General features: G+C 46.9%; 1 protein-coding gene across 1 annotated transcript; it reads left to right on the top strand.

Moving 5' to 3' along the window:
* The first annotated feature begins 29350 nt into the window (after positions 1-29350).
* LOC144148095 (glucose dehydrogenase [FAD, quinone]-like) lies at positions 29351-69240 on the top strand. The gene is made up of 11 exons (XM_077679683.1): positions 29351-29650; positions 34932-35134; positions 36758-36950; positions 38548-38679; positions 47602-47723; positions 50819-50989; positions 51618-51768; positions 52576-52739; positions 55382-55559; positions 63516-63738; positions 68929-69240. Exons 1-11 carry the CDS (start codon positions 29521-29523, stop codon positions 69113-69115), a joined length of 1854 nt encoding a protein of 617 aa, XP_077535809.1. The 5' UTR covers positions 29351-29520; the 3' UTR covers positions 69116-69240.
* The last annotated feature ends 2849 nt before the right edge of the window (positions 69241-72089 follow it).

The following is a 72089-nucleotide window of genomic DNA, read 5'->3' as shown; positions in this document are numbered from 1 at the left end:
TCACGAGTGAGTACGCCGACCTATGGTTCCAATATACTACTGTACTTGTGTTGTTAACTCGTCCCGCGCCTGTGCAGGCGTGCATTTAGTCCAGCTCCCTCTTGGAGAAAACCTTGCGACAACATTTGGAGGGAAACGCAGATCTCTCTCTCTCTCTCTCTCTCTCTCTCTCTCGCACTGTATTACTGCTTTCTCATGACACTTGGTGTTGTTTTTTCTCCTTTCGAAATTGCGGAAGCGCCAGCTACTGCTTTGAGCGACAGGCTCTGTCGTGAACGACCACACGCGAAGCGTGGGATCCCGTGACCACTCAAGCGTTGTTCACGTGTTTGAGCAACCCACTTTCTAGAAGGTTGCTCTCCCGAAGCGCGACTGGTATTTATACGCGCATGGGAGCACTTTCTGCTCACCCGCAAGCAGACGTTATGCGTGAAAGTTATACGTACTTGGTTGCTTTTAGCTCATTCCACGCCGGGGGCAACGGAAAACGGTTAGCCACCATTTTGCAAGCAAAAGTGTTACCATGCACTGCTGTCAAATGCATATATAGCGTCAAAAACGTTGGTTCGTATCCTCATGCTCTACTGTTCAGGCAAAAAATACGAGATCTGAAGTACATACAAAAGTTTATGAGCACCATCGTAAGTTCAACAGCAGCACTAAACAAACTACAGGGAATGAAACCTTATTTTGTATTAAATGGAGGAAAGATAAAGGCTTGACACTTTGGTTAATCGAAGTAGGTTTACGTCAGATAAACGCCGTCTTCACTGCTTACTCACTCGTGCCAGCTCTGCCGACCCACTCCTACTACATCCATGAATGTTGCTTCACAAAATGGTCAATATGTTGTGTCGAACAATACGTATTGAAAACTCAATTAAAAAAATTAACCAAGCCCTTCCTTCTGAAACAGGGGTACACGCGTAGCTTGACCGTTTCGTTAATGTTGATGGGAACGCGGACGACCTGACCTTTGGTTACGAATTTCCTACGACCATGCGTCAGTCGACGGATGTACATAAACAACAGTAGAGGCGCAACCAACCTCTCCTCGATCGCGTTCAGTTTGGGCAAGTCCCGAGTCAACGGAGGGCGTACGTATACGCATGGGTATGGCCATTCACTGTAGTGTAGAGCAGCGCCGATGCAGGCACGAGGGAGTGCTTTCCGATGCCGCTCCTGAAACAAAGTTTTTCTGTCTCTCAGTAGTATTCCTGCAACAACGTGAAGGCTTTACTTCGATGCTGCTCCGACCATATGGCCGAAACAACACCTAATTGTCGAACCATAGCCAATTGCCGACTCCGCACGAGGCTTCAAAGTGGCAGTTCAGGAACTGGCGCTGGAAACGAGAGAGACAGGGAGAGAGGCAACTTTATTACGCAATAATGTTAGGGTGGTTCCTCAGTTCAAGAGTCCATGTGCTATACATGCGGCCGTAGCCCTGTTCAAAAGCAGGAGCTGGTCTTCAGGTCGACTGCTGGGCAGCAGTGGGTCCCACTGCAAAGGGGAAGGGTACGGGTTCAGGAGCGGATGGTGGGAGTCATTTTGCAGTCGAATAATATGTGTGTCAGAGTTCCTGGTTCCTGGCAGAATTTACACTTATTGGAGTACTTTGAAGGAAAGAGTAAACGCATACGGACGAGGACGTGAAAAGTGCTTCCTTGAATTTCTCTGAGTGTGATTTCTTGGGTTTTGATGTGATTTCTTGGCTCTGAATCTGTGAGGACTGGGGAAGGCCTGTCCCGTGGTTCGGTAGTATTTGGTGATTTCCCAGTAAGTGAGAAGAGGTACGGAAACAGCCCCGGTTTGAGCGGGTTGATGAGAGAGGTCTCGAGCCTGTCGGTGTGCATTGGCTGGAAACGACTAGCCGCACAAGGGTGGTAGTGCCCAAAAAATAGGACATACAGACTTAAGGGGATTGGCAAAGAATTTGTTTTATTCATGTGGAAACCGGTTCTTCTTCACCTTCTCGCGTCGACGAACCTATAATCTCCACCAGGGGCACAGCCCACAGTTTACCCCTGGCCAATCACCCGCCACCAGTGGATACGTGCTTCAAGGGCATCATTATCATCATCATTAGAGCAAGTAGGCCTAGTTGGGTTTGCTGCAAGGCGTTTCGGCGTACACACCCACCGACGGAGAAAATCCGCTAATTCAAGTTTCGCTTGAAAAAAAAGTAACAGCCATCGCACCCAACCTTGCGTCTTCCGGTCATGACTACCTGACAGTAATCGCAGACTCGCAGGAAGCCTGTCGACATCTGAAACAAGGTCTACTTCGTGCTGCGTTACGAAAAACCGAACACCCGAATAACCTCCCCGCAATCTTCACATTCTATCCACACCAGGCGACCATTCTCGTCCAACCTTGCACGCCCATTTCCTACTCACCTACATTTATTATCTCCCACATTACAAGCGCTCTCGCCGCACCTTCCCTCCGCCCCTCTCCGCTCTAACAAAAGGCTGAGAAAATCACTCTCCGTCAACTTCAAACCCGTACCTTCCATCAGAATACTCTTCGTCACTTGATCTTCCCTACTTTTCACTCACCATAATGCATGTCTTGCCCTACAAGAGGTGCTCTTTACCACATCTTATGGGAATGCTCCCACATACGTGACCTCCATCCCAATGTCCACCCTTCCCGCTCACAGTGTACGGACCAGCTGTCTTGCTCTGAACGCGGCTCCCAGCTTAACCTGGTGGTATGGGCCGGGACGGCCAGCCAGAGCCAGGGGCTCATGGACTAAGGACTCCATCCACCGGTCTGCCTCCATACACGCAGTCACATTTGGCTTAAATAAAAACTTATTCAAGTCAAATCAGCCCCAACCTAAATTTGAATAGCGAGATACCACGTGTTAACTGCTTTATACCACCAGACTACATACACAAACTGTATTACGAGGAAAATGGGAGATACATACAGCTGAAGGCCATCCTTTATCATGTAGTGTTTTTTATAGGATTGCAGAATTCCAAGGTTCTCAGCTGAGTATTTCTTAGGTAACGCTTGCGAAGTAAGCTGTACGTCAGGCTGCACGAGCAGTTTATCAATTGGTTTCCTTACAGCAGGAAAAACACGTTCGAATGTGCGTGCTCGTGTTGCAGACTGGCCTGTTAGTCCACCGTGCGCAAAAAAGTGCTTCTAAAGGCTGCGGTCCATTTTAATTCCTCATTATTTTTGTAATTCTTACGCTGCCCCTGATTGACATTACGCTTTCTAAAGCGTATCAGTCGCTCACGCGTATGCGGCTTACAACTCCAGCAAAGCGAAAGTTAGCGAAGCGTTCTAACCCCAATATATGAGTAGCATATGCGCTTCTGCAAGAATTTTGACTTCGTTGACTTGACTAAGCTTAATACGCTCTACAAACTAAATTGATCGAGCCATATTCATCGGGGCAGAAACGTTCTCCGGCCTTAGTTATCACTTTGATGTCATGATCTGATGACCCGTGGACTGTTCAGCGAGGGGCGTAGTCTGGAATCGTGTGCGTCATAGAAAACGTCATGAAAAATCGGCAAAAGTGATGCAGAAAGGAGAAGAGCACTTTCGTATGCAACCTGCCCCTGCTGCCCTGCTTCCACTGAGGAAGCGACATTGGACCACCTGGGGAGATATCCAGGTCTCCAACCGTGCCCACACGCAGCACATGGTAGCCCCTGGACATCGCCCAGGTCGTCTGCCGGTGGAAGCATGGTCCTCTTTACAACCAGCTCTTGAACTTTCTTGCTGAGGCTGACCTCTACAGCCTTCTGTTGGGCCTGAAGCCGCTTGGCTCCGGTCACTTTCCCTTTTTTTATCTTTCCATTCCTTTGATGCCCTGTTGTAAAAAAAGCGCAATAAAAAAACTTTCGAACTGATTTTTCTACAAAGTAAATTCGCGGAAATGCACTCACAGCGGTCAAAACATAGCCAGAGGCTCCAGATATTAAACTGCCCAGGCAATATTACAAATCTGTTCACTATCCTTTTAAAATAGCTCAGGATGCATTTCAGGTATGGCGCGCTGGTTTCGCTGGTGTGGCAGGCTGGACAACTTCGCAACTCATACAAACGGATAATAAAATAGGAAACTATTAATAACTTAGCAGCTGCTCAGAGTACGTCCCACGCTGCACAGGGCAACGCATAGAGACAACTCCAAACCACCACCTATGCGAACCCGGTGGCCTCTGCTCACCTCCATCCAGAAAAATTCTCATTTAGATTCAAACATTGCGGCCATTGCACAGACCACACGCACATAATGTGCAAATGCCAAAAAAAAAGCCACAGAACAAAGTCCCTCTATCATCCATAGACGTCAAACACAAAGAGCATTGAGAGAATCTGCTGCGCAGCTCCCATCCCCTACTGCAGCTTCGTCTTGCCCAAATGCCCGAAGAAACCCGCCAGGAACCGAAATCGTGCGTCCTCACTTGCGGAAAGAATCGCGCGCAATTGCGCCGCTTAAAAACGCGTGGCGCGTTTCGATGGATGCGGGGAGCGCCGGGCAGCGGAGAGTTCTCGCCTTGTCTCGATATGTCTCGGGAGCACGCGAGAATACCCCGCGTTTCTGCTGCGCCTCTAGCCGTCCGCTAGAAACACGTTTGCCTCGTACTCAACGGAACGTTACATGCTTGATCCCTCGTCCCATAAAATGACAGAATATGAGGATTTGCTTATCACATCGGCGACGAGAGTGGCCGTTCTCCCTGCTGTGAAGACGTTGCCGCGCGCAAAAAGACAAGGAAACGGTGTGCGCAGGCCCGCCAAATGCTCGCGCTAGCAAACACTTCACGGGCAAAGAGGGCGCTTCGCTGCCTCGCCGGTGGAATATCCCTGCAGTTCCTTTTGTAGTGCAGGTCTCTAGATCCGTAGTGGGACTTAATATAGGGAAGGAAACACTCGTACAGTATCGACAGACTATTTCGTTGTATCAACGAGGCTCGTGTTCGCAGTGCGCGACATGCCGCCCTGAAAACTCGGCTAGTTCGGCTTCAATGGCTTGCCGCTCGGGAGGTCGGGCGGGGAGCAGGCGAGAGCACCGACGTCGGCGCCAAAGTGACCCGCGGCGCCTTTGCCTGATTGGCTCGCTTGAGTTCGTGGAAAGCAGCGCGCGCGACGCGCCGACTTCGGGACTCATACTCTTGCCAAACGTGCCTATTTAAGTGCACTTACGCCGAGTGCACTCGGGCTTCCCGAGTTACATTTAGGCTGTGCGCTGGTCAACGACGAAATGAAAGACCCTTGGTCGTGATGTCAGTGACGATCGCCGGGGTAAATATTACGCAAGATTACTTGAAATTCCCCCTCTTTATAACATGAGAAATAATGTAATCATTTTATTGTGCTTGCATTGTTCAAAATCGCAATCGGCGCCTCGCACAAGTCCACAAAAAACGAAGTCGGGGCGCCGACTGAACACCGTCACCGGCGCAGATGTCGTCACTGTTATTCACTGTGCAGCGAACAACAGCAGCATTATCTTTGGGGGAAATTATCTGAAAGCGTGAAATATAACAGAGAAGGTTGAAGCGGGAACACAATCACAGGGCCACAAGGAACCACCTACGAGAATGCCGCAGAGAATGGCTGCCATGGAGCAAAACCCCACCAGGCGGAGCTGGCACGTCGTCAAGAGAGAGGTTATTTTCTTTTTTTTCGTCACTGCTTCTCTTTTTGTAAAATAAATGAGCATTATACCTACAATTAACTTTTAAAGTTACTCATTATCATCTAAACGCTCGCGGTGTTAGGTTATTTTTCACGTCACGTCGCTCATGAGATTACTCACTTGGCGAGCTGGCCCCGGTAAAGTGTGTTTGGGGAACACACTCAGCTTAAAGCGCGTTCCTTGTAAAATGTCATTCGTGTTTGCCATTCAGCTGCTCCCGAATGACATTTTAGCCGAGTGCACTCTGTGGAAGTGCACTTTAATAGGCACGTTTGACAGGGGTATCATTCTTGAACTGGTGCCGCGAAAGAGCATTTTTCGGCATGCGTGTTTGAGCTCGTGGCGTTGCGTGAGCGTAATTATGTGAGTGAGGACTTGGCCTATGTCCACACTACCGACGAAAAAGTCATATCGTAATCTATGGACGTAAAAAAACGGTGTGTCACGCGCTTCGGTTGGCTGAGACGTGGAATGACGTCATTATTTAAAGTTATTACGACAGTTACGGCAACACTCTGGACCCTGCCTTACCTTAACGCGGCACAGAGAGCCCAAAGCTCTTCAATAGTGAATGAATAAAGTTCTCTCTCTCTCTCTATCGATGGCCTTTACCGCGTGCTGGCAGGGATCACAGTAGGACGCTTGGATGGCCAGGAAATAGCGATGGGACCCGCGCGCTGCGCACCACGCGCCGTTCTCTAAGTTCATGCATACACGAATTCTGTACAACTGCCGCTTTTGGATAATTCGCCTCGCTGAAATAACGCTTGCAATCTCAAAAAACGCAAGGGCATTTTCCTACTCCAACCAGGGAAAAATCATGCCAACATCGGCCTTACTCAAGGGCTATGTCACGACGCCTAGGGCGTGCGCCACCCCTCCTCCAAAGTCTGCCACTGCCCCAAGAGACATTTTTCCGCCTACGAATCTCAGAATCTGTCACATCCCAAAGGTGTCTTCTTGCTGAGGGTAGGGTGAAAATGCATCTTTTCTTTTGCTTCTTTCTTTGGTGCTCATCGTCCCTCCTTCTTTGTCAATTCCCCTCCACCCGTTTCGAACCGCTGCGCATGCCTGAAACGAACGCCTTGCCACCACGTCCCATTCTGCCGCCGCAAAGCTTTCAATTTCTCCGCACCCGAGCAGCCAGTCAGAAACGGCTAACATTTCAGTTACGCAGCTCTTCCCCGCTACCGTTAAACGCAACCGGCGGTCCCGAGCAGGCTGCGACGTCATCGTGACGTCAGAGGCCCCCCTCTGCGTTCCGCTACAGCTGACAAGACGGGTGCAGGTCAACGCGATGTGATATACAAAGTTGCCAGACGATGTACAAGCGGCGGATGAATGCGGGGTAAGACAACGCGAAGACAGCACTTTGGCGGTCACTACTGTTGTTTGGCGGCGGCGACGGCGACAGCGTTGTGACCGAGCGAACGAAGAGAGAATCAAAGCAGCGGAGGAAGGTGTGGCAAAAGGGTGAGGAGGAGGGAAGTGTGCTGGACTTGCAAGATACGCTCGCGGGATGATCTGGCGAAAGTGTGAGGTGGGGGTGGCGCGTGCCGTCTCTCTCACTGCCTTGCTTACCTCACACTATGGCGTCGTCTCTCTCACTGCCTTCCCCTCACCCTTATCCCATGCGGTGCCACCGAGGAAGGCCCTCCCTGTCACACTTTCACCAGACGCTTCTTTCGGCTCGTGTGTCGTGCGAAGCACGTGACATTTGCGCGGGAGGTGAAAACACGATTTACACACAACATGGTCGGCAGTGGCGACGCGCTGCGAAATAGCGGGAGAGTAGCGCGCGCCGCCGTGCGTTCGCTGATCACGCGATGAATTCCTGAGAGGCAGCAAATATGCGCCGAGACCGAGATTGATTGATTGAAAATATCTTTATTCAAAAAAGCAAAAAAGTTGGAGGAGAGAAGGTGGCTATCCTAGTTCCAGGATTTCACTGGCCTCCAACGCCGATATGGCTCTCTCTACCAGCCATCGCTGGCAGGCAGTGTCATCGCTGCGCAGGGTGGCTTCCCACTGCTCCCATGACGAGTTTGTGAGTGGTTGCATAGTGACCGACAAGACTGCAGTTCGCGCTGCACACAAATTTCTCATTAGAGTGATAGTAATTTTCACTGCTTTTTTTTCTCTTCTTCTTTGTATTTGTGTCGACAGCGCATCATCCTTTTTTGAAGCGTGGTGGTGGTGTCTTCTCAGGATGGCATTTCTCGCGGAGTGACAGGAGCAGGGCTACTTGGCAGCACCGTGGCCCTGCGAGTCTGTTTTGTGCCGTGATTGCCGTGAGACAAATGTGTCTTGCACGGAGAAAGATGCGACGGAAACTTCATCGTTAGAAGGTTGAGTGAAGGGGTAATTTTGCATGTCTTTTTTTAAATGTTAGCGTTCGTCCCGTGTATTTCTATCCTGCGTCGCATGACGAATTCCTGCCTCTACTTGAGGGATTAAAGTATCCATTTATGCGTTTTGGTACATGATTCAAAAATAGCAGCACCAAGAAACATACACACGGACGGAGACAATACGACAAGGACTTCGCTGACCCAGTACCGCCAAAAACAGAAAATAACCATCAGCACATATATACTGTACTGTATAAATGTGCGTCAGGAAAGGTCTCCTGGATATGCCGATTGTTAGTGTTGCCGAATATGTACCCATAGTCAGACTCAACAGACCAACTTATCCACCGCCGGACAAAAGCTCCTCTAAAGGAGAAGAATACACTCTCATGAGCCCACGGGCAGACAGGCTACCCAGGCTGGCTAAACTACACTCCTGGTAACATAGTCCCCTTTTTGCCCACTCTGCCGGGAGAGCCAGGGCTGGCTTTCACGACACAGTATGGGCATGCCAGTACACATCAAGTATACACCGACTCACAAACACGTCAAGGGAGCAGTGGGAGGCCATCCGGCGCAGCGATGATCCTGCCCGCCAGCGATGGCTGGTAGACAGAGCCACGGTGGTGTTGGAGGCCAGTGTGGAATTACAATAGCCACCTACTTGCCACCCTCCTTTTTTGTTTAAATAAAGATATTTTCCATCAATCAATCAAGGAAGGTCACAAAAAATGTGAACGATCAGGCATCTGTACGTGTTAACGGGGTCAATCGGAGAACCATTCAAACAACAAAAAGACAAGTTTGAGTTAGTCGTGAATCGTTTTATTCGCAGCTTTACAGTTACCGAAATTTATTTTCACAGGTCATGTTTCTCACCAGGCACGTACGTTGCAGATATCATTAAGAAGGATAAGAATGTCTGATGTGTTTACACATCTCAGGGAAGACTCTGATGGGAGAAACATCAGTATTAAAGAGATCGTAAATGTGAATTAAATAATGATCAAAACACCCTTTTTTTATGAGAAATGTGGCTAAATGTCGATCGACCCATGCAATATGAGTCAAAGCCGAAGTCCAAAATCCAAACTGCTTCGATCGTGTCCGAATGGCGCAATTGAACAGACGTCAGATTCATAACGCGAGACCCAAGTTCCATTTGGGCCAGCGAAGTGTTTTTTTTAATGAAGGGGGGGGGGGGAGGTGAAGCGGGTAAGGGAGGCACGCATGATGTGCCTTTGTGGAAACCCATTGCACAAGTTGGGTTTCTAAGAGCGCGTATTGGGCGTAACGATTTGAATTGTGGACTTTGACTTTGGACTTTCTAGACATTGGCATTCGGCCAGTGGCAAAGCGTCGCGTTTGAACCATCTTTCACTTCAGCCACGACCACCATCACCATCGCCAAAGAAAGTTGAATTTCCTGCAGTGCGCTTTCGAACAACGTCCCCATGAGTGAGGCATAGACAGCTTCGCTTTAGAGAGAACAGTTTCGGGAACACCTGATGTTACAGGGCTAATATTAGAGTAAATGAACACTCACGTACTGAGTATATTCGCCAAAGGGCTCAATCTATTTCGCAACATTTGAGTGAATATCTAGTTTATAGAGTTTTAAAACAATTGCGGGTCCCATTCTCAAACGCTCTAGCGAGGTAAATAAAGATGTGGTCAATAAGGAACAAATTATCTGACTCTGAACGCATCGTTAATAAAAGCTAGCTATTCGGTTTCTTAGGGCTAATTTTTTCCCCAAAACAGTACTGATCAGCGGACAAAAATGAACTAGTCTCAAAGTACTCGACAAGGTGTGAATAAAATACGTGTTCCAGTAGTTCGCTAGATATACAGGTTAAAGAAATAGACAGCAATAGTTGAACGGGCAGTGAACATCAGCAGTTTTGTGTGCCGGAATAACGTTGTCAAACTGGCACTCATTGGCTAGTGTGGCGCTCTAATGGCTGCGCAGTTTGTAGTTGATTCCATCAATTCCCGATAAAAATGAAATCTTCGGTTCCGATATAATATACCTGTGGTTCGAAATAAGAAATTCCTGACAGTAACCATTGGCGTAGAAGAGCAAAACTATTTTATGTTTTGTTCCCGCATTTGTAAGCCTTCAACGGACGCTTTCAAGCTCCAAAGATGGCTGATAACACGGACAGAACTATAATACCGGCGATGTGAATTCTAGGAACATGGCTGATCTGGAGCACCCAAGGTTCCTTGGAACATTTGTTGGAAGAAATGTCAAGAAAAGCTACCGTGGAGAGATACAGGTCAAAAGGGCGCTCAAGTTGAAATCAGAAGAGGTGAGCCACTAAATCAAAGGCGGATTATAAGATGGGTTTGGGACGTCTTTCACATTCCGGTTTCTCTCATGCCCACTCCCTGTATTGGCAGTGGAGGGCTCAAAAGCTGGTCCGAAGTGCGGAATGATTCATTCAAGGCGTACGTCTTTTTTTTTCAGTCGACAACGCTTATATCATTGCGACGTGAGTTTGGCTCCTATCGCCTTTTTGTATGACCTAGCTGTGACGTAACCGCCGGGGGAAAACGGCGTTACCGTTCTGCCTGGTCACTCGCTCCAAATACGCGAAAAAACTGAAAAAGGACTGTGTTTGAGACAAAAGAGAAAAGATCAAGTTAAAAAAAAAAAACATGTTACGCAACCGAAGAAAGTTTAGCGTCTAGCGGAGCAGTGGAAACACCAAGCTGTCCCGGTGTTTTTCATTTTTGCCTCGTTTTGCCTCAGTAACCCCTAGGCCCATTTGCTTCGAACACTGACATCGCCACAACATTGCTATATTTGGCAAACTATCACTAACTTTGGGTTATTTCTGAAAAAACCTGATTGTAGTGCCCTACATACGAAAGTAAACCGCGGCTGCCCGTTATTTTTTTGTGCACAATACCCCCGTTGCCCGTTTTTTTTTTTTTCGACTTTTATTACCCGGTGACGAGGCGATCGAGTTCGCTTGGAGACCCCTTTCCAAACTTTCCAAACCTTGGGATACTACGGTGAACCACGCCTCCTGCTTTGTTTGCTGATATGTTTCGTGCGCGTACCCGCCGCGGTGGCTCAATGGCTAAGGTGTTGCGCTGCTGAGCACGAGGTCGCGGCTTCGGTTCCCGGCCGCGGCGGCCGCTTTTGTGATGGAGGCGAAAGCCAAAGCGCCCGTCTGAACGAGATTTCGGCGCACGCTAAAGATTCCCAGGTGGTTAAATTAATCCGGAGCCCGCCACTATGGCGCGCCTCACCGCCTGCGTTGCGTCGGCGCGTTAAACCGTACAATAAATGAACGAATGTTTCGTGCGCGTGTTTGCGTCCCTTTGTTTGGTATGCCGCAAAGCTATCTTTTTTAGAGGGAGAACGTCTCACCCTGTCGTCACTACACTGTAGAATGACTGACACCCTTAGGGGTGTATACCACTGTCTGTAACTAACACCAGATTCCTTCAACGCATTGAAGGAGTCTGCTAACACCCTTACACGCTAGCGTAACAATCAAACGAAAACACCCTATAGGTTGTTTTGTCGTTTATACCACCCTTACGCCATAGCAAAAACACGAACGCGCCATTTTAAAGTGCGTTTTTTTTACTGGCTAGCGTTAACCCTCTTTCACAGGTGTTTCTTTTTGTTTTTTGATGGGGTGTAGTGGTGTTAGTTACAGACAAAAACGTTTGGCCGCGTATCTGCTCCTTTCGTTGCAAAGACGACCTTTTGTCGTCGTTTGCCAATTAAATGCCTCCCTTCTCTTTCCCGTTCACCTCTCATGCTGTTTCTCTCCCGTCACGCTCCTCCCAAGATAAACACGCTAGAGGTTTGCTCAAGAAACTTTAAATTTACCGCGTTCCACTGCTCCAGGCCGGGTACCTCGATGCCAGCGCTACGTCGGAGACGAGCGTGAATCAAGGTGCCCTACTTCAACGCTTTTGGAATTACGTTGCCCAGCTCCACGTGCGTTCCAAGCGAAATGTGGAACCTATCTAGTGGAACCTTTCGTTGCTGTGGCCATTTGATTTCTTAAAATGCCACCAGTGGCGCGGGAGACAGCAGGCGACACTGTGTGATTTTTTTTTCTGCAGTGGATGTAGAATTTGCTCTTGGAAAAATCAAGCCTCGATGAAAGGAACACTGGAAATATCACTTATGTATGGTTTTTGCCTAATATTTGCGTAATGTATTGTTCTCGTTTAATAATGTTGGCAAGTATGAAAATTGACACCGGACTTAGACGTTTAGATTTGCCTGTGGGTATATAAAGTTATTCTGAAGTTTCCGGTTGACTTTGTCCGGCTGGCTGAATCGAGTCACAGACAGACAGACAGACAGACAGACAGACAGACAGACAGACAGACAGACAGACAGACCAAAATTTCGGTGTTTATGTAGCCTAAGAAAGACTATCGTCCTTAAAAGGGTTTAAATCATTTTAGAGTATAATGATTTAGAGCATGGTTTCTCAAAGTGGGTTCCGCGGAACCTAGGGGTTCCGCAGGCCCCTCCTCGGGGTTCCGCGAGCCACTGATAAATTTCCCCTCGTTCCGCATTAGCCAAGAAACTTAGATTACGAACCCGAGGTGCGATCAATCTAAGGAACCTCCATTACTCTTGCCCGAGTGTCAGTCAGCACATCTCAGTGCATAACACAACGGCACAAGCTGCGCAATACATCCCACCAGCAGCCAGACTCCGAAAACGGGCGGCGTGGTTAAACTATTGCTCTTGAATCTCGGCCTTGTATTACCGCCATGCGCATTTCTCCTGTTTGGAGATAGGTGCCGCTAGCGTACGCATTCGCGTAAAGTCGACATTCAGTTGCATTATATTCAATAGCAAGCAAGCTTGCTTCCTTTTGAATTTATTTTACGTGAATGTACCGTGAACGGAATGAAAAATGGCGGGAAAAGGGGGGGGGGGGGCGGGTTCCTTGGCACTTAACGGAACTTAGCAGGGTTCCCTGGGACCAAAATGCCTGAGAACCCCTGATTTAGAGTATAATGATCTTTGATCGAGAGTGTTCTCAATCGAATTTTATGTGCACGGAAAGAGTAGCGCGGAAAGATAAATTCTGGCAGAGCAAACGCCGCGGCATTCCATTCGCCGCCAATAGCCTGTACACTTCACGTTGATGAATACTTCGACGCTTGTGTTATCTTTAAGTCTCTTGCAGAGCACAAATTTCAAGTACAAGGACTGCTCGCAGAAGACAAGACAACGACAAAAGCATAGAGTTTCTTAGTAAGTATACTATAAAAGAAACTGCGGCTAGGAATCGATGTCGTCATGGGAGAATATTGCAAGACTTCAGGTTCTGGCTTGGGCTTGGCATGACATGCATTTGGATTCTGAAGCGTTCTTTTTTTTTTTTTTTGGAGAAAAAAGTGTGTGTGTGTGTGTGGGTGGGGGGGGGGGGGGGTTCGCTTTTTTCACTATGCATTGAAATGCCAAGGCAACCCTTCCGACAGACTACCATTAAACAGAATACGCTTCACTTCCTTTTTTCTGCGCTTTAAAACAGCGTGTTTTATTTTCTACACATATAACAGCGCACCCTCTTTGGCGTTTTCGTGGCACTGCGTATGAATTCACTGCCACTAAAACGGTTAAATTCAAGCCAACGACGAAAGTGAGGTGAGCGTACGGTATAATGTGGCCCATGACGACATAGACGGCCTTGATGTGAGCCGCATAGACGCTAGCGCCAGCTTCCTCTCTAGTGTATATTGTAATAAACTCTATGAACAAAAGAGACAGGACAAGCGCAGACCAACAACTAACATTATGGGGAAAACGAACGTGTATATATACTATTTCCAAGAACCCGGAAAACTGTATTAGCAAGCATACGCTTACTTTGTGCGGGAATGAGTTTAAATTTCTAAACAGAATGATGCATTGAAAATAAAGAAAAAGAAACTGGCTATTTTGTTCATGTTTTCGAAATAGTTAAAATTCATGTCGATTTTCAAATAAATTTATTTGAGAGTCGGCACCCGTCCCGTGTTTTTTGCCCTAGTCCTGTCTTTTTCGGGCGGTTTTTCTACTTATAAGCACCAACTAGCCCAACAATAAGCTGTACTGTGCGGAGCACCAATTCACTCGATAAAGCTTCATTACCTAAAAAAAATTTATCGTCATGGCTTTGTGACAGTATTATCTGTCTCTCTGATCTACGCAAGTTCAAGGTATCTTCAAAGTATTTTCGTTTTCGTTCCCTCTTTAGCAGTTTCTGTGGACGTCACAAACGTAAGTTAAATTACTTCCACACCAAAATTGAATGAAAAAAAATCAGTCAGGTTTGTTCAGAATCGGTCGCTCTGCCATGATATGGTAAGCATATATTTCACCGCGTTTCATAGCTGCACTTCGCATCGTAATAAGAAACGTAAGGATATAACAACAAAAATACGCAAGCAATTCCTGAACTAGGAAGAAGTAAAGCTTTGAAGTTTTGGTGGAACTGGTTTTTTAAACGCGACCATTTTTTTCCTGTCTCGCCTTCAGGACCACTTTCTCCGGGGCTATTCTTTTCGGAAGCCTTTTTTTTTCTTCACCTGACCGTTCTGCTTGTTCTCAAGTCTACGTAATATAGAAGAAGAATAGAAGAATAATGTTTATTGTGCGTTCATAAACTGTGTACATAAGTGAATATACAGAAGGAGGTCCCATAGCACTAGGCCGTAAGGGGACCTCCTGTGAGTAAGTACATACAGAAAATGCAAAAAGATCAAAGCAGCTACTTTGACAACAATAAAATACAAGTAGAGCAGTACACAAAGCAACAACAAGGGGAATTACCGAATGAAAAGAGTCGTCAAAAGTGTTTATACAATGCTAAATGTCATGAAGAGAAGAAGAAAGTGCAGTTTTGAAGGAATTTATAAATGGTCGTGTTTTGATTTCACTAGGAAGACTATTCCAGATTGAAATTGCAGCAAAATAAGCAGTGTGTTTGCCATAGTTAGTGTTCACTTTTGGCAGTAAACAGATATTTTTTGAGGCGAACCGGGTACAGTTGTTATTCATTAGTTTTTTGGGGTTGGAATATGATCGAAGGTATCAGTTTATTAACTGATTGGTACATAAGGATACTAAGACTGTATTTGAAAAGATTGCCTATTGTTAGTAATCTATTATCCTTGAGTAGCTGAGCGCCGCTGCTGTTATACGGACTATATGTAATTATTCGTATCGCTTGATTTTGAATGTGCTGATTTTGAATGTACTCAGTTGAATGTACTCAGACTGTACGCTTGATTTTGAATGTACTCAGTTGTTCAAAGAAACCAGTTTTCTGTGAATGTACTCAGTTGTTCAAAGAAACCAGTTTTCTGTCAGCTGTTGTAGAAGAAAATTTCAATAAGGTGTGTAACGTTTCAAGGACAAATTCACTCGTGCAAGATTTTTTTTTCACTTTTCGTCGCTTGCGAACACATTTTTTAAGTGTCTTCTCACGGCGCCTGCAGTTGTCTTTTCTCCTTTTCAAACCACAGAAGCAACAGCTACTGCACTGAGTGACTCGCTTCACTGTGAAAGGCAGCCATTCGCGAAGCGTGGGACCATGGGACCACTCGAGCGTGGTTGACGTGTGTCAACAACCCGAGTTGTAAGAGGGCGCTGGTGCCGAAAGAACGGCTGGTATTTATACCTTCGTGAGAGCACCTTCGCTCCGTCTTCAAATACAAGACACGTTATATTTGAAGGGTATGAAGTTTTTTGTTTTCAATTTATGTTATGATGAGGGGAAACGTACGACTCTCCCGGCTGCGGCGGCCGCTTTTCTGATGGAGGCGAAAAGCAAAAACGCCCGTGTGTTCGAGATTTCGGCGCACGTTAAAGATCCCCAGGTGGTCAAAATTAATCCGGAGCCCTCCACTACGGCGCGCCTCATCGCCTGCGTTGCGTCGGCGCGTTAAACTCTACAATCAATCAATCAAACGTACGACTCTGCTAAAGTATCCGACCTACACCGAACTATGTAATCGTCAGCACTCCCTCAGAAGAACGAGCTCAACGCTACGCCGACATCAAAGCCATTCAGGTAGGCGGCAACACCTTCATGATTGTTGCGCATGTGGCGGCTCCTTCGAACACCACGGCAGGGATAATTTTCAATATCCCCGAAACGGATACCCATGAAGAAATCCAAAGCAGCATTTTCAACTACAACCCAGAACTCCCCATTTTGGCCGTGAAGAGACTCGGAACATCGAATATGGCACAAATCCTATTTAATGGAAACCGAGTCCCTTATTGGGTGCGGTACAGATCGACGACCTACCGCTGTAAGCCATATCGACGTAAAACTGAAGCATGCCTCGCCTGCTGGCAAGTCGGTCACAGACAGGATGTTTGTCCTAACCAGAAACCCTCAAGCCGCTGCAGTATCTGCGGAACACCAAATCCCACCGAAGACCACACGTGCACACCAAACTGCATTGTGTGCGAAGGAAACCACCCGACAGGGACGATGGACTGCCCGCAACGTTTTCAACCACGCCGACGCATAACATATGCTCAAGTGCTCAAGGACTCGCCCTCAAACCCCTCATCGAACAGTGTCAGCCAACCCTCCAATGACAGCGGGACCAAAAAGACAATGAATAACCAAGCAAGCAGCACCCAACGAACAGCAAGCAGACCTAACGGCGAACCGAAGGTGAGCCACACAGTTGCTTCTTTCCACTGCTCAGCCCTCAAAGTTACATCCCCACCACCCTCGCAACCCCCACCACCACCACCAGCCGCGATACCCCCTGAGTTCCTCCAAGAACTTAAGGCCATGCGCCAGGAAATACAGGCACTCCGTGCAGAAAATCAAGCCCTAAGAAATGAAATAACAACTCTTAAAGCTACAAACGATCAACCAGACGCACAAATGGACACAGATCTCCCTCCCGCGCAAAAACGCAAAGCGGCGGATCCACTCCCTAACGAACCCGAACCGTCACTTGACCATCGAATTACCGTTGTTGAGAAGAGCTTAAGCAACCTCCGCAAAACACTGCACGAGCAGAAGGTAGAATTTAAATCAACCTGCAGCAACTTTAGTGCCAGCCTTGACGCACTCCGAAACGAACTACACGAAGGCATTAAACGAGTACTCGAAACCGTCCAACCAGTAACGGGCCAAGATCACATGTCATTCCCTGCTCTTAATGGCCAACCCTAAAAAGAGTATAACGCTATGGCAATGGAATTGCCGAGGATACTCTAAAAAAAAGCAGAGCCTACAGTTACTCATCCAAGCTCAGCAATCTCCTCCCCAAATTATAACGCTACAGGAAACAGGCAAGACGGTCTCGCTCCCTGGATACAGAGCATTTCAAAACAGGAACAGTCCACTCACAGCAATACTGGTACACCGCAACATCCCAGCAGTAAGGGAACAGTTTGAAAACACCGACGTCAAACACGACTTTGTTACAATTCATCCCACCCAAAAACAAGAAGACACGCTCCACATACTCAACGTATACAGCCCCCCAAAAGCGCACCGCCAAAATTTTAAGAACCTCTTCACACTAGCTAAAAATGCAGCGGGGTCACAACCTCTAATTATAACAGGCGACTACAATGCACCACATCGAGCCTGGGGTTACCCCACAGACACAGCAAAAGGGAGAAACCTATGGGAACAGATACAACAACTACATTTTACACTTGAAAATGACCCCCAGACACCCACCAGAATAGGAAACAGCGCACAGAGAGACACTACACCCGATCTCACCTTAACCCATCGCATAAAACAAGCAACGTGGCATGTTACAGAACACACACTAAATAGTGACCACTACATAATACAAATAACAATACCCATAGGTAATAAGCTAAGACAACTACGCAAATCACAAAACATAATAGACTGGCCAAAATTCAGACTTCATAGACAAAACCAACAGGAATCACAAGAAACGACATCTCTAGAGAGATGGACACAGCAATTACTAGAGGATGTCAAGCTACATACGAAAACGCCAGATGAAACTCCCCCGGATGAAATAATGGATCCCCATCTCCTACACCTTAGAGAAGCATATCACAGCATCCAAAAAAGATGGCGGAAAAATAAACTCAACCATCGCCTACGCAGGAAACTAGCAAAGCTGGGCGAAGCAATAGAAAAGTACACAGCTCAACTAGCACAAACCCAATGGGATGACATATGCAACCAAATGCAAGGAAACCTGGGCATGAAAAGAACATGGCAGTTATTGAAACACCTCATTGACCCCAACAACACTAAATCAGAAACAACAAACCGAATAACACACCTAGTACAAAGCCATAAAGGAGGACAGGAAGATCTCATCAGCCAAATCAAAGATACATACTTCCCAGAAACATCCCCGGACCCAATCCACCCTTACCGAGGAGAAGTGAACCACGAACTAGACAAAGAAATAACTGAATCGGAACTAAGAGGAGCCTTGCACAAACTACGCACACAGTCCGCACCAGGACCAGACAAAATCACTAATAAAATCCTCAGAAACCTAGACGACACTTCAATAACAACCCTCACAGCCCTTTTTAACGCATATTGGACCACAGAAACACTACCCCAAGAATGGAAACATGCAAAGGTCACGTTTATACCAAAACCGGGAAAATCCCTCAAAATCGAGAATCTAAGACCAATATCTCTAACGTCATGCCTGGGCAAGCTATTAGAGCACATAATACATGCGAGATTGACACAGCACTTAAGCCGACTCCAAATCATACCACCGACCATGATAGGTTTTCAAGCGGGACTCTCCACACAAGATATACTACTGCAACTTAAACAAGAAATAATCACCCCAGCAAATCACTTTGACACAGCAGCAATCCTAGCCCTAGACCTCCACAAAGCGTTCGACAACGTTAAACACTCAGCTATTCTAAACAACTTACAAGCAACAAACCCCGGACAAAGAACTTACAGATACATCCAAAATTTCCTCTCAAATAGAACAGCAACAATATCAGTAGGAGATGTGCAGTCAGACACCATAACACTACCAGCTAAGGGTACCCCACAAGGGGCTGTGCTGTCACCTCTCCTCTTTAACTTAGCAATACTAAACATCCCAAAAGAATTAAACAAAATACCCACATTGAAATACACTTTATACGCGGATGATATTACATTGTGGATACATGGAGGCAGCGACGCTCACATAGAACACACCCTTCAAAAAGGAGTAGAGGCAGTCTCAAAAGCTGCAAACGAAGCAGGATTAACCTGCTCACCTTACAAGTCAGAATTACTCTTGCTCCCGCCCAAAAGAAAGAAAGAGAAAACACCTCCACAGATTTCACTCCACATTCAACAACATCAGATACCCATAGTTAAAACAATCTGAATACTAGGATTGCACATACAAGCGAATCGCTCAAACACAATCCACATCAAGAATCTCTCAACCCACGTAAACCAAACCATATGCCTCATGAAAAGAATCACCAATCGAAGAGCAGGACTTAGGGAGCGAGACCGTATTCGCCTGATTCAAGCATTTGTAATCAGCCGAATTACCTACTCCATCCCCTACCTCCATCTAAGCGCCCAAGAAATGAAAGCAATAAATACACTAATTAGAAAAGCATACAAAGCAGCATTACGAATACCTTTAAGTACATCTAACGCTAGACTCGATGAGCTAGGCATATACAACAATTGCGAGGAATTAATAGAAGCGCATTTAACTAATCAATCAGTCCGTCTGACCAAAACTACCACAGGTCGACATATACTAAAACAGCTCAGAATCAACCCCCCGGCAATAATAGCTGAGAAAGAGCCCATCCCATTAGAAATAAGAAACAACCTAATCATAAAACCACTGCCGAAACATATGCACCCAACACATCACCAATACAGACGAGAACTTAGGGCCCAATACCTACAAAAAAGATACCCTCCAGGTCAAAACACCCTCTTTGTGGATGCCGCCGAATACCAACATAAAACAGCATTCGCCATTGTCGTAACGAAAGGCACAGACGAACCACCAGTGCATGCAATAGCCATCCGCACGAAAAACCCAGCAGAGGCGGAAGAGGCAGCAATAGCCGTAGCATTGACGCAACGCCCCACGCCCCCCACAGTTATCTCAGATTCCAAAACCGCTATTCAAAATTTCGCCCAGGGCAACATTTCATCCCTGGCGCTCAAAATTCTTCAGAAGAATCCCCCCCTCACCCCAGTAGACATACTCTGGACACCGGCCCACGCGGGACAGGAAGGGAACGAAACCGCACACTCTCAGGCTCGAGATCTTACCTTCCGAGCTGGAGTGGCGCCCGACCCATCCCACGGGGCAAGGTCATCCAGAGACAGTCTCCTTAACTATACCGATATTACGGAACATTACCGCCTCTGCCGCCGAAAGCTAGCCCCCCCGCACCCGGAACTCACAACAGCCCAAGAGCAAGACTGGAGGCTCATACAAACAAACACATACCCACACCCAACCCGCCTGCACCTAATCCACCCAACACAAGTCCCATCCCCGAACTGCACCCTCTGCACAGCCCCAGCCACCCTACCCCACATTCTGTGGGCCTGCCCCCAAAACCCCTATCCCCGAATCACCACAGCTGAGCAGTGTAGAGAAGCACTGGCATCCCACGACAGGGAGGTACAGACCTCCCTGATCGCAAGGGCCGCCTCGGTCGTCGTTGGGCTGATAACGACCACCAACTTCTCACGCTAAAGACAAGCTCAGTTTAATAAAGTTTTGTCTCTCTCTCTCTCTCTCCACCGCTATTCTGCGAAAAAAACATCCTGTCATGCCCCTTTATTAAAGATTTCATTTTGCGTAAAGAATCTTTGCACCGCTCCTCACGCCCTGCTCTCCTGCTCTCCAGCACCGCCCTGCCCCCACCCCCAATAAAAAGAAAGGGACATCTGCAGTCACACATACAAAAGAGTGACTAGCAGCATATTGACTTCAAAAGGCGCACGAAACAAACTGTAAGAAATGGGAACTTTGTTTATGAAATGAAGGTGTAATCAAGGTTTGACCAATTCGGATAAATTTGCCTTCGAAAAACGCTCTTTTGACTACTAAATTCACGTGCAATGGCGACGAGGGGCAGTAGCCAATTTTTGTGGCTTTGTATATGCCCGGGTGCACGCACGCACTCACACGCGTACGCACACGCACGCGTGCGCGTACAAACGCATACACAACGCTGCACGGTTAGCCGCACTTCTGCCAGAAAACTTTCTGCCATGCATTTTTTCGAACTTTTATTATGGCGTAAATATTTTGGCGAAAAAAAGGGGAGAGGAGGAGTGGAAGTTGCGATTGGAAATGCGTTGCCTATAAATAATGCATTGTGAAGGTTTTGTCAGAGCATCAGCCTTTTAGGTCCACTGCAGCGTAAACCGTCCAACATTAACCTCCAACCGCACCTCTCCTGTGCTTCTCGTGTTGACTTTGCGTAGGAATTTTCTTATTCAAGCGAAGCTTTCTATGCTTGACTGATGGCGCATGTCGCGTCGAAAACGCACTGCAGAAAAGCCAAATTTGACGACGTTGATGGTAGTGGGTGAACTGAAAAGAAAAAGCGCTTCTCGTCGTCGGAATCGAACCTCGGTTCTTTGCGTTAAGGAGCCGACGTCTGTCCGATTGCACCATTTCGACACGTTCAGAGCAACTTGAATTTAAAGAGGGCTGCACGGACGGGCAAAATGAAATAAAACATGCACCTCTCCGTGTAATGGCTTTGTTACGAAAAGGGAAAGCCGATCTTCAGTGTTTATTGGCGCCGTCAAGAGAGCGACGCAAAGCCGTGCATGGTAGTCCAAGCGCAGCGTTCCGAACTCGTGCGTGTGCCTGCTGCTTCGTGTGCATGCAAAACCCGGGTGCAAAACCCGCGTGCAAAAATTGGTGCCGAAACCCGGGAAGCAAGCCAGCGTTGCGGCGAGCCTTCTCCTGACGAGCTGGGTACGCCTTTCTTCAGCTACGACCGGCATGGAACGCATCAAGAACAAGCGCGCGTCACGGCGGGCTATGAACACGAAGATCATCAGCGAGGTGGACCAGCTGCTACAGTCTCAGCAGTTGGAGGACCTTTCCGCCCTTCGTGTCATTCACGGACGTCTCCGAGCAAGCAATGCAGCATTGTCCGCACTTAACGCCGAGCTTGAAGCCCACCTGACCGACGAACAAGCAGCGCAAGACTACGCTTCGGTCATGCAGTATGACGACGCAACGACCAGCGCACTGGCTTTACTTGAGCATCACATGGAGGTGGTGAAGTCATCTTCGGCGCTCCAGACTGCTCCTCCATTGGATGACGCCAGCGGAGACCGCCGGGCTGCGACTTCTACCGGACAGCCCGTACCACCGACTCGTGAGTTTGGAGCACGTCTCCCGAAGCTAGAACTGTTGCGCTTTGATGGAGCGATAACGCGGTGGCAACCTTTCTGGGAGATGTTTCGCCATTCCGTACACGAGAATCCCCGGCTCTCTAATATTGACCGTTTTCACTACTTGGTTTCACTTCTTGACGGAGCTGCTGCTGAAGCCGTTGCTGGCCTGCAAGTGACAGAGTCCTGCTATCAAGATGCTCTTTATATTTTGAAGAATCGTTTTGGTAATTCCAAAGTGATCGAGCTGAAGCATTTTGAAAATCTGCGTAAGCTCCAGCCTGTCAATTCAGCCAGCAACATGCCCGCTTTGAGGAAGCTGTACGACCACGTGCAAATGAACCGGCGAGGACTGGAAAGCTTGGGTGTTGGAATTTCTTCTTACGCGGCTATGCTGAATGAAGTGCTTTTAAAGGTGATACCTGGCGACATTATTGTCGATTACTTCAAACAGCAGAGCCTTCCTGCCAGCACCGCTTCCACGAGCAGTCAGAGTTTTTCTGCCCAGGACGTAGAACATCTGTTGTCTTTCCTGCGAGTGGAAGTCGAGTGCAGGGAAAGAAGCTTACAGATCAGCAAGCCTCAACGAAGTGAGGAGGCTGACCGAGGGCCCAAGAAGCAGCAGTCTTTTCCGACCGCTGCGTCCTGCACAACAGGGCACATACTTCGTCTTGCTTCTTCTGCTCCGCCAAAGATCACAGCACAGAAGAATGTCCGAGCGACATCCCTTTGGCCGACAAGCGAACCCGCCTAGCAAGTGACGGCCGATGCTTTAGATGTACGACTAAGGGACATCTGGTACGGAGTTGCCGAAAAAAGGTCCGGTGTCGGACATGTAAGCGCCGCCACGCCACCACGATGTGCACCACTGACCCCGCTCGAACCGTCGGAATCGGCTGTAGAAACACGACATGGAGCGATGCACGTTAACACGCGCAAATCAGCCATCCCGCGACTCTTCAGTGACGTCCTACTACAGACGTTCCAGGCGTGGATTATGACTTCGGCGCATTGCTGCTCCATCCGTGGAATTTTTGACAATGGCAGCCAGCGGACTTTCATCCGACAAGACGTCGTCTCTGAGCTCAAGTTAGCTGGAATTGGCGAAGTCGATCTGGCGATCAGTGCTTTCGGCCGATCTGGAGGTGCCAAGAAGAAGTTTAAAGTTGTCAGAGCGACCCTCCGCAGTCAACATGACAGTACGTCTGCTGAGGTGGAAGCCATCGTCGTGCCTTTCATTTGTGAAGACGTAACTGAAGCACCGAAGGGCAACACGCTTCTGCAACGCCTGGTCGCCGAGGGGAAGCCACTGGGTGACACCATTGCTTTCCCAGGTATGGAGTTCAAGCAAGGAGTAAGCCTTCTCATTGGATCCGACCAGATCTGAAAGTTCGCACCAAAAACGAGCAAAGTACAGTGGGAAGAAACGAATCCTGCTTTGGTCGCCGTCAGCACAAGCCTGGGATGGACCTTACAAGGACCCTTATCACTAAAAGAGAGAAATAAGAGCAAAGGCGCGAGCCTGGTATGTGTTCTCCGCACAGACACGCATGTGAATGAACACCTCTCTTCTCCTTTTCGGCGGTCTCGGGAGTTAGACACTGTTGGGCTCAAGAACACTCTGGACTCGCATCCCGGTGAAGATGTATTGAGCAAGTCTGGAGATCCAATTCGATTGGAAAATGGGCGCCATGAAGTAGAACTCTCAAACAAGTTTACACTAGTGTCCATGGCTAATGACCGCAAAATTAACCTTTCGGGACCCCACAGAACATTCCACCAACTTTCCTCAACCGAAGAGGGCATAAGACCGTACGAAAAGGCTGTGAGGCAATACCAGAGGGATGACCACCCGCAAAAAGTTGTAAAGGAAACGTGTGGCTCAGATCATGCCTGCTACATGCCGCACTGTGAGGTTCTCCGAGACGAGTCAAGATCCCTTCGATTTCGTGACGTTTATACCGCGTCCCTACATGCTTTCGGAGCCTCTTCCTGGAAGAACGACTTTAAACAGGGACTGAATCTCAGGGTGGCCCCGGAAGAAGAAAGGCGCGTGGTACAACTGCCGGAAGATCTGCGTTGTACCCACCTAATTAACAGTGCTCGCAAGCGACTTCCTCATTGTGGAGTCAGCAATACTGTTGCTGAAAGACGCAAGGCTGTCCAGGTAGTTCAAGACGCCGGCAATGTGCGAAGAAGATCCTCCGACGCTGCAAAACCTGCCCCTGTGTTAAGGTGCAACCTGCAGCGACACTCGTTTCACCGTTACCGAGGGACGGCGTCAGCAATATGTTTGTAACACTTTAGAAACTTGGACAATCGGTGAAGTGTAATAGCAAATAACGGTAACACTAGGACCGGGCAAGTGCAGCTAGTATGCGTTAAAGAATGAGCTTAACTAGTGCAAATGTTCTGACTGCTGTTGTATCTATGCGAGTGAGCATTTGGTGGGCCCGGAGGATGTTGCGGATTTATAATTTACCGCCAACATGAACAGCAATGATGATGAGAGAGACGCCGACAACGAAGTGGCACGTTCACGTGCCTGGCGATGCGCGCGGGGACGTTCGCTCGGGATTGAGTTCGGAACGCTGCGCTTGGGTGACTGTGCACGGCCTTGCGTCGCTCTCTTCACGGCGCGAATAAACGCTGAAGATCGGCTTTCCCGACTCGTAACAGGCTTCGATAGTTCAACGCGAAGCTTTCTTCGAGCGAAATGAAATGGCGAAGCGTGAACAAAGTCAAAGCCGCTGCGATCAAAAGTCCAAATTGCCGTAATCGAAGTCAGATTTCAGAGAGTCAAAGTCTAAACTATCTGAGAGTCAGTCGAAACTCAGACGACAACGAAGGGATCCATCACGGGAAAGCGTCGCGTTCAACCATCGTCGTCGTTAGACGGAGGCGTGCATGGTATTTTTGGTCTACCCATCGAGTTAATGGCCTTCCCCTTGTTATAATAAGAACCGACTCTCGCTAGCCACTCTGTGCCCCTGGTGATCCAGCGGTTGTCATTTCACCTAAATGTATGGCCAGCCCAAGTCAATTTGTTTTTATTAATTTGGACTGTGATATCTTCTACCTGACTTTGTTCCCTGATCAAGGAAGCTGATTTCCGGTCCCTGAGTGTTACTCCTAACATTATTTATTCCATGATCCATTGATGCGACATACGTTCGCATTTAGTTGTTTAGTAAGGCGCCAATTTCCGAAGTTTTCAAGTCTCCATATGTCATCACCGGCAACACGCATTGGTTGTATACCACCTTTCATGTTATCACTGAATGCATCTTTAAAAAAACTCCTAGAATTGAGAGCTTATGATCCTTCGTCCAACAAAATCCCGTTTTCTCATACAGAAAGGATTTAGGTACCTTTTTCTTAGGAGTTAGGCACCAACAAAATGTCCTTTGCTCATACAGTAAGGAGTTTAAGTGTCTTTTTCTCGGGAGTTACGCGTCAAAGACACATTCAGTACACGGTAGTCTACATCGTTTGGTTAGATAGATTTGTTGGGAGGGCTTACCGCATGCTGGTTTCACTAAAATTTATAGCCTAAATGTTTTGGAAAGCTCACGACGGGAGCACATAAGAGATTACAAGAAGGTTTTGCAGCGCCGCAGCGCCACAAAAGAAGCAAACGCAATATTCGCTCCGCAGCGCTAAGAGTGGGTGGGGACGGCTGCTTTATTAAAGGGACAAACAACCGATTTTTGTCGACTACATGTTCTCTATCCCAAATAAAAGGGTACCACTTCAAACACGTTCAACCGAGACGATTTTCCTGATAGGATCCTGCGACATTTGAAAGGAGAATTTTAAATCTACAAGCCTCACGTATGCTGCCCACCATGACAGTAAGCGGCGCAGCAAAACCTTTAACTGTACTTGAGAAGAAAATGGGTTTTTAAAATCCCACCCTCAGGTAAAAACAAAGTAATAAAGCGCAGTCTTGCCTGTTCCTTTTTGCGGTTTTTGAACCATGCATTGAAATCCGGTAGTGTCCCATTCAGACACTACGTGTCTCCACCTTTCAAACTTCAGAACGTTTAATGCCAAATTAATAACATGTACGACATTTTATTTCGAAGAATTTTTGGTTACCCCCTTATATAAACGCTGGGTTTCCCATAAACTAGAGGACATAGACTCCACGAAAATGGGTTGTCTGTCCCTTTAAAGGGACACACAAACGGCCACCGCCTGGACCTCCAAGAAGCGGGGCCGTTGCCTTCCAGGTCTTCAAGACTGCCGTCACTCCAAAACGTCAGTGGTTTTTTCCGCGGTAAGAGTGGCAACGAGCCCTTTCCCTCTCACTCCTTTCTTTTCGTTAAGCCCGTTGTACCCATCGTCACCCGTTGTAGGGCCCCTTCCACTCGTTTCGATCCGCTGCGCGTGCGCGAAACGAAGACCGTGCCACGGGGTCTCATTGTGTCGCCGCGGAGCCCTCGAGTCGTCGTCCGCACTCGAGCAGCGAGTCAGAACGACCAACATTTCAGTTACGCAGCTCTCCCCCGGGCTACCGTCACACGCGCCCGGCGGTCCCAAGCGGGGTGTGACGTCACCGTGACGTCAGAGGCCGCTCGGCGTTCCGCTACAGCTGACAAGACGGGTGCAGGTCGACACCAGATGAGATACAAAGTGGCGTGATGGAGGACAGGTCGCCGTGTGTTGCTTGAGTGGCACACGAAAGCGGAGATGAAAGCAAAACCACGCCATCGGAGGAGGATCTTCTGAGGAATGCAGCGTGATGATTCTTTTCTTTTCGCTCGCATGGATGCCGGAGACGCGTGACCGTTTTTGGGATGCGGGATGGTGTCTGCAGAGAATGGTGTCACCGTCAGAACGCTGGAAGGAAACCTGACTAACGCCATGACCCCACAGGGATGTCTGCTGCGGTGAACAGCGCGTCCCTTGTTTGCAGTGATAGTACGTGAGAATTCCAGCGTGAATTCGGTAAGTGGCCGAGTAATTTTGCATGTTTTAAGGCTAACGCCTGCAGTGTTCCATGTTGAAAAAAACGTAGTTGTCGTTGTTCTACTAGTGCTGTTGCCCAGTACAGAAGATGGCTGCCACTGTAAACAGAATCAAAAACATATTTGAGTTCACGTCGGAATTGAACACGGGTGAATAGGTGAATACGGGTGAAGAGGTGAATACGGGATAAATTGGTCGCAGTTAGCACAGGACCGGGATAATAGGATATTCATAGGAGAGGCCCTTGCCCTGCTGCCCTGCAGTGGGCGGAGACAGGCTGCAGCTGATGATGATGATGAATATCAGCCCAGCCGTGCACTTAATCACCCGTTTCTTGTTTCTTGTGTCCCCAGTCTGCCCGTTAAAGTGTCTGTTAAAAAGACGAAGCCAAAAAAGCGAACAGATAGAACCAAGCACGATGTAGCTGTAAAGGAGCTTGTCGTAGTTATTCGTGCGGAACGTTGAAGAAGCGGAAGCGAAGAAATGGTCTCAAATACAATGTAGTAGTGAAGAAGCGTGTGCTCAGGGTTTAGTGTTTTCTGAGATTGCCTGCGTTCTCACACATTTGCAGTTGGGCTTCTCCTGCTGGGCTGGGTGTGTTGGCCGTAAAATAATTTATCATATAAAATAGATGCAGCCTTTTGTACTGGACCGTCACGTTGCAATGCAACTCATACATGCAAATTGTTCTTTTTTACCTGTACAAACACGCGTCAATGCATATTGGACAAGAAATAGATAATTCGGTTTTAAAGACGGCAGTCTTTATTGGGATACTTAAAGCCGAAAATTTATCTGTCTGTCTGTCCCTCGATTTGGCCTTCGGGCAAAAGTTAGAATAATACTTGAACGGTTTACATATGCAAAGCGTTTGCAAACGACTAATTCTGGAAACGCACGTCACACTAGTCAACATTGTTCAACAGAAAGAAAACATGCGTATTTGAGGCAAAATATGAACACATAACTGGTGCTTGCAAAATTTTTAAAATTAAAAATACCAGACTCTTGATTTCTGCGATATAAAATAAAAGAAATACGTGTGGATATCAATCTTTTCACATAAAATACAAGGAGAGCACGGGAAGAGCCTGGACCAAGTGAAGGCGCTCTAAGTTGAAGTGTATCCGCGGTTCCAATGGATGGCGCTCGAGCGGTAGAACGCGCGAAATTTGAATTGTCTTTAGCAAACCTTCTCCATGCTTATCATGGGAGGAGCGAAACGGTAGGTGGTGCGCGTGAGCAGTGGGCGGGTGAGATTACATGGGTGAGGCGGCGGAAGGCTCTTCTTTCGACGGCATTTTCAACGATGTAAGCAGATACGCGGCCAATTTAAAAAAAAAATAATGGCTGATATTTTCTTTTTTCAGAAGTGCTCTCGGTGGACCGCATTTAACTCTTGAAGCATCTCAAGAAGAGGTCATCCCACATAACTCCGGAAGGCACACACGCGGAGACTGCTTCAATCGTGCGCGACATGTTCACGCACATGCCAGTGCGACATTCCCAAAGCCTGACAGAGAAATTACCAGCGCATTGACGGGAAGAGCCTTCAGGGATCGACGTAGCCTTATGCAATACATGTGGCGGCCCTGCCAGCCACGTTTAAAAATGGGAGGACTCTTGTGGAGACACTACCGTCTCTAGCCAAGGAAATAAAGGAAATATTCTACGACCCCTCAAGGTGTGAAGTGACCCGAGTGAATACCAGGGCGAATGTGTTTGTTCGTTTCAAACAGGAATACATTCTCGTGCCGACGCGAGTATTGACAGAAGTTGCTCCTTGGCCTGCTAAGCGACAAGTTCCCGAGGAGCGGAGTTGGGCGTTACCTCGTTTGAAGGAAAACTTTGAAGGCACCGCTGTGTTGACACACTGAAGGTTTTATGCTGCCGGGTCACTTCGCAACGTAACTCGATACCACCCTAATAAAAAAAACGTGACAGTCAAACAGTGGGAGCGTGATCTTTCGGCGGGAAAGAAGAACACATACAACGCCTCAGTGCCGCTAGAGAGCCGTCCTTGTGACGCTTGAGTGCCTGCCATGCAACGAGTCTACCAGAATCGCAACACATCGAAAGGACTAAACTTGAAGACTTTGTGACAAACCTGTGGTCGCCCTTCGAGGCGACGGACGAGATGCTGAAACTCTTACCCCTTCTTCCAATGACCCTGGTGCCACTCTACACCACGCTGTTGTTCAAGACCGTGCCGCACAAGGCACCGCTGGTGCGCTTCAGCTTCGAGGAGGAATACGACTACGTAGTAGGTAAGCTTTCCTGACGTTCTCACCTTTTTTTAAGCGAACTGTAGTCGTTTTGAAAATCAGGATAGTGTGGTATACTTTAACAATAACAGCGCAGTGCGGGCGCGGCTAACAATACAAAAGACAGCTAGAGCGCTAGAGATGACGAAAAGGAAACTGAGCGAACAACCAAAGCGGTATCGTAATAGGCGTTCAGCTCCTGAAATATGCGGGAAATTCTGTCGGCTGGTCCTCGCATCCTTGTGCTGGCCTCACCAGCTTTCAGTGCTCCATTGTTGCCTTCCGCTACGTGGCAATACACCCACAATACAATATATGTATATATAAAGTTCAGAGAGCAATGAAACTTTGAAGATGCTGGGAAATACGAGAAAGCAAGAGCTTTGAACAAGGTAATGGCCTCATTGCCAACATTTCGGCAGAGAAACTTGCCTTGGTGAGGGCCATGACAACAAGTTCTTCTGGCTCAAGAATTCTTTTAACTTTTGACCGGATGGCTGAATCGACAATGGACGGGTGAGCGGGTGAGCGGGTGAGCGGGCGGGCAGCCAGGCAGGCAGGCAGGCAGGCAGGCAGACAGGCAGGCAGGCAGGCAGGCAGGCAGGCAGGCGGGCGGGCGGGCGGGCGGGCGGGCAGGCAAGCAGGCGAGCGGGCGGGCGGGCAGGCAGGCAAGCCTACATTTTCGGGTTGAAGCAGCCCAAGAATGATGATCGTCTTTGACAGGGATGGCAGAGTGAGCTGAGTTATGGAGTTCTTTCCTGATCTCCATCCATGGGGTGCCCCTTTCCCCCCTTGGCCACATTGGCGTGCCAACGATCTACTTTTAAAGCGTTTATAAAATAATTCAACTACTTCTTCTCAGCAGACAAAACAAGTCATTATTACGGAAGTAAAGATCCTTTTTTTTGCACGAACTAAGAGAATAAGAAGGAGTTTATTGAAGTGCATAAGAAAAGTACGTAAGAACACCACAGACAAGGGGCTCAAAGTCAGGGACTGTAAAGGAAACCTCGATGAGTTAATAAACAGGTAAAAAAATACATTGGCAGTAACAGTGCAACCATATAAGATGCTCAAAACAAAATAAAAAGGGTGAATTCCTTTCAAATGAACAAACAAAACAGGAATAATTTCGCAACTGACAGAACAAGGCAAAACAAGATCGGCATGTCTAATTCCCAATAGGAATAAATGATTATAAGAGTGACCAAAGACCACTTAACCGGACAAAACTTGGTGTTTGAGGGACGATTTAAATCACGACACGCACATAAATAACTTCACAGGAGGTGGTAAACTATCCCAAATTGATATTACAGAGAAAGTTGAAGTTATTTTGCCGTAATTAATTCGTACAGGTGGAAGTAAAAAGTCTCTGTTTGATGCCAACCTTGTGCTGTTGTGCTTTGCTAAGAAGGTGAGGTTGAAAAAATTTAATGGCAATTTGAAACATAAGGAATTGAAAAATATTAAGCTTAAATTATATTAAAACAACTTTTAAGCCGATAACACGTTGTAATGGCGCAAGGAGTCTCGGGTGTTAGATCGAGGATGAATCCAGGTGATAATGCAAATGCCTTGATTTTGAATATGTTATGTTGATGAAATTTGACAATGATATGAGTTTCTCCAGGCTGCGATACCGTAATTTAAATGGCTATGAATGAAAGAATAATAGAGTGATAAGAGAGCATCATGTGAAAAATACGACGAGCTTTGATTAGGGCCCGAATACTATATACAGTTTTTTTCTTGATATGACTGATGTGACAGCTATATTTTAAGTCAAGGTCGAGTAACACACCAAGAAAGAAAACAGAGTTGCAATCACCAGTGAGATTAGGACACCTATGTTAAAGACGGAACTGAGGGTATGTGTGCTTGGCCAGGTTTAAAGATCATATATTTAGTTCTTTCAGGGTTAAAGTACAAACAGTTATTACGGAACCGGTTTACGACATTCACGAGTTTAACTTAGATGTAAGGCCTGTGATTGATTTGCCTGAAGCTGTAATGCATCCGCATGGGGAGATGTCAAGATGATTGTGCTTGCTTCAAGAAAACAGCGCGAACGACACAAAAGGACATACACAACGCCTGACTAACAACTGGTTATTTCGTTAGAGAGAACGGAATATGTAGGAAAGATTTTTTCTGGCAGAGTAGCCACGAGCATGAGCAGTGAACAAAACAAGTTGTTTGTAGACACAGGGAATGTGAAAATGAACAAAAGGCGCTATTTCGACAGGTATTCTATTCTTTTTCCAAAACTCCTTCTTAAATGGTGCTTATACACCAGGTTCCTCTATTGTGTATAGAAAATGCGTTACAAAGCTCGCACGGGCTGGCCTTTGTGTTTTCTCAAGATACTTCATTTTCAAACTGCGGTGTGCACTGGCAAGCCATGACGTGTTGAGCGAGACTGCTTCCGGTGTTAGTTGAGTGTGTTGGCGTGCACCTCTGACAAACTGCCCGCTTCCTCGCTCCAAATACTTCAACAAACGTTGAAAATAAGGCTTGTGATTGAGACAAAGAGGAAGGTGTGAAGTGGAAGAGAAAAAGAAACTGGCCCACAAAAAATAAAATCAACAGGCTGTACTGCGGACTAATGGACGCCACAAGCTTTTTCTCGGTTTTTTCTTGTTCTGTTCGAGTAACTAGGCGGCCCATTTGCTTCGAACAATGCACATAATACAACAGCACTTTTTTCTGCAAACCGTCGCTGCTGTTCGTATGTGCTGAAGACACCTCGATTAAAGTACCCTTGATGCGAAGCAAACCGCGCTTAGCCGGTATTTTTTGTGGTGCACATTCCCGTGACCTATTTTTTTTCGCGTTTTTCTTTAACCCTCGAATGAGGTTTGGTGCTGTTTGCTAGACGACCTCTTTCAAAGTTAAATAGCACCATGGTTTCAAACTTTCAGCCGTTGTACTGATATTAGATGCTCTTTGCGGTCCCATACCCAAACATTAACTGCTCAAGTGGCCTGACGCGTACGTATACGCGGAAAGTGCGAAGTTTACTGAGATGTAACAGCACCCATTTTATGCTCTGAATTATAGAGAAACGTTTCATCGTACGGACCATCAATAATATTCTCAGAAACCCTGTTTAATAAGGGCAGGTTCACCTAGTTCAGGATTGTGATTGGTTGTAGAAGCATGGTTCCAGTTAGTAGCGTAGCCAGAAATATTTTTCGGTGAATATTTTTCGGTAGATAAAAATAGCTTACGCAAAGAAAATATCCGAGTCAATAATCGGCTTCAACAAAGCCAGATTACTTATTTCGCTCACCGAAATATCTACATAAAAACAGGAGTGAAGATCGGGCCCGATGACTTTATTTCGTAAAGAACACACATTTTTTTTCACAAACACTGAAAAAATCTCGTAAGAAAATAAACACTGGTCTGGTTTTTAAAGAAGAAGCTATTTTTTGTGTAAACCAGCCCAGAATCTTCTTATTTTCCTTTTTATATTTGTACTATCGATGTGGTGTGCCAAAAGCATCAGCAGAAAAACAAAGGCCGAAAGGAGGGGGAGGTGAGTTCAGCCCTCAGAAAACTTCGTGGGTGTTTCGACACCGGAATAGCCCCCTGGCTGCGCCGCTGGTTTCAATGTAACTCGGACACACCGTATATGTTGGGCTCACCGACATCATTAATTGTGGTTTTAGTATTATTTCATGTTTATCATGTCGTGTTTATTTTTGAAAAAGGAACTACAATAGCGGTAGTGAAATGTTGCACAGAAGAAACACACGGGACGAAAAGTTACACACCTAAGAGTATAAAGTAGCGGACCGTTTTTTTGTACTCCGAAAAGCTAGATATTTCGGACTTTCCTAAGGAACCGCCAGTTGCCTTATAGGAGTAATGACTCGCGGATTTTCCGGATTGCTGTTTTATTGGGACCATTTTTCGTTCCCCTATAGGACCGAAAAATCGGTCGGCTACGCAAACGATTCACGTGTGCATGCCAGCTGTCAGATACATTGTTCATCACGCCGACATCATCATAATCGTTATCATGAACAACAACACTCTATTTATGTCCACTTTAGTAAGGCCTCTGCTATAGACTTGAAGCAGTTTCTATATTGCAATCCCAAAATTCATTCTCTGGTACCTAAATCCTGAATCCCTTAAAATTTTTCTGATTTTATTTCCTCCGGACAACTAAATCTGGAAACATATTTTATATTTCTCCAGATTGTTCAGCAAAAAGAAAGCAATAAGCATATTTGAAGCGGCAGATCAATGCATAACTGATAGTCGCGGTGTTCTTTTATTTGAAAAATAATGTATGCTTGATATTGCGATAGCAAATAGGAAATACGCGTTGTAAACAACATTTTAACCCAAATATACGGTAAGCGCTCGCCCGAGCCTGGACCCCATGGCAGTGTTCGAAGTTCAACAGTAGCAAAATGTTCCAGTAGATGGCGGGACCAGTGGAACGCGTTAAGACAGAATGAGTTTAGCAAACCTCCTCCGCGTTTATTGCGGGACGATCAAAGGGTGGGTGAGAGCACGAAAGTTGGGCGGGGGAGATAACAGAAGCATTTACGTGGCAGACGTGTCATAAGACTACTTTCTTTCTACGGCATTTGCCGCAAAGTGAGCAGATACGCGGCCAATTTTCTTTACGTGCTCGTTCGAAGCATGCGGATACTCGATAACGTACCAGATATAATCAAATTTATCAACTTTGCCTTTTAGGAAACTTGTGGATGTACACAAAATGTTTTTGCATTTATACGTAAGTCCTTGATTACCTTTAAATACACACAATTTATTCTAAAATCTGGGAGATTTGTTTACAATTAATTAGAGAAAGAAATGATATCGCTTTGATCTCTGTGTATCAAGCCGCTTCTCAAGTATATTAGTGAATTTGTGCAGACATATGCACAACCTAGTGCCTGGTGTAGTAAAATACATCGTGCAGTGCATGCCTCTTTGTGTAATGAGCTGTTTATTATTGTATTCCTGTAGCACGCTGAGATAATTGTGTGTCCACTCACGCCCCTCAGTGATACCCCGAGGCCCTGAGGGTATGTGAATAAATAAATGCATAAATAAATGGACAATTCTATGTACAAAATATGCGACTTGTGTAATATAAGCTGGGATGAGGGCTCAGAGTGAAATATTTGAAATCAATGTCCCCAGCTGGTTTGACTGCATTTCGTAACACATTTGATAGTTGGAATATTTATTGCTTACAAACCCGCAAAGAATTAATAAATATGGCTTGTTCCTTCATTGGTTCACGGGGCAGTTGGCGGCGGGTCTGCGGGCGCCGTGGTTGCGAGTCGTCTCTCCGAGGACCCGGAGGTGACCGTCCTGCTACTGGAAGCCGGCCGGCTGCCAAACTTCTTCCTCGACGTGCCGCTGCTGGCGGCCGAGATCCAGCAGACGAAGTTCGACTGGGCCTACCGAACTGTGCCGCAGGAGGCCGCCTGCTTCGGACTCAAGAACAGGGTACGCATATATGTGAGAGTACAGAGTAGACCACTACAAACAGCAGGTTACGGATACACGCGAGCGTACAGAATGAATGACCGGAAAGAACTGGGTACGGATACATGCAAGGGTAAGCAATAGATCGATCCAGAAAACACCGTTCGGATAAAGTCGAAGGTAGAGAAGAATTTTAAAAGGCGTAGAACAATTCGTACGCCCCCTCTCTTAATCTCGGATATTTCTTTTCACCAATAATATGCGTTTTGTGGCCCTCCTCCCTACGGCATGCAAAGAAGTGAGGCACATTGCGGTTCTGTGAAAACAACTTTTTGCTTACATCGCTTAGGCGAGTTGAAATCTTCCGGATGCCAATAACAAGCCGTCCTCGACACCTCACCGATGCTTTCTGACTCGGAGTCCTAAACCATAGAGTCTCCCCGCCCGCGTCCACATTCCACCACGCACCGCCGACCCGCGCACCTGGCGCCATCTCTCGGACCCGTCGTTTCGGCCGGTGAACGGAGAGGGTTGTGGCCGGCGGGCGAAGAGCGGGTTGCGGGAGAGCGGCCGAGCACGGCGCCGGGCAGACGATGCGCGGGGCCGACTATAAGCGGTCCGCAGAGTTTACACTTTTAAAACACCTAAAGGGGCCATGAAGATGCCATGAACTTCGTCTGTTATGAAACATTACCTCATTAGAAAAACACTGACACCACTTTTAACGCCAAAATAACTAAAATAGGCTATATAATGATGTAAAACAGAGATGTGCGTGCTACTCACCCGCTCCTTCCCGCACTGAAGTTGTGACGTATAATGGACAGCTCCTTGCGATTGGCTGAGGCCGGCAAATCGAACACAAATTAAACAGGGATTATAAGCTTTTAGAACAAGCTATTTGCGCTAAATTGAGTGCGCCCTATTTTTATAGCAGTAAGAACGGCGGGACAAACGGTAGAAGTTATGAACAAAGACACCAACAGAGAGGCATTTAGTGCAGCCCTTCGCCGGCCGGCACTGCCCAACACAACCGTCAGCTGCGTTTGGTTTGTCTGACACGACACTGGCTAACTGGCATTAGCGGCACGTGATCCGGTTTGTCGAATCATACCCAATGTTTCACAAAACGATTGCTATCAACCGCAACAAAAATGTGGCACGAAAAGAATGATCACAGGCCAAGCGAGTGCAAACAGCGGTCATGGAGCGGTATCACTGCGCCATCTCGGAAGGCGGGCGATAACCAAGGCGATGAAACGGGTGTATTGACATACGTCTCTTTCATACACGGCAGCCCGCGTAAACACACCAGCTTTTGTTTGACATACCTGCCAACAATATATCTTTGCTCACGTCATGAAACATGCGATTTTCCGCGAGAATTGAAATTTCGGGTTAAGTTGTTCAATTTCTGGGTGGATAAAGCATCGTTTGCTACTGGAAAAGCGCTGAAACTAAAATAGAACACCAAATCTTTTGAGTAAAACAAATGCCTTTGCAAAGTGTCTTCTTTTTAAAGGAAAAAACAACAGGTGCCCCGTTTTGCCAAAAACCGGCATTGTTGCGGTTTTGTAGAAGGAGTAGTAGTAGTAGCAGCAGTTGTTGCCCGTACAGAAAATGCCCCCCACCCCCCTCCCGCAGCAAAGCCTCTGGCCCCGTGGGAAGGTGCTGGGCGGCTCGAGCGTGCTCAACTACATGCTCTACATCCGGGGTAACCGGCGTGACTACGACCGCTGGGAGAAGCGACTGGACTGCAAGGGCTGGGGCTGGCACTCCGTTCTGCCGTACTTCATGAAGTCCGAAGACAACCGAGATCACGCGGTCGCCTACAACGGTGAGCCGAAACAAGTGCGTGACGAAGGGTAATATGCACCTGTCACACGGTACATCTAACGACAAAATGGAGAGACGAGCTAGTTGGGGAACATCCATGAGTGAAACTTAAGCGCGAACAGACACAGGGACGAAAAATGGAAACGAAATCAGCACTTCGACAACAGCCCCATTTCCTTCTCCTCTTTTTCTTCCCCTCATCTTCTACCCCCTTTCCTAAAGAAGTTGGACTTCTTTATCTAGAATACTCAGCGACGGGTGGCTTATACAATCAGAACCCTTAATCCGCATATGGAAGGCTTCAGCAGTTTCCCTGGTAGCACGGTCTGTGTGCTTAAAAACAACTTGCGTGTCTGTGAAGCATGGCTTACAACCGCAGTCTGAACAGTGCAGCGCCAGGTGTGTGTAGGGCCTTCCTTTCAAGGAGGAATGATGCGTTCGTTAAGCGCTGGTGTCGTTTCCCTTTCTCGTCCCTGTGTCTGTTCGCGCTTAAGTTTCACTCATGGATCTAATGACAGTTACAGCGAGTGATATTATTGATTGATTGTTGGATTGATTGATAGATTGATTGATTAATTGATTGATTGGTTGAATAATTGACTGAATGATTGATTGATTGATTGATTGATTGATTAACTGACCGATTGATTGATTAACAGATTGATTGATTGATTGATTGATTGATTGATTGATTGATTGATTGATTGATTGATTGATTGATTGATTGATTGATTGATTGATTGATTGATTGATTGATTGATTGATTGATTGATTGATTGATTGATTGATTGATTGATTGATTGATGGGTTTAAAGTTCCGAAGGTACACCTGGTATATGAGCAACACCATAGCGGAGGGTCCCGATTAATTTCGACCACCTGGGAATCTTCAGCATGCGCCGATATTTCGTACACACGGGCGTCCTCGCTTTTCGCCTCCATCCGAAAAGCAGCCGCGGCGGTTGGGAGCGAATGACATTAGGTGTTAAAGCCATTTTGTTTGGTGCTACACGGGAATACCAAAGTACATTCGGTGCCAATGGCATTTGCTGAGGGACATAGTGCGGAGAACACATTTGCATTGGCATACGAAGCGAATTTGTAGCCTCAGCAGCGGTGGCCTGTCCCTTAAACAAAGAAGTTTAATGACCAAACTGAAAAGCATTCTCTCAAAAAAAGTATCGGCGGAATATTCTCCCCTGAATGTTGATTTACAAAGACGAGAAGGCAAACAACACTTTCTTAAATCCGCCATGTTGCTGCTACTCAACTACAAATGAATTGCTGCCCTCGGCCTTGTGATGTGTACTTGTCACCGTAGAGCACTGCAATTGTTATGCGCTCCTTTTCCTTCCAAAAAAGTTGATTTGCTTTGTTTTCAAAGTATGAAAGGGTATACAAAGATTATGCAAGCATTTACATTACAATCATGCATTCCCGCGACTTTACTAGTCGTCGCTGCAGTCATGCAGACGCGCACGGCCAAAGCAAATGTCCTTAACAGCTAATGTCATTCGCTTTGAATGACATTACATTTGCCGTGTGACCGGGGCATTACTTGGCAATGTGGGCAACTGCTTTTTCGTTTTCGAGCGCAGGCTACCACGGTCGGGGTGGTTACCTGACCGTGACGTCACCTCCGTACGCATCTCCTTTGGCGCACGCTTTCGTCGCAGCGGGGGCGACACTGGGATACCCGAACATCGACCTCAACGGACCTTTTCAAACAGGTTAGTCGTTCAAACAGGTCGTGCAATCCGGACCTGTTCAATCAGGACCTGTTCAAACAGGACCTGCTCGAACAGGACCTGTTCAAACAGCTTTTCAAAAAAGCAAGAACCGAAAATATTCAGTGCCCTTCCACTGGGTAAAAAAGGATGGCCAGCGAAGCTGTGGCGCGTAATGGGAGAGGCGTCTCAGCGGCTCATTGTGATATATATTTGTTTCCGGATAGTTCCGGTACAACAACAGATAAATCCGTTTTTTTAGGCATTGTCCCTCCGTAGATTTCTATTTATTCACAGCAGACTAATTCTGTAACGCTTCTACTTCACAGTGAACTAATTATGACAATATTATGAAACTCCGTGTAATCGTAGTGGACGCTTAGTGGATACTTTTCATGTAATTTGATTCGGGATACTTTCAATAACAGAAGATTAGAGCCGTTTTGTGTAACCATGAGCCCTCATTGGATGGCCGTGCTTCACTGTGCACAACGCTGTGGAAAAGCCAGCTTGCAACGACCAAACTGACCCCTATCTCCTTAAAGTCGGCCTAACCTCCAAATACCAATGAGTTGCTGAGAAGACGTGTTCTAAGGTAATATAAGCCGCCTTATACCGAAATACGAAGGCCCTAGACCTGCTTTATTTTTTATGTCGTCAGAGCCAGCCCTCGAACAGCCCCCCTTTTAAAATTGAAAAGGTTGCCGCATTCTATTCCTTGCTCAGCGCTTTTGATGACAGTAACTCCTCCTTAATAGAGGGCGTTGCATAATGCACAGAGTAACAGTTAAAATATGAAGGTGTAATCGGTCGGCCGATGTTCGATGATCGAAGCCATGATCCGATGAACCGACGGCTCGTGGTCGACGGCACGTGGCGAACAAAACGATGAGCTACTCCAAGCAAGGTGTACACTTTATTTACACTAGGTATTTACAACTCTCGTGGCTCGTGATCGCAAACAAGAGGTCGGGCAAGACCCGCGTCGAGCAGGGCTCGCCGCGCTCTTCTCTCCTCCTGTTCCTCTCTCTGTCCCGCAAAACATCAATCTCCTCGGTTTTACTAACAAAACCTCGCCAGCAAAAGGGACGTCACAACGTAAGAGTAAGGATGGCTCATTGATTAGCCCACACTAGGCCACTGATTGGCCACCGTGACAAACAAAGCTAGGTGGGTTCAACATAGTCACGTGACCCACCTTTCTCACTCTTATACAGAAACCCAACGGTATTCCGCAACACACAAATATAACAGAAATGAAAACCAACCAACTAAACGCAGACCGAAGGACGGGAATCTGATCTCGGGCGGCACGTCTTAAAGTATTGTCATACCGTGCACGCCTATGTTTGTGCTCCGCGTCGCCACAATTCCTTTCCCTTGTAAACACGTGGAGCGCCTAACACAGCCTCGTCGCCTACCTATAGACGCATCCCAGACGCCGAGTCGCCATGTTCAAACGTCTGACGAACTGTTAACTTCGCCAGTATTTTTGAGCAGTGCAACTGCCACAGACATAACGTCTCGTGGCCTCTTCCTGTGTTTGACCCAAGGTTTGACCCCTTGACTGACCTCCAGCGCCCGTCCGCTTCGGGATTTCTAATGGCAGTAATCGCGTTCGTTAAAATGTCAACGGTCCCCCTCCGCTGGCTTCTCAAACGAACGCAAGGAGATCCTCCTTCCAAAGCTTGCATCACTTTCAGCTATTATGGGGTGACCGAAGCGTTTGTATGCGTCGTCTCCGGGCCCGCCCGCCGGGTGGACACAAAAGCGCGGCGAATAACAAAGAAGCCTCTGCGGTTTCTCCTTACGCCCCTCACGCCTTGCCCGCTCGGCCGTCCCACGGACATAAAAACCATCGTGCACCAGTAAGACGTGCTTTACAAATATATATATATATCAATGTTTACAACGGCATAGCTTGCTATTTTAGGGATGTGTCACTTCTTTACTGAAACAAAAAAATAAAACTCTTGCTTGCTAGACAACTATCGCCATCTAAAGATTACTGGATAAACTAAATTGAGTTTCTTGATTGTTTTTAAGTTCAGTAAAGAAGTGGTATATTTCTAAAATAGGCAAAATAGGCCGTTATGAACATTGCTATGAATCCGTAAAACTTATTTTACCGGTACACGATGCCTTTTAAACCTGCGGGTAATGGATTACTATGTCCAATAGGAATGTGATCAGGTGCCGCAACACCAGGGCCCTGAGGTGCACCGCAGAGGGGGACTCCGGATTAATTTTGACCACCTGGGGATTTTTAACGAGCCGTGAAATCTCGACAAAGGGAAGTTTCCGGCCTTCGCCTCCATCAAAAAAAAAAAAAAATTAGCACTGGCTTAGCTCGGCTATGATAGGACATACTGAGCAGAGGTTCAGCTGGATATTCCTAGCTTTACTGGTTGTCTAGGATTGGCTTGATTATCATGCTTACTGCTGCTTCGACGACGCACACATGGTACAGTCAAACCCGACTATAACGAACCCGCATAGAGCGAATTATGCTATATATCGAACAAAAACAAATCAGTTACGGAAACACACGCGAAACATGTTCCTTATAACGAACTTCACATCTGATATATCGAACTCGGCGTGTTTAGAATGGCCGCCAAAATGCATGTTCTCGGAGCGGCGATTGAGATGTTGATTTGCCGCGACCACTGAGCAAAGGCCGTGACTGAGACATTGCGCCTCGTGTGAAGTGACATGACGCCCGACACTTTCCGTAACTGTTTCCGACGCGCGGAACTCACGGCGGAACCCGCCCAGTCAGTGAGTCCAGACCAATACGGCAGCTCGCCAATGTTCTCGATGCTGCGCCGAAAGGAGTGTCCTTCGAAGATTTCCCGAGTTTCGACGACGGCGTTGCCGTCACTGTAAGCCCCTCAGACACGGGCACCGTCAGCAGCACCATCGTAATGCTGATGAAAAGCACCGAGGAGGCAGAGGAGGTCGCGAACGAAAGCCGTCCGACGCCTATTGAAGTGCTTTCGGCAGTGGATGTCCTCCGCCATTATTTCTTGGATATTGAAGGTCACGGACTCGAACTGGTGCAAACAATGTCTCGTGTAAAGAATGCTGTGCTATACTCCGATACAAGTCAAGAAAAAAGGGGCGTAGCCCAATCCCCCACTTCCACTACCCCGCATCCAGCCAATGGTGTCGCTCTACCAACGTGACGTCGCGGCCGACCGCCTTGCACCTGCAGGCAGCGCTCGGAGCCAAGCTTTTCTGAGTGAGTCCGCGCCGAAAAGGAGTTCTTCAGGACGCCTTCATTTTGGGCCGAGATAAGAACCTCAGCTAAAATTTTTTTATTTGCCGATATAATGCAACGCGTGAAAACTTATTCATCAGCCGGAGTAGTGAGTTTCATTTTTATTGCTGATGGTAAATTTCTGCTCTTCCGGGTTTTCCCTCAACCCCTTGCTTCTGGTTTTATGCATTGCCTGTTTCCTTTTCCGGTTTGGAGCCCGAAGAAGTGGCGTCCGAGTCTGCGTTATCGTTCTTGTGGTGCGTTCCCATCCACGCTACGCCGGCTACGCCGATGGTACAAGAAAAACAAAAGCGTCGTGTCATCTTCAGCTGCGGGCAGGAGATGATCCGGAACGCGTACGTTCGCTTGCGGCATCTACACCCAGAACGCAGCGTTGAAGAAACGGTCGCGACAATGAGCGATCTTCTTGGAATCCGCGTGAGTTTGGTAATGGACGTGAAGAAGGAGATGAAAAATAACGATGGGAATCTTGCGACGCCCTCCCGAAAGTGCCCGCGAAGCGGTGGAAAGAGACGACGCACAGAAGTGTACGACGACTTCACGAAGTGCGCATTGCGGTCGTCCGTGCATCGCCCTTTTTGCCGCAGTGGGATCCCGACAGTGACGGCAATTGCTGCGGATGTCAACGCTAGCGGCGATGTTACTCCTCTCAAGCCATGGACTGTGCGCCGGCTGCTGAATGACATCGGGTTCAGGTATGAGAAGAGGAGCTGGAACTCGCTGCTGATCGACCGGCACGCCATTGCGCGTGGCAGCAAGTGTACCTCTACGACATCGCCAGGTACAGGATTGAAAATCGAAAGATATTCTACTTTGATGAAACCTGAGTGAATGCGGGACACACGATATCGACTGTTTGACGGACACGACGGTTGCTTCCCACCACGACGCCTTCATGCGTGGTCTGACGACAGGTTTGAAGCAGCCGTCAGGGAAATGATAGCGCCTGATTGTAACGCTCATCGACAGCGAGGGTGGCTTCGTCGGTGGGTGCCTGGACATCTTTCGGGGTACGAAGGCAGGCGACTACCACGAGGAGACGGACGACACCCGCTTCGAAAGGTGGTTTGGGACCGTTTTGCCACAACTGCCACTCGGTAGTGTAATTGTCGTGGACAATACCTCGAACCACTCGTTGCTGGAAGAATCAGTGCCTACGACAACTTCGCGCAAAAATGTTGTTCAGGACTGGGTGACGTCCGAAGGACTTGCTTGGGATGAAAAACGCTTAAAACGGAGCACTCATCCTTGTGGCCTCTGTTAAGACACGGTAAATGAGGTATCGTATTGACAGTGCAGCTGAAAGGACAGGATGTATTCGGGAGCCCTGCCATTGTGAGCTCAGTCCATTTGAGCGCATATGGGCACAGATGAGGTGAGGCGTCGCACCAAGAAATGACACATTTAAGCTGGCAGATGTACAGGTGCTCCTGAGGGAAGAAGTTGCCAAGGTAACAGCTAAGCTCTGGGCAAACACCCTTCAGCTTGTGATCAGCATTGAAAAAAAGTTCAGAGGAGACGGTGAAGCAAGTGCGCATGTTCCAGCTATTTTATAATGCATCTGGGTGAAGACATGGACTCCGACAGTGACCTATCTGCTATCAAGTCCTTTCAAGATGTGTAAGGCTGCGACCTATTCGCCAGTGCAGCCTTTGCCTCGTTCAGTTAGTGTGGAGTGCGGTGTTTAGCTTAAGTACCTGTGTTTCCATAGCTGCAGAAGCAAGAAACTCTTTCAGACAGCAGAGAAGACCAGATATGCCGTTTGTGTGCTTTATTAAGACTTATTTCTGGAGCTAACTGAGCAGCCTGTGTGTGGTGCGTAACTTGCTCAGGGTTGATTGCTTTGACATGTAGCTATGAGAATCAGAAGAGACCATTGCAATGTTTGGTTTGTAATCTCATTTGCCATTACTCAGTGTTGTCTGCTGTGTCGTAGACTCAACAGTGATCTTACAGTTTAACAGTGAGGGCAGCAGAAGCTATTGCAACAATCGGGTTATGAACTCATTTGCTGTAGTGAACGGAGCGGTGTGTTGTGTGGTGCGGGCTCATGGTTGATTGCCTTGATATGTATCTATGAGAATAAGAAAAGGCTGTTGCAGTGCTTGGTTTCTGATCTCATTTGTTATAAGTGTGGGGCAGGAATTAAGCTGAATAAGTTCCGTCGTTACAGGATACTGCGCGGCAGATGTATTCATAAAAGGAAATCGTACATCTCGAGCTAGCGAAGACCCGCACTGTTCCAAACTATTTTCTGGAAGTAAAGCCACGCTTACACTGCATGACGAGGGTGACTATTCGCATATATAGCATGAGGTATGTGCAAGCCGAGTCAAGCGAGTTCACAAATTCACTTCAAGCAGAATCACTTCTGCGGTGTGTGGCGTTGGGGCTCCTTGTGCGACACTGTAAACGTGATAAAGGCAAGTTTCACCTACAGAACAAGAACTAGTTTGAATTTTCACTGCAAGTTTTTTACAATATTTGGGCACTTACGCCCGTATGGAATGCAGAAACAGTTCCAAATAAAATGCCTACATGAAAGCTTGTAACTGTCTGCTTGTGTGGCTGGCTGAGCCAAGTTGTCTTCTGATAGAGCGTTAAGAACAAATGAATCTGCTTCGGTATCTTATTGCTCATTTCATTTGCTCTGCATAATTCAGCAGTGTGTCTATTTAGCTCTCTGAGCCAAATCTAACTTATGATAGCAGTGAGGACCAGAAAAGTTGCTTCGGTGTTTTATTTCTACTTTGATTCTGTTTAGCTTCTATCTGGCTGTCTGCAGTATTACGCAGGAATTAGGATAAATATGTATTATCTGTTTTCTAAGCCACTGGATAAAATGCAGAAGCACAACGTCAATAAAAACAATTCCCAAAGCTTTGGGAAGAGGAAACAATGTTGACGTCAATCGATCCTCCCACGTATGGGAATAATTTCATGTAGTGAATTTTTGGCAAGATAATAAATTTCTTCCTTAGCATATGATCCGATTCTCGCTCTTGCGTAACAAGAAAAGTACGATATGCATTGACCAGTTTCAGCGGAGCGATATGTGCCATATGTGTGTTTCCATGCGTTCACTCAACCGACATGTCATACATCAACCAGTGCAGATCAGATAACTTTCTATGGTACAGATCACTAAGTAACCCTTCAGACATACTTTATTGCCCGTGTTATGAATTTGGCATCAATTGATGTGCTGTCATTGTGATTCACACTCCTAACATATGCGTAGACATTGCACGTGTTGCATTGTGAACAGCGCTGCAGCAAGTAGCAGCTTAGCTGCATCCACGAGGTTGAGCACTGACTTAGCATCCACGATGTTGAGCACTGCTGAGTGAGCTTCTTGCTCCAGCAGCCACTTGTGATGCGACAGGGAAAATGGGTGAAATTCTCACATGTTTTCCACCCTGAATCCTCTTTCTCGAATTAACAGCACATGCATAAAAATTACCATTACAGCAGCAGCTTCTTACTTAAGTGATATGAACACAAGGCGAGCAGTGCCTATATAGCTTCAATAATGCACATCTCTGATTCAATAATTCGATTGGTGAAGGATATGCATGCGCATGTGTAGGAAAAGCTGAAAGTGGTTTATTTGATTTCAGTGCTGCGTTTCATGTCTTCACATGCACTGTTGCAGCTGGTCATACTGGTGAAATCTAGCTCATGAAATTTCACTATCACGAAGCACAGCTTATTCGCGAAGCCTAAGTAAGATAATGAAATTGAACTTACAGTGGTAATACTCATGCATAATTTTTATTATCATAGACAATGCAAACTCAGCGCAGATCCCTATTCGTATTTGATTCACAAATGTTTTTGTCCAAAACAACAACTTAAAGCGCTCCAATATAAAACAGGCGACGAAAACAGGCCAGCTGCAAATAACACAATTAACAATGGAATCTCAGCGTAACCGAGAATCAAAATGAAAAAGGTGGCATATTAAATCACACCACGCAGCTAAGCTACAGCTCGTACGCGTTCACGTTCAAAAAAACGCGATAATTCAGCTTCTTGTATTTGGCGACTTGATCATAATTTGGGCGACTACGCTTGCGCCCTGCGTGGACTTGGGACACACGGCTCAACATATGCTCTAACGAAATGCAGCGCGCAACATCTCGCTGTTTGCGTTTCGCCTCGTGCACAGAGATAATATAGTGGCCCCGAGCATAACTCTCCATGGCGTTAACGTCGCGCGCTATGCACAACAGTAATATTTACGACTGGCGTAATGAACGAGAAATAAACAAGGAGTTATCGCCCTCTGTCGCAGTCACTGGGGTGATAACGTGGGTAGCACAGACACAGGAGGAACTACACGGTAGAACGAGAAGCACTTCACGCTCAAGACGAAACGCCCGCACAGGATGACGACGATCGTTTTGTATCATGCAGCGAACACAGAATCCAGTACCGGCCGCGGCGGCTGCTTCCCGGCAACGCCGGTCGCTCACAAAGCAGAAAAAAAACACCATAGCGGTTGTCGTTACCGAGCATGGTAAGAACACTGCACACAACACGCAAACAAGGAATACGACTGAACGGCACTAAAAATCATTCTCAGAGCCGGACGACGCCGATGGATTGACGCGAACAGCCATGCGAACAGCGCAGGTGGCCATTTTGGTAAAGTCCGTAAGCGCGGAAGAACATGCTCTGTGATTTCTTCCGTGAACGCGGCGTAGAGGCAGTCTACCATGACGTCACGTTGATACGGTGACACCACTGGCTGGAGGGGGGTCCTTTGATGAGGAAAAGCCGCATTTTTCTTGAGTTGTATCCGAGTATAGTTGACGCTGCCGAAACGAAAGGGAAAACGAAAATCACCGCTTTTTTTGGAAGCAGGCAGTTAAAGCGTTAAGGCGGAAAGTATATTTATTATTTGTAATAAATCTATTGTTTTGTGTATGGTAATGACATACTTTTTTTCGTTCGTTTCTGCATGCGGGGATGGCAAGGGGATTCCCGCGTATTGCGAACTCGTAACAATAAACTCGTTAAAGGCGGGTTCGGCTATATCGAACTATCAGATATATCGAACAAATCATGGCCCATGTTGCAGTTCGCTGTAACCTGGTTTGACTGTATACGCATTATGTGACATGTATATTTATCGAGCGGCTCCGTCGCAGCGTGACCAATCGCCCCATAGCTAAGTTGCTTCCACAGGCGCACGCCGGTGTTGCTGCGACGCACGAGCATCGGTTCCACACCATGCCACCCCTCGCATGATCATCAAGTGGACCGGGCCGCCACGTGCGGAACGGAGGTCGGTGAAGGCGCTGGGCGCGTGGGGTGTGTGAGAGACGCCGGGCAGCGAGCAATGTTCTGTGCGCTGTGTGACTTGACTGCTGTTCGCGCATGCGCAGCACGGCAGTCCAGGAGCCACGCGAAACTGCTCAACCTCGGCCAGTGTAGCTCACGCTACAGAAAGCGGCCGCCGTGGGCGGGATTGAACCCGCGTCTCTGGACTCAGCAGCCCAATGCCTTAGCCACTGAGCCACCGCGGCGGTTTACAGTTAGTAGCGGCATTCAAGCTTAAATTTCTGGTACCGGTAATGATTACTACGGCGACCTCGAAGCCGATTATTATTTTCCTCCTTCCGTTCCTCTTGCAGGTTTTTCCATTCCGCAAAGCACTTTGAGGCGCGGTGCCCGCTGTAGCACGGCCAAAGCGTTCCTGGAGCCGTGCAGGGGACGACGGAACCTGCACATCCTCGTGCGAGCACAGGCCACCAAGGCGAGTGACAATAAGAACCGGAGCCAGCTTTGAATTCGGGGCCTTTTTCAGAAACGCAGTGTCAAAAGTTACGTCCGACGGAACCCAAAATTGCAAACTACAGTTACGTCCGACGGAACTTTAAACCAGTTTCTATAGCTACGTCCGACGTAAACCAGAATTGAAAGTTAGAGGTACGTCCGAGGGAACTTTAGGCCACTGTTTTGTGTTACGTACGGTGTAACGTAAAGCACACAAAAAATTTTTCAGCAAACGGCACCAAACGCCGTGATGCTGTATATGTGTGATCTACACGCCACATTATTAAAATGGTCGCTTGTACGATACATGACGTCAAATTCGAAAACACAAATTAATAGGTCTGGGCATCGGTTAAATATTTTAACCCGATTAATCAGCTGGCTTTATGCACCCGGACCTATTAATTACATTTGTTAAAAGATCTTGACCCATGTAAATTAGTTCTCGGCACAAACTGCAGACGCTACAAACTGGCACTGTGCCCACGGCAGGAGGTTCTATTGTAATAATTCCCGTCTTCTCCTTTGCTTGCATGTGTTGCATATGGAAAAAAGTGTACATCGACAAGTACACAAAAATCTTAATCCCTTAATTAAAAAATCAAACTCCATAAACCCAGGCGAGATTCGAACCAACACCGCTGCAGCAGTGTGGGCGCTTATGTCACGCTCCTGACCACTCGTCCGACGGGGAACCGGCGCTGCCGAACATGTTACCTGTGATTTACTCATTCCGAACAAGTTTGGCAGTAAAGCAGCAACGTTTGTGTTTTGGAATTTGATGTCATGTATCGTAACAGCGACTATTTCAATAATGTTAATTGCGTGTAGATTACACATATAGAGCATCACGGTATTTGGGGCCGTAAGCTGTAAACTTTTTTCTGTGGTTTACGTTACGCCATACGTAACTCGAAACATTGGCCTAAAGTTCCGTCGGTCGTAACTCTAGTTTTCACTTCTGGGTTACGTCGAACGTAGCTATAGAAACTGGCCTAAAGTTCCGTCGGACGTAACTGTAGTTTTCATTTCTGGATTCCGTAGGACGTAGCTCTAGAAACTGGCTTAAAGTTCCGTCGGGCGTAACCCTAGTTTTAAATTCTGAGTTCCGTCACACGTAACTCTAGAAACTGGCTGAAAGTTCCGTCGGACGTAACCCTAGTTATAAATTATAAGTTCCATCAGACGTAACTCTAGAAACTGGCTTAAAGTTCCGTCGGACGTAACTTTAGACACTGCGTTTCAGAAAATCCAGGCGCGTATTTTGCGGCTTCTGCAAACGGACGCTTTCCCAAGCAGAGCCAGCCTCCATCACATCCATCCAACAGAATGCCCTTCGGCAGCATGCCCCGTTCATGGGTAGCACGCCTCACTAAGTCAGTCCACGTAGGAATGCTCCCAAATACCCCTCCCCTCTAATCACCAGCAGCTAGCGGGGGAGAGAGGCGTCTGGTAGCTCTCACCTGACTATATAAGATGGCCTGGTAAAAATAGCCACGAAGTCGCCTCCAGCCTTCGGACGGTGGCCACCGCGCTAGTGTGACCCCTTGCTTAAATAAAGTTGTTTCCTACTTCTCTCTTTCTCTCCATTTCAGAGACAGGAGGCTTATCATAAGCTGCTTTATCATCGGAGCATGACAATTTCAACCAATTTCATTTGCTTCCTGGAAATATAAACAATCATTAATATCTTTGGAACTGAAAGAAGGCAGTAAACGCGACGATGAAACGCGGGTTTCATTCCCGGCCGCGGCGGCCGCTTCTGATGGAGGCTAAAAGCGAAAACGCCCGCGCGTTCGAGCTTTCGGCGCACGTTAAAGATCCCAGATGATCAGAATTAATACGGAGCTCTCTACTACGGCACGCCTCATCGTCTGTGTATCATCGGCACGCTAAACGTCATAATCAATCAATCAATCAATCAATCAATCAATCAATCAGTCAATCAATCAATCAATCAATCAATCAATCAATACATAAATAAATAAGACATGGTATAATATCTGTTTTGTCCTGCATATTATGACATCAGCCCATTCATTAACAGGGGCGTGATGTACGTCAGTTTATAACGGGTGTTTTGTGAGTGATTGACTGAATCGTGGAGTAGCGAAAAATCCTGTCGAAATATTGAAACCGCTCGTGTGTCGCGGCTAGAAGCTTGTTGCAGGTGTGATCAGCAGTGCAGAAGCGCTCCCGTAATATAGTGTGCCATGCAGTTTAAGCTACGGAAGTAGCTCCCAGCGAAAAATAAACATATTGTAACACTCCGTGTCGCTTCGATTGAATGACTGTAGGGTTTAACGCGCCGACGCAACGCAGGCGATGAGGCGCGCCGCAGTGGAGGGGTACGGATTAATTTTGACCACCTGGGTGGTAAAAATTAATCCGTACCTTTAACGTGTGCCGAAATCTTGTACGCACGGGCGTTTTTGCTTGAAAAAGCGCTGGAAAAATATTCTGCCTAAATAACTGAAGAAGAAGGCAGTAGTGAATTACCAAAAATGGACACGTCGTCCGCCCAAATTCTAGAAGCGCTTGTATCCGGACTCCGCTTACACATGTAGCGCCATCTCGAAGTTCCTCTTGTAACAAATACAGAATAGAAAATGTTGCAGCAGTAAACGTATGCAAGCTTAGTCTGTTCACGTAACCCTAACGAAATCCTAACTACAATAATTTTGTTCCCAAGATTGGCAAATTCATTGCTTTGGTCTGCCTTGTGCACTGCTTTCCTTGTCGTAGGAGCGCCCTATTACGCATTTTAGCCCTGGAAGCATTGCACGCTGTTACAGTGAAGTTTTGCACTGTAACTTTATGTATGAAATGTGATGGTCATAAGAGGGAACTGCCGCGATCCGCTTCACTCCATCTGTGGTACAGTAAAACACAATAAACCAACCATTGTAAAGCTATTTCTGCGTGTTGGCGGCATTATGAGTTATTACAGGAACGCTATACCAAACAGAATCGGTCCATGCTGAAGCATACAGCATAAGCTTCAGGCAAGGCCTGCAGACTGTGTCATGGGCTGCTCTGCGAAAAAAAAATCTCTTTGCAAAAAATCTGTTGCAGGTGCTCTTCGATGAAAAGAGAAGAGCCCACAGCGTAGTGTTTTGGTACAGAAGGCTGCAGCGAATCGTTCGAGCCAGGAGGGAGGTCATCTTGTCGGCTGGGTCCATCGGCAGCGCTCAGCTCCTAATGCTGTCCGGCGTCGGTCCTCGACTTCACCTGGAATCGCTCGGTGTAAGCCGAAATCCTGTCTCTCCTTCTCTCGTTATTATCTTACAATGCGTAAAAGCATTCTTTACCACCGCTTACGGAATGAGAAATAAACGAAGTTGAAGTGATAACAGCATTCGCTTAACGCTGAGTAAACATTGCCCTGAACTGCGAAGGTATGTGGCAAGCACTGACCATAACCTCCAGCTAGTCTACAAAGCAACACAAAGGTTCGTCAATAGGCAGTTGTCCAAAAGTCACTGTGCACGCATGCCCGCACTAAGCAGTGCACAAGCCACCGGTGTCGATAAACGCGAAACAAATCTCGCTTTCAAGCTGCGATTACAAAGGCATTTCTAACTTGCCCAGTGATGTGAAATCCTGCGTAATTATAGCTTAATCATAGCCGACAATACTGGCGAGAACCTTTTCGCCTAAATATTTATTCCATGAAAATGTCCCCGCTGCGGTCTATCTTCTGAATCTTCTAGAGTAGGGAAAGGTGCTGCTAGATTTTTTTAATCTAACCTAGGCATCAATGCCTGAGGGCCGTTAGTCGCGAGAAGAATGCATTACTAAACTTATGTGGCCATAACGACTGTGGATTTCTCGGGGCATTTCTTGAATTATAGTTAGAGTCGCGTATTCTCAGGTTTCAGTGGTCAGTGACCTCCCCGTGGGCGATAACCTCCAGGACCACATTGGTGGCGCTGGCATCAGCTTCATGATCAACGACTCCGTCTCCGTGGTGAGGAAGCGCTTCAACCCAAAGACTGCATTCGACTACTTCATCAAAGGACAAGGTAGGGTTCAGAACAAGCGCAGAAATTTTATGACAAATCATTGCGTGAGTTGTGTGGCAGGTCAGGAGTTCGGCTTTCGGTTGCAGTGGCTCCCCTCGAGATGTAAGTGAAAAACAAGAACAACAGTGTGCACCAGATTTGGGACGATATTCTCGAAGTCTAAATGAAACACCTCACGTGATCACGTGCTACAGATCAGCGAGCCGCCGGAAGTCTGCACAATACCCTGGGATCTTCAAAGTGCGCACAAATCTCGTACACACGGGCGTTCTTGCTTTTCGCCTCCGTCAGAAAAGCGGCGCCCGCGACCGGGAATCGAACCCGCGACCTCGTGCTCAGCAGCGCAACGCCTTAGCCACTGAGCCACCGCGGCGGGTCTACAAGAGTTGTGCTTACTGATGCTGACTGAGGGTGTAAGTAAAAACAGTAATTTACACCTTTCAGGGTGTAAATCGCATCCAGCGAACCCATTTCATACTTCTGGCCTCTGTAGCATTCGCACATTCTCAAACGATAGACACTCTCTTTGGCTATAACCGTTAACACCCTATCAAAAAACAAGTGCAAACACCTTTTGCAAGGGTGTAATAACAAGACACCCTCTTTTAAAATGGAGTATTCTTTTGTTCTTGCGAGGGTGTATGGGTGGTAGAAACTATACAACAAACACTCTTAAATGGCGTTTTCCTTTGTTTTTGTTTTTGCTAGGGTGTAATGGTGTTAGTAATATGGTGGGATTTCCACTCTTATGGGTGTAAATCACTTTATAGTGCAGACTTCACCCAACATGCCAGTCTTCCTACACAGGCCCTCTGACGATTCCCGGTGGCGTGGAAGGTGTGGGCTTTATCCGAACCAAGTTCAACGCAGCGCACGAGGACTGGCCTGACGTGGAGATACACTTCGTGTCCAGCAGCCCTGCTGCCGACGGAGGCAGCACGATACGACGCGTGATGGGCATGACAGACGAAGTACGTGTACAGTTCGTGTTACCCTATCAGAGACCCTGTGATTGATTGATTGTGGGGTTTAACGCGCCTACGCAACGCTGGATAAGGCGCGCCGCAGTGGAGGGCTCCGGGTTAATTTCGACCACCTGGGGATATTACCCTGCGCCGAAATCTGGTACACACGTGCGTTTTTGCTTTTCGCCTACAACCATAGAGCGGCCGGCGCGGCCGGGTGTCGCACCTAGAGACCGTGCGTCAATGAACAGTTCCGTTCCCCATCAGTGAACGTCCTGACCTATTGTTCATACCACAAGCTGCATGCAGCACTGTGGAGGCTACATTGTTGTCAATAAAGCGTCCACTGAGGGGGCCTAACTCACCGCGAAGGGAAGCAAGAATAGGTGCAGGGGCTTCTCGAGTCTCGGTTGCACCTGCCGGAAGGGGAGACTGAAAGGTCCTTTCAAAATCCCCTTCACGGTGAGTTCCTTAGTGGACGCTCCATTGACAACAGTGTAGCCTCGACAGTGCTACATGCAGCTTGTGGTATGAACTATAGGTGAAGCCCTGTGGCTGGGAGAACTTGGCTTAATATTTTTGCGTGGACAATAAGTGAGGCATGAAGGTGAAGTTTTCGCGTCGCTTCGCAGTGCCGCGTCTCTCCGTCAACAGTACAAGCAATACAAAAGCACAGAACGAGATAGTGGAGAGAGCGCGTCGAGAGGGCTGCGCGCAAGGGCGGAGAGGGATGCCTTTGTAAAGCTGGTGACGTTGCCAGTTAGGCCACAAGTAGAACCGCGGTGTACCAACTGCCTCTGACTAGACGGTGCCCGTGACATCCACCACCGCTTGCACAAATGGTACAATGAAGTCTGCGGCCAACGCTGCGGCAAAAGCAGCAGAGGGAATGGCGGATGAAAGCCGGCACTGGTGGGAAGCAAAACGAGCGACAAGCACCTATTTGCTATTGCTAAAGGAAGCAAACGTGGCAACTCAGACGGTTAGGCCGCTAAGCACAGTTGATACTGTTTGAGAAATATATATATGCGAAGCACCGCGTTGCGAGCTTCTGAAACTAGAGCAGAACGGTTTCGCTCGCCAAACTCCGCTACGTGGACTCTTTTCTGGTGTGTAACTCGGAGGACGTCGTCGACTACTTGTTAACGGATAACCCGGGACTGTGCAGCGCAGTGAGCATTGATGTAGAGGACTTATTCTATTCCATTCCCTATGACCAACTGATGCACTGTGTTAAACAATGTATTACTGATGAGAATGACGAGTTTGCCTTCACAACCAGCAGCGGTACTTCTGATGATAGTTTTCTGGAGCTTTTGTCGTTTTATTTGACTTCTACAGTAGTAAAAAAAAGCGCTCGTGTTGTCCTCTTCTTGTGTTTCGTCTGTCCACGCCTCAAACATAAACCATAGCACAGCGTGTACATAGGGCACAGTCCTACGTTCGCGAGGCAGAGGGACTCGATGATCAGGCATACTTTTAAAAGGGCCTACATGTATATTGTTAGTTAGCTCACCATGTATCTTGATATATGATGCTGAGTACGATGTTGGGGCTGTGTACGTCAGTGCCACATTCCGTTACGTGTGGGAATTTCATTGCGACGAATGAGTTTACAGCACTTGCATAATCATTTGCTCCTCAAGAGCTGCGCTGAATGTCCAAGCAGTGAGTTTCACTGATTCATTCATTCATTTATTTCATGCTGCAGACCTTCGCTGTTCGAACGAGAGTAGCTAAAGATACGGTGTGGTTTTAGTCAACTCAGAAGTAGCTGGAAATAATTGCGCGGAAGTTACATCTGGTAAGGTGCAACATATCAACCTGCCTGTCATGCGAGTCGGTCTGCGGGATACAAAAGGGGAGACTTCAATGCAAATTACCAGAGCCGCAGAAAATATCTCAAAATTTCGTGTAAATGTAAACAACGTGAAGCGGTTCCCCGTAAGGTGATAAAAATTCCGAACTGAAGACAAAAAGACCTGTATCTATGCGCACTTCTAGAAAAAGAAACTCGCCGCGTGTCGGCTCACTTCGCTGCAAATGCCGTCGAAAGACCATAGTCTTCTGCCGCCTCTGTCAGATAAATGCCCCTCTTTCTTACCTGAGACCTTTTACGCTCGTCCGTCACGTCTCGCTCCTCCCACGATAAACATGGTGGAGGTTTTCTCCGGTCAATTCAATTTTTCCGCGTTCCATTGCTCGCGGTATATCAAGTGGAACCTTTCGTTACTGTGGGACCGCCGCCACGAGGGCTATGGTTGCGGGCGAGCAGTTTTTGTATTTTTGGTTCAAAACATTTTGATCAGGTACTTTGTTCTATTTAGGGCAAAAATCAAGCAGCACGTATGTTTCATAACAAGAACACCGCAGATATCGTTTATGTACTCATGCTCTTCCTCAAATTTACCTAATTTTTTTTAACAATTTTGTTATGCATAAAGTGCGCTTTCAGATTTAACCCTTCGGAAGAGTTTTGCCGAAGTAAACTTCGTGTTAAGAAATTCATTTAAAATTTTGTCCGGATGCCTGAATCGAGTGTTGAACAGACACAGGGACGTACAGACAGGCGAAAATTTTCGCGTTTAAGTATCCCTTCGTGTTAAAGTCGTCCTTCCTGTCCTTCCCTCTCCCTGGATTGGACGCAGCTCTTCGACCGCGTGTACAGGCCATACCTGAACATGGACTCGTTCACCATGTACCCGGTGCTGCTGCGACCGAAGTCTCGAGGCTGGATCCGGCTACGCTCGACCAACCCGTTCGACTACCCGCTCATCGACCCTCGGTACCTCACGCGCATAGAAGACGTGCTCGTTCTCGTCGAAGGTGAGCGGTGTAGTGTTTTTTTTATTAAAAACAACAATAGTCAGTTTTTAATGGCGAAAGCCATTTTACAGATCAACACACGACTCCCAAGGCAGTTGTTTCTAGGCTTTGATGCCACAGAGGAGGTGGGCGAGTACTCGTCGAAGAAAGCCACGCACGGCGCGGTGGGAGAAGGGAATGACCCCATCCGCTAAACGCGCCGCCCACTAAGTGCTCGCGTAGCGAACTTTTGTTGTTTGCGAAGCAGCACAGAAGGGTGTGAGGCTAAAATGACTTACACCCTTATTGTCTAAAATAACACCCCTGCACCACATTAAAAATAAAGAAAAACGCCCTTTTAAAGGGTGCATTCTTGTGTTTTTGCTAGAGTGCAAGGATATTATAAACGACAAACACCCTTAAACGGTGTCTGTTGTTTTTTGCTAGGGAGTAGGACTGTTATACATAGTGATTTACACACTTGTAAATGATTTTACAGTGCACCGAGAACAAGAAAAGGACGACAAATGTATCCTGCGTCCATCTTTGTCCTTTTCTTGTCCTCGCTGGTGAAATGCATTCAATAACTTCGCTATTCGCGTAAAAAGCAAAGTTGTCCTAGAGAAAGCACCGGGTCCGACATCTCTACGAATCGCTGAAAAGTAGTTTGCACCATTAAAGGCGATTTTCGCTGTCTATAACTCCACCTTGCACCCTTACACCCTTAAACCTTTCACCCTTACACCTTACACCTTATCCCTTACACCCTTACACTCCACCCTTACACTCAAGAAAAAAAAGCAAAGTATAGCGCCCTTTAAATGGCCGTGAATACAAAACACAACTTTGTTTAATTAGAAAGAACTAGCGCTCAGTACCTCAGCCAGCTTCATTCTGAACACAGGAGATGTTTTTAAACCGAAAAGTCGTAATAAGCCTCGAAAAACTTCAAATTGGGCGCCTCAGTGACGTGTCATGTGCAGGAGTGACGTCATACGAACCAGAACTGAAAACGTAATTTCCAATGTGTTAACTTTCGTTATCATTTAAGTGATGCGACCAAACGGAACAAAAGGCCCCAATAAAGTTGTACCCGCCGCGGTGGCTCAGTGTCTAAGACGTTGTGTTTCTGAGCACGAGGTCGCGGGTTCGATTCCCGGCCGCGGCGGCCGCTTTTCTGATGGAGGCGAAAAGCAAAAACGCCCGTGTGTGCGAGGTTTCGGCGCACGATAAAGATCCTCAGGTGGTCAAAATTAATCCGGAGCCCTCCACTACGGCGCGCCTCATCGACTGCGTTGCGTCGGCGCGTTAAACTCCACAATCAATCAATCAACCCACTAAAGTTGTGCGGTCATGTGCCGTGGCAATGGTCTAGGTCATCGGCCGCCAATCGCACGAACAAGATTATGTGACGTCATAGAAAAACTGCCAGAGGGTGGCTAGGGAGTCGCCACTGCTCCACATCTTTTCTTTAATATCTCCATTATTTGTTCGAAGTTCGCGCTAAAGTTGGTACCTTTGTATAGGAGGAAAGCATTTTTTTAGTGAACCAACCTTCTATTTTTTTGTCGTGGACCTTTTAAAGGATGTTTTGTCGTTTCGTTACATCCTCGTACAAACTACAGAATACACCCGATTAAGGGGGACACACCTGTCAACATTCCTATGCACTTACTACTTCCGTACCAATGGCTTAAAAACCATTGTGCATCAGTAGGAAAAAAATTTCAGATTCATGAAAACGCGCCGAACGGCCCAGATAGCCTATTTTGAATACATGTCACTTCATTACTGAAAGAAATAAGCAACACTCTCGCTTGCTAGACAGATAGTTCCATGTAATGAAAGCTTGATAAACTAAAATGTCTTCCTCGTTTTATTTTCATTTCAGTAAAGAAATTATATATTTCTAAAAGAAGCAAACTAGGCCGGTGGGAACATTTTCATGTATCTGTAAAAAAAGAATTTACCAGTACACTATGCTTTGTACTGGTCATGCTTTACATGGCAGGGTTAGAAAAGAAATTGGAAGAAAGTCAAGTAGGGTTTAGCCTAATCCATATGCTGCAAGGCAAAGTGGTACAACACCATATTCCGGGAATGTTATACGCAGACGACATTGTTCTTTTAGCTGATAACCAAACCGATATGCAGCGGCTAATAAATATTTGCGGCCAGGAAGCCACTGACCTCGGGTTAAATTTCAGTGCAGAAAAATCGGGAATAATGGTTTTGATTGATTTGATTGTAGGGTTTAACGCGCCGACGCAACGCAGGCGATGAGGCACGCCGTAGTGGAGGGCTCCGGATTAATTTTGACCACCTGGGGATCTTTATCGTGCGCCGAAATCTCGGACACGCGGGCGTTTTCGTTTTTCGCCTCCATCAGAAAAGCGACCGCCGCGGCCGGGAATCGAACCCGGGACCTCGTGCTCAGCAGCGCAACGCCTTAGCCACTGAGCCACCGCGGCGGGTCATAATGGTTTTCAATGACGCTACCACCGACGTAGTGTCTATCCAGCAAGGCGAATTACCTAGAGTGAAGGAATATAAATATTTGGGAGTGTGGATAAACGAAGGGGATAACTACTTAAGTACTCACGAGGAGCAACTTAAGGTTAAGGGAAAGCGAAACGCAGGTATAATGAAGCATAGAGCTCTGTGGGGGTATAACAAATATGAAGTAGTAAGAGGAATGTGGAAAGGAGTAATGGTTCCGGGTCTCACGTTTGCGAATGCTGTACTCTGCTTAAAATCAGACGTTCTATCAGGCCTTGAAGTAAACCAGAGAACGGTAGGACTTTTGGCCTTAGGCGCGCATGGAAAAACAACTAACGAAGCAGTTCAGGGAGATATGGGCTGGGCGTCGTTTGAAGTTAGAGAAGCTCAGAGTAAAATATGCTTTGAGATGAGGTTGAGGGCAATGGATCAACGAAGGTGGGCAGCTAAGGTTTTTAGGTACCTATACTTGAAAAGCGTGGACACGCAGTGGTAAAGGAAGACTAGAGGGCTAACGACGAAATACGGAAAGAACAGTGGGGAATCCAAAACAGCCAAAGTAACCAAAAAAGAGGCAAGGCAGATTGAAACGAATAAATGGAGGAAAAAAATGGAAGCTAAAACGTCGTTAGAGATGTACAGGGCGGAGAAGATGAACATCACAAAGGAAAATTTCTACGATAATTCCCAGGGCAGTGCTTTGCTTTTTGAGGCTAGAGCAGGTTGCCTGCGAACTAAGAGTTTTGTGAGGAAGTATTCACAAAATGATGGGGTATGTGTGGTCTGCGGAAAAGAAACAGAAACTGTGCGGCACATAGTGTTAGAATGTGAGGGTATCCATCCAAATCTACATGAATGGAATATTGGGCTTCCAGAAGCCCTAGGATTTAAGGGTATCAGAGAGGAAGTTAACTTCAAGGCTGTCGAGGGGACGAAAAGAAGATTAGAATGCTGGTGGACGAAAAGCAGAGAGGGGAATATTGCCTAAGACAGTTACCACCTGTAACAGGGAAAAGAAAGTATTTCGGGCCTAATAAGCTTTAGTGCCTGCCCTAAGCAGCGCTAGTATCAAACCAAGAGTGTAAAACCTGATTATATTAGTCCTTTTTGGTAAGATGACATGTCATCACCCCGCTTCAAAGGGGAAACCAATAGGAATCATCAATCATCATCATCATCATGTAACCCTGTGGGTCTCGAATTACTAATTTGATGAGGCGAGTTCCCCTTAAAGGGAATATTATTGTTAATTACACCCGTGGAAAGGTCTGTTTTCTTTGTTTTTTGGTTGGGTGTAAGGGTCTTAGTTATAGAGAAAACCGGTGTTAATCTTTTTGCAGTGTGATGAGAACACTGTAAAAAAACTGTGGTTGATTCCTCTGTCATAGGAATCAGTAAAACACGAAAGTGAAATGTGCAGCAAAATCAGCAGCTTAGCATGATTTGCGGGTCGGCGGCTGTATTGTGGGTGTACTTGGCGAGCGACGTCCTGCTGGCGTGTCGCGTAAGCAAAGGTGTACTGGCGTGCGTCATTTCCGTGACGGATATGACATCGGGGAAATCTTGGGGTATCGCGGCATAAAACACTGTCGTGTTAAAATATTAAACCCGAAAACGAACAACCTTGAGTATAACGCACTCTTTAGTACTAAATATTGCCTCCCCGCAAGACGACCCAGTGTGCAGGGGCGCACCTTTTACAGGCCGCTTGCTTCATTGTACTAGCGTCACTTCCGTGAGCGATATGACGTCACCGAAATATTCGTGTAGCTGGGAATAAAACACTTTCGTGTTAAATGTGCCTTGTCGTTTCTCAATTGGATCCTTCTAAAAGGCAAGAAATTATGGAGGCTAAGCCGACTTCAACAAATTCGGAAATTAGATTCTCAATTAAGCGTTGACGGTGGGGGAATAAAATGACAGCAATGAAAGGGCGCAGTTTTTATAGCCAAAGTTGTGGGATAATGCTAATATACCTAAGTGGATACCTTACAGTTCTTAATTTGTTGGAAAAGGCCAGCTCGTTTGCTTGCAAAAAAACTTCAATTAATTAAGGAAGGCTGAATTTTCTGAACAAGCATGCGTCATGTAGTTAGAACAGATATGACGCAAAAGTAGGTTTTATAGACGGATTTTGTAACTCCAGTATACAACATTTGAAACATCGGTCAAATCCGGGTTGAAGCTTCTCAGGTCCTGCTCTAGCTGTCAATATGACATTGCCTGCGGCAAAGGTATGGAAGGAAATGGTGAACATGTCAGTTGATTATTTATTCGCACCTTGTGTCCGGATCAAGGTATGGTTGTTCCAAAATTACAGTTTCACGCACGCAAGCGGAGGTGTGGTAAACAACAAGCAAGCTTTCACAACGTATGAGGTTCAACAAACAGCGGTAGCAAGACCTAGGCAAGCGACACGACAAAAGACAGTGTTTAAAATCACCTTTAAAGCCGATACTCTTTGTTGGGCCACTTACATCAGAAAATTTCTGTCTGTCTGTCTCTTGATTCACCAATCCGGCCGAAGGTTAAAGGAATACTTCAACGACAGGTTTGTTTACATAGGCAAAACTGCTCCAAACCACTAAATCTAAAAACACCCTTACCATGCATTGGTAAGGGTACCACTCATGCATTGATGTTTTTCTTCAAATATGCCTGACGTCAACATCGTTCAGTAAAAAGAAACCATCAGGCATATTTGAAGGAAAACATCACTACACGAGTGGTATCCCCATTGTACTTTTAACTGCATATTGAGAGAGCACTGCGAATCAATATTTGCGATAGGAAATGGAAGAAATTCGGGTTGAACACCATGTTTTGACCAGCAAATATAAAAAGCGCTTGCCCGAGCCTGGGCCTCGGGGCAGGGTTCCAAGTTGAACAGCATCAAAGTGTTCCAGTAGATGGCGCGAGCAGTTGACCACAAGAAAATTGAATTCACTTGTGCATACCTCCTCTATGTTTATTTCGGTAGGAGCGATACGGGTGAGTATAGGAGGTGCGCGGAGTAGAAAGGAGAAGGATTTACGTGGGAGGGATGGCAGAAGTCTCGTCTTTGTGCGACCTTCGCGCGAAGGGAGCGGCAAATTTTTGGCATGTGTAAGAAGAGAGTTTTCACCTCAAGAAATGTGTGAGTTCTCAAAAACCACTGATCTTTATTTCGCCTGATTTATTTCTGTGAGCATTACTATTTCTTGTTTCGTAACTTTACGAAGGCTTCAATGGTGTTTCAGCACGGAATATAAGCTTTGGTAAATTTCTTTTTCTACAGTCCCGGCTATACCGCGTAGGGGCCCCCCGGAAAGTGGGTTCATTTCATCCTGCTCACATAAATAAACTTTAAACTTTTTTCAATTGAAGGAATATATAAATAAATCAGTAAATAAATAAATAAATAAATAATTCAATGAATAAATAAATAAATAAATAAATAAATAAATAAATAAATAAATAAATAAATAAATAAATAAATAAATGTTTAAAAATCCGACACCCTCTGGCCGGTTCACGTGGAACAGCCAGTGCTGCAACCCGCCTCTGGTTTCTGCAGCTCAGTTGGGATTAAACATCATTTATAGGGGGGAGGGGGTACACGAACGCTTTTTACATCGGCCGCTAGGTTGGGTGGCGATTTTTAAGTCCTCCTGTGGGCGGAATCATACCCTGTAAAACCATTTACACCCTTAATGGTGATTTCAGCTGCCAATGACTATCACTCTTACACCCTAGCAAAAAAAAACAAACAAAAAAAAACAATTAAGTGTGTTTTGTCGTTCATTATGTACACCATAGCAATAGGCATAGTTTTACGTACGCAGAATCTTCACGCACGTAGAGCTTTGCGGGGACAATAGACTTTTTTAGTTGCGCGCACGCAGCAACTCTGCGCACGCGAGGAACTTGCGGGGGCGCGAGAGCGCATGCGCAGTACCCAAGTGGGAGCTGCGCGCTTTTCGTGCGCCCGCAAGTTTGGGTTTCTTGCGTTACGGGTTTTGCGGGCTTTGTGGGTCGTGCTCGAGGCCCTTCCCGTCCTCTTTCCGGTCTCTCGCCCGCGAAACGAAAGGAACAAAGGAACGGCGTCTCCGCACAAACTGGTTTACGGCTTCTTCTGGCTAGGTTTACGTCTGGCTCCGGCCGACAACCGCATGTTTCGTTCGCCAATCTGTCGTTTAGTGGCGCTGCGTGACACACAAAGCGTGACGTTAATTGTACATTCTCAGAATCAGCGTTTTGTTATGCTGTCTTTTTGTTTGTTTGCTTCTCGTATGTGGCTGAGTGTTGTCAAGTGTTTCCTTTTGGTGTGTCATATGTTTGTGTCTTGTTCGTGCCGCGTTATTGTCGTTATGTTTTTCATGTATTTCTCTTTGTGTTTGTCCTGGCTTGTGTGTTCGCGGCACACCCACCCGATTCAAATGGTACAGCCCAAATATTATCATCAGCAGCAGCAGCTGCAGCATCGCGCATTTTGGCGCTGCTGGTTTATCCATGCATCAACTTCTGCGTGCGGTCAACTAAAACTGCTTCTTCGCCAGAACTTAGCTGCGCGCGCTGCGCTGCCGCTACGTGCGTGCGCAACTCTCTGCGTACGCTCAACTAAAACTGTCTATTGCGCAGTTTCAGAACGCAAACGGTATGCGTGTGTTGCGGACGTACGTTAGAGTCGAATTTTTACGTTGAGGTCCTTACATTGCTTCCGTACGTCGAGTGGAACAAATTGGCAGCGCCCTGTTCTCCCGCTTCGCAGCGATAACAACTTCGTCGCTGATCTTTCGCTGGGATATGGGGTTGCAAGCTGTTCATTTCGTCTTCAAGTTGCCCGCTCTTACCCTTCCATAACGTTTCAAGCGACAAATAGGTTCTGTTTTTTAGATAGAAGGGCGATTTTCCAGCTGTTAAGCCTGACGAAGTAGTGTTTGTCGTCGTCGTAGCAACGGCCTCGTAGCAACGGCTTCGCAAGTGTCTGTTCGTAGATGGTGCTAGGCATCCAGGCACCCTAAGCAGCGCTAGTATTAAACCAAGAGTATAAAACATAGGTATATTAGTCCATTTTGGTAAGATGACACGTCAACAACGCGCTACAAAAGGGAAACGAAACGCAATCATCATCATCATAATCACCCTAGAGTTCTTTTATATAGCTCCCGCAGGGAGCTATACAGCGGACCTCTATAGCAGGCTACACGCGGCGTTCTTCGCGTACGCGTAGCTATAAGAGTTCCAAACTACTTGCGCGTTGACTACATATACTTGTCACGTTTGCGTATGTTAATTCTGTACGCACGTGAAACTAAATCTGTCTAGTAACACAATACACACTTTTAAATGTGGTATTATTGTTAAATACGCCCTTGCCAACAGTGTTCTTTCTATGTCTTATCATACGGTGTAAAGGTGCTGCTTCTAGAAAAAGAGGGTGTAAATCATTTTAAAGTGTGTGTTAAATCTATGCCTCTTGTCTCCTACCCTATGCAGCCATGAAGCAGCTGATAGCGCTGGGTCAGTCGGAGCCTTTCGAGAAGTACGACGCCCGCATATTCGAGGCCAACTTCCCCGGGTGCGAGGTGTACGCGCCGTACTCGGACGAACACTTGGCCTGCCTCGCCCGCACGTACACGGCCACCATCTACCACCCCAGCGGCACGTGCCGCATGGGGCCACCTGGCAGCTCCACCACGGTGGTCGACCCCCAGCTCAGGTAGGGGGCACCTTAGAGAACAGGGGCTAAGGAGTAAAGTGAAATTTCATTACTATGTTTTTCAGGGGGACCGGGAATTAAAACGTATTATGCGAACGATAACTGTATAATTACAACAGGCCAAAAAAGGAGGCAAATGTGCGTATTCCGTCAGGAACTAAGTTTTGTTGACCAACATTGAAGTAGCTCGTCAATTTGCGCTGCACTTTCCTCTTTTAAACGCGCAAGAGTAAATTATTCTGAAACGTGAAAAAAAGAAGGTGCGGTATTTTTCGCTTCGCCCAACACGTTCTGTTTTTTTTTTTGTACGACAATCTGTGTCGTGCCTTATATACGTGAAACCAGCCGCGGACGCTTGGAAGTATTCAATGCTGAAGGAAAGTGCGATGTGTCAACTTTTTCGCGTAACGACAACCCGTCCACGTTCACTCCTGCCGCTAATTCGTGGTTCATGGCTGGTTCGGGGTCCATGGTTCAAAAAACCATTAAAGCAGGATGTTTGCCATGTTCTCATGCTTCCCACCTCGCGTTCGTTTAACACTGGGGCCGAAAACTCGCAGCTTCTTTCGAAGTTCCTCTTGCTGACCGACAATAGTGTTCGGCGTTGACGCGGACAAACCGAGCTCGCGGGCCATGTCCACGCCCTTCCTGTTCGGGTTCTCTTCGACTTTGCGCACTTTTTACTTTTTCTGCTAAACTGAGCGCCTTGCCTCTCCTCGACATTGTTAAACGCCTGGCAGCGCCACCGCGCACCGCAACTTGACAGCCCAAGAAGAACAAAGAAGATATATTCAGAGCCACAGCAGCACCACCGAACACAGCAAGAAGGCAGGAAGATAATAAAAAAATTGGCCGCGTATCTGCTCCTTTCGTTGCAAATGTCGTCAAAAGACGATAGTCTTTATCGGCTATTTCGAAGTAAATGCCTCCCTTCGCTTTGCCGCTCACCTCTCATGTTGTTCCTCTTGCGTCGCGCTCCTCCCAAGGTAAAGACGCCAAAGGTTTGCTTTAATCATTTTAAATTTCCCGCGTTCCACTGCTCCAAACCGGGTGTCTCGATGCGAACGCTGCTGTACGGCGGAGACGCTCGTTAATCGAGGCGCCCTACTTCAACGTTTATAGAACCGCGTTTCCCTACTCCACGTGCGTTGCAAGCAGAACGTGGAACCTATCTAGTGGAACCTTGCGTAACTGTTGCCGGTTGATTTCTTAAAATGGCGCAAGAAGCTATGTGGCGCGGGCGACAGTAGCGACGGCGAAGTGAATTCTTTTTCTGCAGTTGATGAAGTATTTAATTTCGCAAAAGCAAGCATGTTTGATTTTTTAATAAAGGAACACTGCAGATATCACTTCTGTATTGATTTGCTGTCTCATATTTGCGTAATGTCTTGTTCTTCTTCAACAATGTTGACAAGTATGAACCTTACACCGGACATAGACGGGTAGATTTAGCTGTGACTATATAAGACTAATGGGCAGGCATTGTTTTGCTTTGGCCGGGTGGCTGAATCGAGTCACAGACAGACAGACGGACAGACATACAGACAGACCAAAATTTCTGGGTTTAAGGAGCCCAAGAAAGACTATCGTCTTTAAAAACAGTGGGGGAAGCACGGAGCATGGCGATAGGTCCGGGAAGGGAAGTCGCTCCTACCGAGAGCATTGCCGATCTTCTTTCTTGTTTATGATACCCTTCGCTAGACTGCGAGGTGCATCGGCTGTTGTATCATAATCACTGCCTCGCCTGGCAGCGGTGTTTTCGCCGCCAAACCGGCGCTGCCGCGGCCTCAGCGCCTCTGCAACGCGCAGACCGTGGGTTGTTGTAATGCGGTTTAAGCCATTATACCGAAGAATAAAGGTAACATTTCTAGAAATGTTAATCAAGATCCACTTCCGTGGTCGTAGTGTCCAATTTTCGCTCAAAATGGGGTTGTACTAAACGCACAAAAATGCAAAATTTCTAAGCAATGCTGGCCAGAAATTGAAAGAAAAAACGTATCAGGCCTTTTCATATCAACGAGATTGAACTTTGTACGTTTGGTCGTTGTTACATATTGAGCTGGTTCGTGTCCTGCTTGAAAATCAAGGAAACAAACTGAAAATCCTGCCCTACCGGGAACAAGGATGCACGCGAAGCTTTTGCAACCATGGGAAACCGTAAACTAATACCTTCTGAAATCCCTGTCAGACCAAATGCCCGAATTCTGCTGGCCCAACCCCTGCGTACCGCCGTTGTCATTTCGCCTGTGTTATCGCGAGCATGAGTACGCTAACGAGCGCATGCCTGAATAACCGTCTGCTCTTGGGACGAACGAATCACCCATGGCTTACCCATGAACCTGGGGACGTGAATTCACGTCAGCATCGTTATCAGAGGTTTTTTAATGTAGAGTTTACTATGTGTCATCCGCATGCAGCTCTTCGGCCGAAACAATCACCCTTGGCCTACAGGTAGGCCTGCGAACCTGAATTCACGTCGTCATAATCATCACCGTTAGAGTTCGTTCAGGTGGGCTTTACTGCATGGCTTTTAGCAAACCCATGTCGACGTTCAAGTCAGCTATTTCAAGCGTTACTTGAAAAAAATCCACTAGTAAGCAATGGTGGGACGCAGTCGATGCGTTACAGCGATCGTCGAAGGTATCCATTTTTTCAAATTCCGACAACGCCCATGCGTCCTCCACAGAAGCTGTTTAATAACTGCTGCTGTTAATATTTTTCGCGTGCACACAAAAAATATTGGTTACTGCGGCTGTGGAGTTCTCTATAGCGAAGATGGAAACTTAGAGGGTCATTCGACGAAGCGAACTCGTGGAATGTACTTCGCATAATTTATACTCTCATTGTTAGCTTGATTATTCTCCAGTTGTTTATGTAACTGTTCATCGGAGTGTTGGACAATGATTTTTCTTGTTTTCTAGCCTTCCTTAGGACAGTCCAATTACGGGCAGTACATCCGCCGCGACTGCGGCGCCAAAATTTGTTGCCAAGCTTCATATGCACGCGACGTCAAAATCAAAGGCTACGGAGTGTACGATCGCGTGTAAAATTGAAAGTCACTCGCTTCACCAAAATGAGGACGAGCGCCCGCGCCGGGAGTGGGGAGCGCTTGCTTCGAATGCCCTCGCCTGCAGCGCCACACACCGGCGGTTTTGTGTCGCCTTTATCTTTTCTTGTTTGCTGACGCATCATTTCCTCCCTCTGTAACCTAGAAAGAAAGGCTTCACACTCCGACCAAACGACGTTGTTACAGCGAATATGTCTGCAGCTAGGATCAAAGAGTGATGTAGACAATAATCACACGCGCGCGTTGCACCACCTTGCGGCGCCCTGTCATGTCCCCGAGATCATGAAACTGTGCGCAACGCCTGCACCGTATGAAAAACAAAAAGTCACTGAAAATGCAGAAAGGTCCGAAAGTCTTCGTATTTTGATATAAGACGATTTATATTGCCCCAGGAAAAGTGTCTTCCCAGCAGTAAATTTCTGTTAAGAAGCGCAGTCAACTTCAAGGGGATCAGTATAACCTTGCTCTTAGCAAGCTGGCTTTTTCGCATTGTATGTTGCACAGTGAAGTAACGCCACCTACGCAGGGCGTATTATTACAGGAAACGGATCTACCTCTTGTGTTATCCAAAGTGTCGTGGAACAAGTAACATGACAATTAGACGGTAAGGCCACTGTAACATTACGGGCCACAGCTTCGCAGGTAATTCTTTTTCGCAGAGTAGAAGGGCACTGGCTTTTTTTTTTGGCTTTTATCCCCGATCTTCATGGATCCCCGAACCGAATCTTGTGAACAACTTGTGTCTTGGTCTCAGGGGAAGCCGCTGGCAGCTGAAATGCGGAAATTAACCATGCAACTAGGTTTTCCAACAATAAATGGTCGTGTGGTTCACGGCGTGCCCAACGCTTGGACTATGGACATGTATCATTTGTTTGTCGGGAGTATTTGCTGTCTTTACACTTGATTGCCTGCAGCAATTTTGTCTTGAGCGGGGGATTCTCCAAACCTATGATGACTTTTAGCTATCCTTCAGCGCTCCCCTTTTTTGGCATTGATCAGGGACACATTTTTACTCCACATGAACCGCGAGCCCAATCAGAAATGGCCGGCATTTCTGCAAGTTTCGGTTCCAGGTGGGGCAAATTATGGGAACATTCAGGTGTTGTTCTCCCCCTCTTCCTGTTTACTAAAGCTGTGAAGTACTTCAATTATGCTGACCTAAACCGGAAGAGGCAACGTTTTGATCAATGTTAATTATTTTCGCGGGCAGATGAACTCTTGTCTCCCGTGGGCAAATACTGGGCATTGGAGGCTTTGAGTGTACCGACAGGTTATTTAAAGCACTGTGATGTGACGGGACCGGTGTTTAACTGCTGACTGTTGAGTTATTTTCTAATTCTAATTCTTACAGGGCTAAGGTCTCCGAGTTAATGGCATTTCTCCCTACACAGCTACATGTGTCACGCTGGTTCAGAATATCTCAGTAAGAATAAAAATGTGTCTTAAAGGTCAGTGTCGTGTGTCTTTTTACGGTCCTTTATTGAAAAGCTAGCATTCCCTAGAAGGAAGTGTCGGACCCAAAATATGAAGAAACTTAATATTCCACAAAGTTCAAAACATTAAAAAGCTGATCTTAAAAGGCTGGTCTAAAAGTGTGGACTTACAATGAAAGCCCAGCTAAAGACGCAGTGCTATCATGCGTTGTCTGAGTTTTAGAGTATTTTTGGGGGGGGGAGGGAGGGGGGAAGCCTGAGTGTGCAAAATGATTGGCCGAAATATTGTAGAAGTGCAAAAAGAATTGAAAGTACTGTCCTCGGACGAGGACACAAACCAACCGGGAAATAACTCGCCTTTTTCCTTCCGTAAACTTTGAAAGCAGCCTAATTTTCGTAATCTCTTTCTCTTTTTCAATATGTACCTGGGCAATTTCTTTTCCTTTCAATTCTTGTATCTTCATCCCCATGCGTCGGGTAGGCAACCGGAAAGTTCCCTGGTTTACCTCTCTGCCCTTCCTGTACTGTGACTTTCCTCCTTACGTTGACTAGATTCACGTATTGTTCAAGTTGCAGAGAAATGACGGTTCGCGGGCATTGTGGACGATGACCTGAAAGAATTGCGTGCATGAAAGAACACTAGCAATGGCTAGCAATGGAATCTTGTATTTTGTGTGTTATTTCTTGCAGGGTTAAAGGAGTGCAGGGGCTGCGCGTCGTGGATGCTTCCATTTTCCCAGAGATTCCCTCCGGAAACACCAACGCACCCGTGATCATGGTGGCCGAGAAGGCGTCGGACATGATCCGCGCAACCCATCGGACTCTGTGGAGCGGTGCACTTGATCCGAGGTGGTGGCTTTGGAATCGGAGAAGATGACGACTCTACTGCATACAACTTGCGACGCTTGCAGACTCAGCCTTTTCTGTCTGCACTCAGGTGCCATGGTTCCGCCTCGCACCCAACATCTGGACAAGCACTTGCTGAACTCCGGTATAACTTGGACACTCTAAAAAAAAAGTAAGGAAGTGCATGTTGTGACTGATAAGTGCAGACTCGCGCACACAGAATTAGCCCGAAAGTGTTTGCTTCAGTTAGAAGCGTTACAGGAGCTTGTATATCGCTCGCGGACTTCGGTGGCCTAAGGTAAAAAGAAATTGCAGTTGTCCAATTACTCAGCTGACGCAAAGTCGTAACAGTTACTTCGCCCAGTGAGCTTGCGGCATAAATAACAAAAAATGGTACTCCCGACAATGTACGCCGTCTTGGTGTGATGTGAAAAATATCTGAATTTATGTGAATTCATTTATGTCCATGCAGTAACGAATTTCTACAACTTTGCCGTGTTGACAGGTGCGTACAGGTGCTGTACAGGGCAACTTTTAAGTGCGATTGAATGCAATCGTATGACAAATGTTTAATGTTCCGCGTACTTCCCATTTTCTTCTATGCGTATAAGACATCATATGTATATTTTAAAATACGCCAGTGTGCCTCGGCGCCTGGTGCTTTTGTTGTAGCTCTCCTCATTTTCATGTAATCATGACTTGTGTCGTTCCATACTGCCTGGCAGTGGAATCCACAAACCACGAAAACTGGCCTATTGTCAACTGCCTGTTACCCAGAAAGCGATACACATAGATTTACGAGTGTCGTAAGCAATTTTCTAGCTCAATTCTGTCCTGAGGAGACGACAGTGACGAAGGGTCACCCTTAATCCCATTTATGTTCAGGGCGTCACCAACAAAAACTGGAACCGGGTAATTGTGAGGTTTCAGTGGTTCCTTGTTGCTGTGAAACCTGCTCAAACAGTTCAGCTGCGCCTAAGCTACCCACCTGTTTAGCTAGGAATTTATTGTATCCACTGCATGGAAATGTATTTGTGTTAATGTGGCAACCGTTTTGCGAAGGAATCAAGACTAGTGCGTTGTCAATGCCTACATCCCTGCTCACGTCGATAGGCTCTTAAGTGCCAGGATTACCTGTGCCTATATATTTTTTGGTGAAGCGAGGACACACAGATGCGACCCGCCTGCATGTACTGTGTGGTCAGTTTGTTTGGTGTTGTAATGAGCTGGATGTATTATAATGGAAACGCATCAGTAATCACAGAAACTACCTCCGGGTGATCGGAATACAACTTTTCGTGTGTTGTGTCGTCTACAGAGTGCCATAATAAAGCGTGGGCAGTTTTATTTTGATCTCATTGTTGTGCGGGTCTGTTTATTGTGTTTTTACAAAAAAACACCAAGGGTGCAAAAGGGGCTTCGTATCGAAGGGCCTACACAGCCTCCTACTATATGCTATTTTTGTAGGTGCAACACGTCCCTCGAGAGAAAAGACAAAATACCCGCCGCGGTGGCTCAGTGGCTAAGGCGTTGCGCTTCTGAGCACGAGGTCGCGGGTTCGATTCCCGGTCGCGGCGGCCGCTTTTCTGATGGAGGCGAAAAAGCAAAAAACGCCCGTGTGCACGAGATTTCGGCGCACGTTAAAGATCCCCAGGTGGTCAAAATTAATCCGGAGCCCTCCACTACGGCGCGCCTCATCGCCTGCATTGCGTCGGCGCGTTAAACCCTACAATGAATCAGAAAAGACAAAATGAGTGAGACAAGACACGTAACAGCGTGAAAAGGAAAGACTCTAGTTTTGCGCTAACGCGCATGCATCCTAACTGACAGATGCAGAGAGCATAATTATGGGAATGTCAACACCGCGCCGGTAGTGGTTCTCCAATCTAGGGAAAGAACATTGTTTTAAAAAAGATCACAACACCCGTACACGCGATATTGGCCATTGCCGTTAAATGGGTGGTGATATGGTCTTGAATCTCTGCTTCGTATAGCTAAGGAGAAAGGTTCACATATATTTGTTTAGGAACAAGCCTTGTGAGGAACAGAAAATCGGTGGCACAAACAAAAATCACACCATCTCCACGCCGTGAACGACGCCGATGGTGCGAAGTACAAAAGGTATTTACATACAAAAATATCAACAAACAGTCACTCGCTGCTCCGGAGCGCTACGCCAAGGTCAACTCCAGGCCGTCTTCCTGGAGAAAACTCGGCTCTCTGTGCAGCCGGCGACAAACAGTCTCGCCGGAACGTCGCCGAAACGCTGCAAATGTCTATTTACAACAGCGCGCGCCCGCGATAGACCGACCGGAGGAGAAAGCCAAACTCACCGGCGCATGCCTGATGACGGTCCAGTGCGACTTGACGTCGTCTCACCGTCCGTACTGAAGTCTGACGAATCGAAGTCTTCCGTGTCTGTGCTGCTACCGTCATGGACACATTCTAGCTCAGATACATCGGAATCCGTCGAAATTCGGCGTTCGGCCGTAGCATCGCGAGCGTCGGCGACGCCATAACTGAAACTGCTGAAACCACGTGATCTCCTCACCCCACTCGCGAAGGACATTAAAAATCCCCCACCCCCCTCCCGCTGCGGAAAAACGAAACTCGAAAGCGAAACTGATAAAATACTTGCTCTTTTATAGTTTAGATGGCATTAGCGGTCCAGAAGCACTCGGAGAGCGCCAAAATTTAAATTTGTATTCATCGATAGCATACTATCGATGGGAATAGGCGCGGTCACGAAAGTGTTTTAAGGCTGTGCGCCCTGTATATTCGTTTTGTTTTGAATGCTTTATTTTATTCGATCTACCTTCTTTTATTTTATTTATTTATTTATTTATCTGAACTGTATTCCTTCATAAAATAAAAGGTCGGGTATTTGCATTCTTCGCTCCAATGCCGTTGTAAAACAGCAGCCTTTCTGCTACTGCCACTGCCAGGTAATATTCGTAATTTTTTATTTCGGTTTGGTTTAGCTTGTAGCGGAATATCCAAGGCAT

The sequence above is a fragment of the Haemaphysalis longicornis genome, unplaced genomic scaffold (genome assembly GCF_048455015.1).
Source record: "Haemaphysalis longicornis isolate Haplotype H1 unplaced genomic scaffold, Haemaphysalis longicornis Haplotype H1 scaffold_76, whole genome shotgun sequence".
NCBI lineage: Eukaryota > Metazoa > Arthropoda > Arachnida > Ixodida > Ixodidae > Haemaphysalis > Haemaphysalis longicornis.
This window is presented reverse-complemented; position numbering and strand designations above follow the sequence as displayed.

Excerpts from the sequence above, each read along its gene's own strand:
- LOC144148095 (XM_077679683.1), top strand. The coding sequence starts at position 29,521 with ATGCTGAAACTCTTACCCCTTCTTCCAATGACCCTGGTGCCACTCTAC. Across the intron at positions 35,135-36,757 it reads GCTTCGGACTCAAGAACAGG|CAAAGCCTCTGGCCCCGTGG; the intron begins GTACGCATATAT and ends CCCCTCCCGCAG. Across the intron at positions 52,740-55,381 it reads TGATGGGCATGACAGACGAA|CTCTTCGACCGCGTGTACAG; the intron begins GTACGTGTACAG and ends GATTGGACGCAG.